This window comes from Eucalyptus grandis, chromosome 1 (genome assembly GCF_016545825.1).
Source record: "Eucalyptus grandis isolate ANBG69807.140 chromosome 1, ASM1654582v1, whole genome shotgun sequence".
NCBI classification, from domain to species: domain Eukaryota; kingdom Viridiplantae; phylum Streptophyta; class Magnoliopsida; order Myrtales; family Myrtaceae; genus Eucalyptus; species Eucalyptus grandis.
In genome coordinates, this window is record NC_052612.1 from 53119393 (window position 1) to 53189371 (window position 69979).

The 69979-nt window shown below is 40.3% G+C and overlaps 8 protein-coding genes and 1 pseudogene across 8 annotated transcripts in view; 2 read left to right on the plus strand and 7 right to left on the minus strand.

Annotated features, from left to right (window-relative positions):
- Positions 1-8516: 8516 nt before the first annotated feature.
- On the minus strand, positions 8517-12961 carry LOC104436084 (transmembrane 9 superfamily member 8). The gene is made up of 7 exons (XM_010048802.3): positions 12490-12961; positions 10991-11155; positions 10757-10866; positions 10565-10664; positions 10362-10474; positions 10103-10256; positions 8517-9991 (listed from the first exon to the last, which is right to left on the minus strand). The coding sequence occupies exons 1-7, from the start codon at positions 12598-12600 to the stop codon at positions 8834-8836; spliced, it is 1911 nt and encodes a 636-aa protein (XP_010047104.2). The 5' UTR covers positions 12601-12961; the 3' UTR covers positions 8517-8833.
- A 1770-nt stretch (positions 12962-14731) lies between these two features.
- LOC104436087 (leucine aminopeptidase 1) lies at positions 14732-19406 on the minus strand. The gene is made up of 10 exons (XM_010048804.3): positions 19130-19406; positions 18410-18824; positions 17934-18128; positions 17512-17737; positions 17058-17184; positions 16806-16901; positions 16424-16501; positions 15907-15967; positions 15144-15331; positions 14732-15025 (listed from the first exon to the last, which is right to left on the minus strand). Exons 1-10 carry the CDS (start codon positions 19349-19351, stop codon positions 14897-14899), a joined length of 1737 nt encoding a protein of 578 aa, XP_010047106.2. The 5' UTR covers positions 19352-19406; the 3' UTR covers positions 14732-14896.
- A 617-nt stretch (positions 19407-20023) lies between these two features.
- LOC104436086 lies at positions 20024-24936 on the minus strand (annotated as a pseudogene).
- Positions 24937-29099: 4163 nt separating this feature from the next.
- On the plus strand, positions 29100-33733 carry LOC104436088. The gene is made up of 5 exons (XM_010048805.3): positions 29100-30491; positions 31888-31945; positions 32064-32147; positions 32294-32435; positions 33074-33733. Exons 1-5 carry the CDS (start codon positions 30002-30004, stop codon positions 33443-33445), a joined length of 1146 nt encoding a protein of 381 aa, XP_010047107.1. The 5' UTR covers positions 29100-30001; the 3' UTR covers positions 33446-33733.
- Positions 33734-34457: 724 nt separating this feature from the next.
- On the minus strand, positions 34458-38249 carry LOC104436089 (probable WRKY transcription factor 32). Its single transcript, XM_010048806.3, has 5 exons — positions 37782-38249; positions 37602-37639; positions 35390-36087; positions 35130-35288; positions 34458-34978 (listed from the first exon to the last, which is right to left on the minus strand). The coding sequence occupies exons 1-5, from the start codon at positions 37987-37989 to the stop codon at positions 34621-34623; spliced, it is 1461 nt and encodes a 486-aa protein (XP_010047108.1). The 5' UTR covers positions 37990-38249; the 3' UTR covers positions 34458-34620.
- A 3981-nt stretch (positions 38250-42230) lies between these two features.
- LOC104436091 (probable purine permease 5) lies at positions 42231-44953 on the plus strand. Its single transcript, XM_039302032.1, has 2 exons — positions 42231-42522; positions 43685-44953. The coding sequence occupies exons 1-2, from the start codon at positions 42499-42501 to the stop codon at positions 44753-44755; spliced, it is 1095 nt and encodes a 364-aa protein (XP_039157966.1). The 5' UTR covers positions 42231-42498; the 3' UTR covers positions 44756-44953.
- A 1071-nt stretch (positions 44954-46024) lies between these two features.
- LOC104436092 (eukaryotic translation initiation factor 5A) lies at positions 46025-48255 on the minus strand. The gene is made up of 5 exons (XM_010048809.2): positions 48006-48255; positions 47209-47331; positions 47059-47115; positions 46484-46558; positions 46025-46378 (listed from the first exon to the last, which is right to left on the minus strand). The coding sequence occupies exons 1-5, from the start codon at positions 48126-48128 to the stop codon at positions 46274-46276; spliced, it is 483 nt and encodes a 160-aa protein (XP_010047111.1). The 5' UTR covers positions 48129-48255; the 3' UTR covers positions 46025-46273.
- Positions 48256-52985: 4730 nt separating this feature from the next.
- LOC104436093 (probable LRR receptor-like serine/threonine-protein kinase At2g24230) lies at positions 52986-56501 on the minus strand. The gene has a single exon (XM_039302027.1). It carries the CDS (start codon positions 55801-55803, stop codon positions 53254-53256), a length of 2550 nt encoding a protein of 849 aa, XP_039157961.1. The 5' UTR covers positions 55804-56501; the 3' UTR covers positions 52986-53253.
- Positions 56502-62141: 5640 nt separating this feature from the next.
- The window catches only part of LOC104436095 (ubiquitin carboxyl-terminal hydrolase 23), a 7962-nt gene continuing 124 nt past the window's right edge, over positions 62142-69979 (minus strand). Inside the window, exons 1-11 of the mRNA XM_039302042.1 lie at positions 69806-69979; positions 69657-69770; positions 69296-69410; positions 67978-68088; positions 67567-67739; positions 67070-67390; positions 66589-66714; positions 64957-65580; positions 64060-64855; positions 63303-63396; positions 62142-62734 (exon numbers count right to left, since the gene is read on the minus strand). The exon at positions 69806-69979 is cut by the window's right edge and continues 124 nt beyond it. Coding sequence (XP_039157976.1) covers positions 62575-62734; positions 63303-63396; positions 64060-64855; positions 64957-65580; positions 66589-66714; positions 67070-67390; positions 67567-67739; positions 67978-68088; positions 69296-69410; positions 69657-69770; positions 69806-69979 — 2808 coding nt within the window. The 3' untranslated portion in view covers positions 62142-62574. The remainder of the gene's footprint in view (positions 62735-63302; positions 63397-64059; positions 64856-64956; positions 65581-66588; positions 66715-67069; positions 67391-67566; positions 67740-67977; positions 68089-69295; positions 69411-69656; positions 69771-69805) is intronic.

Below are 69979 nucleotides of genomic sequence, written 5' to 3' on the forward strand. Positions count from 1 at the left end.
GCACCAATTCACGAAGTTTGGCTGAAATCGTTTCAACTATATAAGGTTAAAAATAGGGGAAACAGTTAATTGTAGTCGACATCTTAGACGGGTGCAATTCCCAACGGAGTTACATGAAAGTTGTAGTCATACGACTATTGCAGTCAAATCAATTAGTTAATGAATTATACGATCAAATATGTAACCGAAATTTGATTTTAATGAGTGGGCACAATTATTAGTTGACGCGACAATATTGGAATCTATCGATCAACTTGTAAACTCAACTTAAACCCCATTGATTAATTCAACTCAATCCTTATGTTTATAAGCAAAAGGCCAATTTTGGCTACGGTTTGATTCAACGGGTTCAAATTTGAACATGTTGATTACATATTAATTGTCGATTCAATGGAGTATTTATCAATTTCATGGTTATCAATTAACCATCAAGATATCGATACACAAGTTTAAAATCAATTTCAAAACTGATAATCGCCCACCTAGCAATTGGAATTGAAATTAACTTATCTTCCAAAAAGATTTGATGTATTTAAATTGATTCAAATAAAGATGACCAATCTCGTAGGCGATATTCCAAACTAGAAAGCCATCTATATCCTGTGGGAACCGAACTCACGAAGAAAGAAAGATAATCCCGAATCTAAATAAGTTTTCATTCTTCACTTACGTTCAGTTTGAAATATATCAGAGTGGGCAGACTTCTATTGTACGATAAACTTTAACACAAAAAATAGAACTTAGACCAGGAGTTTTTTCTAACAAGACCAACAGTAACCAAGGGAGTAAAAGGGGCAAGCAGGCCATGTTTTAGTCCATGTCGAAGCGTTCACCTTCACGGTCAAAGCTTCTCCGTGCACATGATGAGATTACACTTTTCCACCATGATACATCAGTCACTTTCTAAAATGCTAAGAAGCCAGTCAGATTGTTCCCAGAATGCACCAAAAAGTCGATCACACTTCGTTGATCAAATCACACTACTTCCCTGATTTCCAAATGCATCATCCATCTGAAACAAACTAGAGCACGAAATTTCACACGAAAATATCCAAGCAAGAATAAAATTGTTGGGATTATATCTCAATTTTGATCCCGTGAAGGAAACACGATCCAATTATAGTTCTGATTTGAATAGATTTCCTCAATAGAGTGTTTTCTTAGTATGAGTAGGTTTCCTAATAAGGTTTCCTATTTTGAACCTAAATATCATTCGTACACAAGAGGTGTGGGTGTTGGTTTTTGCCTCGTAACAACCAATTATACCAAAACTAACAGCGAGGGCTAACATTGTATGAGTTTTTTGGCAATGATTGGGGGTTAAGAAACATTAAAAGTGTTTGATAAACTCGAGAGTGCTTGTAATCTCTGTTTATTACTTAATCTATAATACTCCCTTTGTGGAGTGATTTCCATTGACCGAATCACGTAAATTTGGTATTCAATTTATTACCTCCTCCTACTTATTACTGTGTTCAATCCCTTGCTTTTCGCTACAAATACTATGCACTATATCAATTTGGTGCAACCAGAACCAGGACGTGAAAACACCATCCCATTCAGAGTTGCAAAAACATAAGCATTTTAAGTATCCATTTGATTTCTGGGTTACTCATTTAAAGGGGAAAAAAAACTAAAAATTTTCGACAACTAGATACTCAACTTGGGCCAAAAATATGAAGCCAAACTCCCAATTGACAGCCTTCTCTTACACTTGTAAACACTGTTTCCTTAGGTGACAGTACACCTATCAGCAAAGATGCGCTTGTCCATCTCCAACTTCAATCGACATAGACTAAAAATATCAAATACCAGATCATACCAGAAGACTACACAAGCCCAAGTTCTCGTCACCATGCACCCTCTAAAGAAACCATCTTCTCAATCATATGCAACAAAACAACAAGCAAGACTTGATTAGACAAAAAAAGAGAGGGGTGGGGTGGGAGCGCCTCGCCATCTGAAAATGAGGAGCATCAACCGGGAGATAAAAGGACTGAGCGTGAACGAGGAGGAACGCGCAAGCAGAGATCCATAGATGCTGTCTGAGAGCAGCTTCCCCCATGTGTCAGAATCAGAAGCGAGATCGAACCCCACCGACCAGTTCTCTCCTCAAGAGGAATGCTTCAAGGCAACGTGCTTAATGGGTCTTCCATCTCCTTCTCTTTTTTTCTTTTTCTTTTTTAATTCACAGGACTGGCGGAAAGCAGACAATTTTTATATTTTTATTTTTCACTTCCTTTTCTTTCTTTTTCTTTTCCACAGGGTTGGCATCTCCACCGGCCTCCAGGCCAGGGCGAGGGTGCGAAGATCTCACACAGATTGGCATCTCCGCCGGCCTCTAGGCCAAAGGCGAGGGTGCAAAGATCTCACACAGGCCACGAGCAAGAATCGCAACCCTTGCCAGCCCTTAGTCCAAATAGAAGAAGAGACAAAAAGGGAAAAAAAAAACCAAAAAAATATTTAAAATTTTATTAAAATATTATTAGAAAAAGTTTACATCAATGAATGTGATATTCCCAACACTTCACGATTAATATAATTATCCAATTCCTTCTACCTTTTTAAGCACGTAGAAGCTTTTTTTTTTTACTAACATAAAAAACTCAAAAAACGCATGCGGGAACATAAATCAAGTTAACGCATTTTATTTCTTATATATTTACTTTAGGTGACACAATTAGGTATAAGGGATTTCAAAAAGGCCTGTCATCCTGAATTACATCACACATACCCCCACAATACCACTTTGACCCTAGGACTGCCAATTTATGTCCAGCCACCTATCCTTCAACATTGGTACGCTCAAAAATCATCGCCTAAATCCCAAAATGATGCTTCACCTTCCTGCCCTTGCCCCAATCAATCGTACTACCACCATCATCATTTCCATCATCACGTGGATGTGGGAATATTATTAAAAAAAGCTCTACGTTAGCGATTGTGATGTCCCCAACACATCACAACTAATGTAATTATCCAATTCCTTCCACTTTCTAAGCATGCAAAAGCTTCTTCTTTTTTTAACTAATAATAACTCAAAACATAGGAAACTCAAAGAACACACACAGAAATATAAACCAAGCTATAACATTTCATTTCTTAATCATTTACTTAAGGTGACATAGTTTGGTATACTGGAGATTTCAAAAATGCCTATCATCCCGAACTACATCACACATACACTCATGATATCACTCCGTCCCTAGGACCGCCTCTACATGGCGCCACCTATCCTTCAACACTGGTACAGCCCAAAGTCGTCGTCTAGATCCCAAAATGATGCTTCACTTTCCTACCCTTGCCTTAGTCAATCACACTACCACCATTGTTGTCTCCACATCACCTGGATGTGGGATCAGCCCCACAAGTTGTCCTTCTACTTGTGCGTAGACCACCAAGAAACGCACGAGTACTAGGGCCCATCAAGGCTCCAATTTCAATGGATAGTATCGCTATGCATCGGGTGAAAGTGACTTCCAGAAAATCCAAATCTATGAACTCAGAAAAATCCCAGGTGAGGTCCAATTGGGACCCCATAACTGAGGGAGGTAGAGGTAGGAAGGATCGGCATATTTACTACTAATTTGAAAAAGGATAATCAACAATTAATGAGCCTAAGTCCAGCAAGCAAAAGGTCCACTAATCTATACTACATAAACCAATCATGGTACTCAGTACCAAGGAAAGCTTCAATATAAAAGCATTGGAAATCATTTCCAAATCAATTCGGTTGAGAACCTTTTTCAAAAGCAACATAGCAAATTAATAAGAAAGGTAGCTTTTCTGATTAGGTAATCCAGTAACTCAAATGGAATTTAAAAGTGCCAAGACCATATTTGATATGAATTCATGATGTCACCATCTTTCGAGGAACCCTGTTATCCCCCGACATCACAAGGACATTTGGGAGAACCATGTTACACCCCCAGGCATTCAAAGGAACCCAGTTATCCCTCTAGGCATCCTCACTACAAATAGAGGCATCGTTATCCCGAGGGCCAACTGCACTCCCAAACCACACATTCATTCCATGGTGTAGCAATTCCACAATTCAATTCAAGAACATTAACTTTATTACTACCAAAGAAACTCAAGCGTGAATCTAACAAATCTTCATTCTCTTATAAACCACTAGACTTATATAAACTCACTCATACACAATATCAAATATGTTGCAAGAAGAATTCCATTTCAAAGTCCCCAAACTTGCCCTATAATAGCCTTCCAAATGCCTTTGGAAATTGCAGACGTTGTCTAGGTAAATGGATTCCAAAAATTATGAAATTCTAACATAAGATAGACAAGATCCAAAGAAACATTTTCCGTGAAGGAACTGAAGTCTACTTCGGCTTATACGGTACTATATAATTCTTAGAAATCTGGACTAGTAGGGTATTCCTGCACATAACAGAACCGAAAAAGGAAATTGTTTCACCAACTAAACAATTTTGAAAAATCCTGGAAATTTTATATGTAGCAGTTCAGGATGTACTCTACAACTTTTACGAGGAGACTCATTAAATTTCTTAACCGAAAATTCTTTGGAAAATGGAAATTAAGAAAAGATTGGTATCCCGTCCGCAAAAACAGATTACACACCCAGTCATTTTTCAAATATATTTTTGTCATATGAATTCCAAAAAAATCCAAATTTAAAGTATGTCGTCGAACAGCCAATAAGGTTTGACCTTCATGAAGGATACCCCAAGGAATTTACATTACACAAGTCAATACAAAATTAGCAAAACTGAGGTCACACCAAGTCCGAACCTGACTTAGACAACATCCACTATTTTTGGCTCAAGATTTCGACATAGCAAGCCAGAGTATGTACGAGCTTCAACGGATAATACTTCCTTGATACACATACTGACCCAATAATTATGAATCCAACACTTCAGCTAGATAGACTTTTTCCAAAACTTCCGACTAGGTACGAACATACACAGAATTGCGGCATTCATGGAAATTTTGAGGAAACTCTCCTCGCCAGACAACAATCAATCAATATAGAATAGAACGGAGGATATCTACTTGCCTCGGGTCCTAGAGGAACTGCAGTCGTGGTTCAGCGGGCTTCTGAGCTGTTGCTGTCTGAGCCGAGGCGACGGTGCAGCTGACGGGCGGTCACATGAGCAGCTGAGTGGAGGGGGGAAAAGGGGCTGCTAGTGGTCGTACTGGATGAGCAACCGTGCACAATGCAAAAGAATAGAGGAAATAAAGGGGTGTGTTCTAGCAAAATGGCATGGGTAGAGAAATTTACGGTGTAAAGCAGAGGTGAAATGAAATGAAAACTGAAAGAAACCGAGAGGGTTTGGCGGTGAAGGCAAAGAGGGACGTGCGGCTCCATTCTTCTCTGCTTCCACTCGGTCTCCACCGTTTCATTGCATGCTCAGGTGTTGCCAGTTAAAGGTTTTGCCTGAGGAGGGAAGCGACACGCAGCTTGGTCGCCGTTGTTGACTCCGTGGGGGAGACGCGCCAGCAGGGAAAACGATAAGTGGCGCCTTGAGAAGAAGCCAGGTGGCTCGGTTGACATGACAAAATCGGCGGCTAAGATGGCAGGGGTGCTGGCTTGGTTTCGTGGCCAGGCCAAGGCGGTTCGACAATGACAGGGACGGCTGAGGCAAGGCACGGCAAGGTCCAGTAGTGAAACTCAATGGCGAGCTTGGCAACGTGATACAGTGGCTAGACATGGTGACTTATTCGGATGGCGGCTTAATGACTCGGCATGGGACGATGAAGTGCCAATGATGCGTTGTGGCAACGTCAACTTGGCAGAGCAAGGTTTCTTGACGGCGGCGAAGACGGGCTGAGATGGCAAATCTTGCAGTGGGACGAACGACGTAGCCCAAGGAGGAGCTTGTTGACATGGCATGACCGTTGCTCATTTGAGACTTGCTATTTTGTCAGGTAAAAAATCCATATGTTACAATGATTTTCAGCCAAACTTAATCGAATAGACTCAATTGACAAAATATGAAAAAGCTCCAGACTCAATCAGCATAATTGAAAAGATTAGTATTGAATAATACAAATGTAATAAGTTTAAAAAAAAAAATTGGTAGTTGTCCCGTTCATATTCCTAGCAATAAAATTTACCATATAGTGACTATTCATTGTTTTGCTAGAGTTCTATCAGTTTAATTAAATACATGTATGCATGATCTACATTGCATCAGGGGACTGCTTATTAAACCCGATATCAGATTAGATGTGCATGAGCAGGTCTAAGATAGCATTAGGCATGGTTTATCGATCATAAATATGAAAATTGTCACACTCCTCTCTACATCAATTTTAATTATTAACCGAATGATTTGTATTAGAGTTTTTTTTTATTATTATTAACAAAGACAATTGTCACGCTCCCTAACCGGCCCTTGTCGGTCACAAGTGAGAGCCAACTAACCCTCACCAACCACAAGCGAGGGCTGCGACACTCACCCATGACCGATGTGGGCTTCGTGGTCCTCACCAAATTTGAGCAAGGGTCATGACCTTCGTCAAACTTGGAAGAAGGAAAAGGAAAAAATAATAAATTATTATGAAAATTGTCTACATTTTGGTGGATGTGCCACATAGAACAGTTAACATTCACGTTAGTGATTTTCAGCTAAAATTAGCCGGATTAGTTCAATCGACAAAATATGAAAAGGTTTATGACTTAATTGTCAAAATTGAAAAATTTAGAAATGATTTAGCAAACATGTAATGGGTTTAGGACTTTTTAGACAATATTCCGGATTTGGTTATGATTGATTTTCAGAATTTGATTCTTAATTTAACAAATAAAGGACTCGATTCCTATTGAGTCTTTTCCTCCATCATAAGCATTTGCAGACTCGACACCATTTTGAGACTGAAATCTTTGGATCCAAATATGAGTTCACTTTCCATTAATAAAATAAGCACAATTCAAAAAAGAATTATTGAACAGGCTCAATCAACATTGTATGCATAGACAAGTCAACATAATCTTTAAAATTAGAACCATGTGTATTTTTCCTTCTTAAGATATATAGAGTTACAAATCAAGATGTTAATTAATTTATAAAAACAAATAAACCATTCTTTAACCTAATAAAAGAATTGGCACCAAGTACGAAGTCAAATGTCAAAATGGTCCAAGCCTCTGTTTCATCACACCAAGTGCTCATCATCCCTTCACATTCGGCCCTAACTCTCATGCCACCCTCACATTCCCTCCTCTGATCCCCAAGCGCTCCCCTCAACTTCCTACAAAGCCAAGTAAATCTCATTGCACAAACCCCAACACACACACACCAGCTCCCAAAGGAAGCTACAGCTGCTGCAAACGGAAAAGCACAGAGAGAGCGTTTCGAGAAAGAGAACGGACATGGCGATACCAAATCAAGCGGCCAGCGCGGCGCAAGAGGTGCTGCACCAGCGCAAGAAGCTCCCAGTAAACCCGATGAAGCTGGCAGTCGGTGGCGTCGCCGTCACGGTCGTTCTAGGCTACACGGTCTTGTGCACCAAGAAGAAGCCGGAGGCCTCAGCCCTGGACGTCGCCAAAGTCGCTACTGGGGTTAATGCACATCCTAAGAATACTCATCCTTACAAGTAGACTGATTTATTCATGAGAGTAGCGAAAGCCTATGATGTTTTTCCCCCTTACCATTCGTTTCACAAGATCTTGGATTTGCTTTTTGTCTGCCTACTCCTGTTAAGAGTGAGTGCTATTTTATGATTGTCCTCTTGCTTTGTAATGTTAAGAACCAATAAAGATCTCCGATGTATACGTGACCCTTTTCTTGATTCGCTCGCTCTTTTTCCTCCGTTCCTTTCAAGATCATTTACGGAATACATAGGGTCCACCATATATCTTCTCAAATGTCAACAGGTAAAGACATCTTTATCGATTATTCATCCTGTTTGTGTAGATCTTTGAAGACAATAAGAATGATGAAAGCATCTATTTATTTTCAAGTTTTATAGGCGAAACGATAGGACGCATGATTGACCATTTATCTCAATTCTGTGCACTATTCCTTGAAAATGCATGGATGACCTCTCCACCGATTCCATAGAGATGTCTCGACCTTTCTAATTGCTTTTGCCAAACAATATCTCTTTGCCCTTGTTTAAATCACGAAATCTCAACAGGCATTGATTAATCGGGGATCAAAACTGCTAATCATGACTATTAGACGAATGAGGAGTGTTCATGAGAACTCCCTACCGATCGATAGCAGGCTTCAATGAAACATATTCTTGTCGAGAGCAAATGAAGTAGTTTCATTTCATGTACAAGAACGACAATCGAACCCACACCGCACAAGCATTGGCGTGACCTATTATGTGTCCTTGAATCCAACAGACTTCATTGTTCGAGTAAGCAGCAGAGTGTCGAGAGCCATTGACATGATAGTCACTCGATGAATAATAGAACAATTGCTTTTTCACCAGAGATTCGTCCCAGCAACACAAGATGAACCTAACAAGGTCGCACTTAAGCAGCGCTCAGGAGAAGAAAGCTGGTCGGAATCAATCTATACGATGAAGAAAATCAGCTGACAGTAGCAGAGCGTCTAATAAGGTTTCTGTAATTTCCAGAAATGAGCACCTGACCGCATAAACTGCTTACCAACGCCCTCAAACGTTTTCCTTTCTTACATTTTCATTAGAAAAACTGACCACAAAGTATACTAAAACCGAAAAAAACAGAAAAAGAAAGGAGAAACCAGGACGATGTCAAGGAGGTGTCTCTCACATGGCACGCATTATGCTGATTACTCTGTATGCCTTCTCTAAAAGTACTTGTACAGAAATCAATTAAAACTCTTTACCTTCTGTTTGTGCAGAAGTAAGTTTAGTCGATCTTGACCGATGAGTAGATTAGCCTTGTGAACCAAAAGCATGCATAGAAACCGATCGTGCCTGTCAGCACGAAGAAAGCATATGACCCAATGAGCATGTAACCAAAGTAGAGGGCCCCAGAAACAGGTTTCGTGATATTGAGCTTGGTGAAGAAGTAGAAAGCTGCATAGAGGAAGAGGTATAGAGCCGAGGAACCCGAAGTGAGATACGATCTCCACCACCACTGGTAATCTTCACCGCACAGCTGGAAGTAGCATAGGACAATTGTGATCTCAGCACACGTCACAATGAGGATGACGAAGACAATGAATAGGAACCCAAAGATGTAGTAGAACTGGTGCAGCCATATCGAAGTGAGTATGAAGAAGAGTTCAATGAAGACAGCCCCAAATGGAAGTATGCCTCCGATTAGGATCGAGAAGGCGGGATGCATATACCATGGCTGGTCCGGAATCTGCCTTGGGATCTTGTTAGTTTTTACAGGATCCTCGATGGTGGCCTTTTTGAAGCCAACGTAACTGCCAACAAACACAAGAGGAACTGAAATGCCGAACCATAGCACCACTAGGGCAAACATGGTCCCAAAAGGCACGGCCCCGGAGGATTTCTGGCCCCAAATTAGGGCATTCAAGACAAAGAATACAGCGAAAATGGTCGCAGGGAACATGAAAGCTGTCTTGAGAGTAATTTTCTTCCATTCTGTTCCCTTGAACATCTTGTATAGACGAGCTGAAGAGTATCCAGCAAAAAGGCCCATAAAGACCCAGAGCAGGACCATTGCGGTCATCAGACCACCTCGATTAGAAGGAGAGAGGAAACCGAGGAGAGCAAAGATCATGGTGATGAGAGTCATCCCAAAAAATTGGACCCCTGTCCCAGCATAGACACACAGTAAGTCCGAGTTGGCAGGAGGACGGAACACATCCCCATGTACCAACTTCCAGCCCGTCTCTTCCTGGGCTTCTTCTTGGGTCTCCAGTTGGTTGTACTTTGAGATATCACGGTAGAGAGTACGTAGCATAATCATAGCCACCATTCCAGAGAGAAACAGGACGATCATCAAAGAATTGACTATAGAGAACCAGTGTATCTGGTCATCGGCCATCAAAAGATAAGTGTCCCATCGAGAAGCCCACTTGATCTCACTATCCTGCAAGATGGGTGAGGCATGCATGATGAGAAAAAGGAAGAGGAAGAAACCAAAGATACTGATCCTTTCCATGTGGCCTTATGTCATGAAGGTAATAAAAGGGGAGCTTACCTGGAAACGAACGTCATATGTAAATATAACCTCATTCTTATCTTCGACCTCTTGAGGAGATTCAGAGCTAGTAACCTCACGCTTTGCATGAGGATTACAGGTGGTTAGAGTAGTAGTCTTCTCACTCCATTCACCTTCATATGCATGTTTGACACTGTAGTGATAGAAAAGATGAATCAGCACAATTATAGAGGTAGACGTTTAATAAACAGGACTAGCATCAACCTTCAGCGTTTGGTATGTGATCAAGGAAAATGACCTGAATGGTTCAACCTCAAACCCAACAATTCTTGTGGCCCCTGTTTCTTTATCTTGGTGATACTTGACAGTAAACGTTAAGTGGTTGTAAATAAAATGTTTCTGCTCTTTTGTCTGCAAAAAAGAAAGTATCTACATGTTAGACCTACTTCATTCTCTTTTAATTTTATGAAAAACAGAGAAAATGCTGAGACTGGTACTCACTCCAGCATATTGTCCCTTGACGCCAACATTAAAGCCTTGTTGATACACTCTCAGTTCAGTCCTTTCTATTCGAACCACCAAAGGGAGATTGTCCAATATCCTGCCATAAGTACATGTGACATCTAAGAGTTGCAGATCAGGAACTTACAGCAATTCTTGCTCTGCCTGCATTTTATGCTAATTGGTGCTTACATGTTCACTCGATACTCGTCATCTATCTTTTCCTTGAAATCTTTTGCTGTTTTTGCATTAAGAGTCTTTCGACAAAGAATATTGCACATCTGGGGTTCTCTCATTTTGAACTGTGATAAGAAGAAGCAATCAGGTGATCAGAAAGAAACGTGCTCCATCCCATCTACAAGCCATGCAGTAAATAGTTTTATTGGTAAGTCTGTACATATGTATACACATACTTCGGTAACCTACCTCATAAGGAGAGTTTTCAATCCGATCACCCCGAAGAACTTCTCCAAGATTCTCCGCACTATCAACAATTTTAGGAGGCCGACAGTAATCAAGGGAGTAAAAGGTGTAAGGAAGCTGTGTTTTTGTCGAAGTCAATTTGTTCACCTTCACGGTCAAAGCTTCTCCCTGCACATGATAAGATCACACTTTTACACCATGAAATACCAATCGCATTCAGAAATGCTGTGAAGACTTCTGAGCCCTTGATCATTTGTACCAAAAACCCTCAAGAAATAAGCAAGATATTCAGAAACTGAGGACTCCCTTCGCTCCCCACCACATACACTAAGGGAACGTGAGCCCTTCATCTTTGTCATAGCTATATGTGCACATGTAGACTTTTCCCCACAAAATGGAGAAATGTAATAAGATTCTTTCCATGAAAATGGTGAAATGCTATAATATGTTTGCCCTGTACTACGTCAGTCCATCTTAGTGAGGAATTTCCCAATGAAACCATTCACCTGACAACTATGCGAACAGTAATCCTTGGATAAGATGGTCACAAATAAGGTGGTAATATTTGGATCAGAATGCAATGGCAATTTAGTAATGGATGTACTAACAATCGTCCAACATCTAGCAAGGAACAAAATCATTATGATGGTGATGCTTTGATCCAAAAGCAACGTGAATTTTAGTAACAGATATACTAGTATAACCATCAACCAGATATCTACATGCGTCAGAAGTAATAGTCGTATCATAAAAAATAAAAAATAAAAATGTGACTTTCTAGACCAGCTTGTGATGTATTTCATCGAAATTTTGCGAAAAGGCAAAAATCTCAGTACAGACAGCAATTGTTCTTCACCTCTCAGAATGCACAAAAAAGTCAATCATACTTGTTGAATGAATCACACTACTTCCCTTGATCTCCAATTATGTCGTCCATCTAAAATAAACTAGAGCATGAAAATTCGCACGAAAATATCCAAGCAAGAATACTACTATGCATTATATCCACTCGGTGCAACCAGGAACAGGACATGGCAACACCATCTCAAAGATGCAAACACTTGAGCATTTAAGAATCCATTTGATTTCTGGGTCGATCGTTTAAAGGGGTAAAAAAGGATTGATTCATACAAACAACTTACTCCACTTGGATCGAAAATTCAAGCCAAACTAACAAAAACAGTAGACAGCCTTCTTCATACACTCGTCAACACTGTTTCATTAAGTGACAATACATGTATCAGCAATATAACGAAGGCTTTAGATCAATGAATCCCATATGTGAATCGGAAAAAAAAGGCGCTCATCCATCTCTCGCTTCCATCAACATCGAACCCAATATCAAACACCAGACTATACCCCAAAAGACTCCATGCTCACGTTCCCGTCACCATGCACCCTTTTTCAAAGAAACCATCTTTCCAAAACATACGCAACAAACGAACAAGCAAGAATATCTTTTCATCTTACACAAAACAGAGGCATGATAAAAAAGGCTTCACCTTCTTGAATTCCTGAGGAGAGACACCGGGAAGGTAAAAGGACCGAGCGTGAACGAAGAGCAGCACACAAACGGAGATCCAAAGGTACCGACTCGGAGCAGCTCTCCCCATGTTCAGAATCCGAAGAGAATCGAACCCACCTGCCGATTCCCTCTGCAGGAGGAGCGTCTCCAGGGTATGCGATCAACTGGGTTCTTTGCTTTCTTGGTGGAACCGTGCAAAGATGAAGCCTTTGACCGTTTTCTTGAATAAAGTAATATAGCTCGACAAGAACGAGAAGCGTAGAACCGCCTGCAGAGCCCCCACTTGCATCAGCAGTGGGATTTACGATGAAGGGAAAATGGCTTTACCCTCTTGACCGTCTGGTTTTTGCCGTCTGATTTCGATGGACGGGGAGTGATGGGCGGCCTTGATTTGAAGTCACATCACTTCGCCTTGGGAGTTACGGGGGGAAGCCAAATGGGTAGGCTCGAAACTCACGAATGAAGTCAACGCTTGGAAGTTGCTCGAGATCGCGACCAAGTAAAAAAGGGAAAAATCTTTTCTTTCTTCCTGGGTCGTCACGTGGCCTGACTGGCCAAGGCTACTGTAATAATATTTGCTGGAGGGAGAAACCATACATGATCTACCCCTGATTAACAGCTAAGTTTGCATTCCTTGATGCTCAGAAATATTAACCAAACATAAGCCATTTTGCTCACACATTCAATGACCCTCTAGAGAAAAACCTAATACGGAAATGACTTGAAGTGAGACGTTGCCAACATTCAGGATCTCTTTAGCGTGAAATCATAGGTATTCCTTAATTAGTTTGAAAAGAAAAACATACATTATTAACCGAGAAGCGTAAGGCGTGCGAATATCGACATATTAAAATAAAGAACGCAGTCCCACACTCAAATCATATGTGATGTATCCTTGATGAACAGCTGCATTCCTTAATGCTCAGAAATATTAAGCAAGCATAAGCCATTTTGTTCACCGACTACCGTTTCTTGGGGAAATGGTCAAGGGAAGTTATCAGCGAAGTGATAGGGAGAGACTGTCTAACAGTGACAGATTGAACTAGTTGTTGGGTGGTGGAAGATCACTCAAGCAATCCCCACAACCCACTTCTGCAAGTCTTTTCTGCAACCACCCAATGGTGGCAATCTGCTAACTACTTCACCGGTGAAAAAAATGGACATGTAGTCTCATAACTTTAGGGAGAAGTATAAATCTCCTTGGAATTCTTTAATTTTGACCAAAAGAAAGCAGACGAATCAACGGAATCAAAGGAAAAAAAAAAGTGAAATATACCCATTTTATAAGGAGCGTGGGCATGAGGGTAACACTAAGCATATTAGGTATTCTGGCTGTGGGGGGAAGCCCGACTCATCTTCAAGAATTCAACTTTCAATGTGCATTAATCTATGAAAGAAATGATAAACAATGTTTTGAAATGGTTGGTCTGTCGCATCGCCGGTACAAGAAGCACCTGGCACGGATCCGATGATGAACACTCCATATGATTCCCAAATGAAGCTGCATTTGGTGGCAATTCTAATTTTATAGTCAACCTCACATCGCTAGGCACGAGTTGTCAGTGTTTCGGACGAGTTATTCAATATTTTGGACCCAATATTTTAATGATAAGAGGCTGTAATCTGTACAAACAAGTAATGATGCATCATTACGGTTTCCCCCTCTCTCTCTCTCAGGTAAACAGCACTGGCCAGTTGCTTTGAGATGGGGTTTAGAGCCATTTGAATCCTCACGCAAAGCCAAACATTAATGCTTCTTGGTGCAACTTCACATTGTATATGCAAAGTCGATCTTGAGAAAGCGCACAATCAGGTCAAAGTTGAATGCATTTCACTTTCCCATATATTGCAATTCGCGAGGTAAGCAGAAAGTAGCAGAACACGACCAAGTGCATCTTTCATCCTTTTCTTTTCCTCAGATCTGCTTGTAATCATCCTGAAAACACGCCGGCGAACGATTCTGCGTTATTATATAATATCCGCGATTTACAAGGGATAGAATAAGCAATTATCTACAATTTCCCTAATTAAAACACATCATAGGCGATACAAATGATGGTGACACCTTTGGATAAGACCGTGCTGGCAATAAACTTGAGCCATCAACAAGATTATGTGCACAACTTGCGCATTGCATAATCTACCAAAAGTGAGGGAAGGGAAGATAAAAGGCAAGCAATGGCATCTTATAAGCATAAGACTCTGCATTATTTCATCTGTAAGTTAAAACGGCTTGGCAAACAGAAAATTGGTTTCACGCGAAGAGGCCTTCCAATCCTCTTTCTATATTCAACAAACCCCACACATAGTCGATCTCTGAAAACCAAGGATACCAGTAAGTTCACCCCTTCTTTTCTGCTTATTGTGTGAATATCTCAGCACGTCTAAGAAGAGTTTTTCAACACCCATTCTACAAGAGTCGAGATGCCAAATCCGGTCGCCGCCTTTTTCTTTTCATTCCAAACAGGACCAGCCATGTCTATGTGCATCCATTGAACCTTCTCATCAACATACTGCAAGCAAAAGTTCAAATTTTTAAACATTCTGCCCTAGATGAGATGATCTCACAAAAAATAAATACTTTTGAAAGCATGAGCGCCTCAAAGCACCCTGACAATTTTGGGAACAAACCTGCTTTAAGAACAAAGCTGCTGTAATTGCACCCCCTTGCCGGCCTCCTGTGTTCACCATATCGGCGACTCCTGATTTCATCGATTCCCAGTAACTTTCCTCCAGTGGCATTCTCCATAGTTTCTCCCCACTTAGTTCCGATGCAGCAAATACCTCCTTTGCTAGGTCATCACTAGGAGTAAAGACACCTAAAGGGAGGAAAAATTTGGCATCAAAAAAGAAATAACAAAATTAAGTATCATCAAAGGCTCATGATGCTAGGAAAGCGTCAATTTGTTGATATGGAAAAGTTTGACCAACATTGACACTCTCTGTCTCTCTTCCTATTAGGGCTGGCAATTTGTGTTGGTATATCATAACTATATTTATAATTCAAGTCAATTCATGTCGGTTTAAAATATTTTAATTTTGATTCTACATATCAAAAAATGAATTACAATGAAAACATGTCAAGTCATGTCAACATATAAGTTAGGCTGTGTTGTATCATGTCATATTCAGGTTTTCCTTGTGTAACTTGAGTTTTACCATGTGTTGTGTTTGTGTCTTGCAAGCTCATCGTAATTAGCACTGCCAGCACTACTTTCTATTCCACCTTGGATAAGTTTGGGATTCAACAAAATTGGTTCTAGATCATGCATAATTCTCACAACGGTCAATCTGTCATCATCAAGCCTCACTCATATATCTCATGGGCTATTTGCATATTAATAATAGTTGAACATGACAAACATATACTTCTTAAATCCATTACAGGACATACCAGCAATTGATGGCCCAAGAGCAACAACACAGGCTCCGGTCAATGTCGCCAAGTCCACTATCTGGACAAAAGAGAATAGTGTTTGCAAGAGTCAGTAACAGTTTAAAACAAAAGGAGTCATAATTTCCGAAGTGTTTACTGTTTAACATTAATGAGCTACAACCACTCAGCTTCAAAGATTAGCTATCCGATCAATGGTTTACAATTCTCAATGTTAGAACCAAGCAAGATAATTCAACTTCAGTTAAAGCAAAGAGGATTACTGAGACACTAATTTTCCTCCTCCAAGCACATCTAGGATCAATGAATGTGTCATCACTGGTTTTCAGAAAAACAAATTGCAAGCTGATCTTAGAACTTGAACTATTGTATAGTGCTGTTGTCAGCACAAATTTGACATATCAAATTATCTTCTATTGGCTCCATGTTAGAACCAAACGAGATGATTCTCTATTTCTTAGCAGTTTGCGCAGCACAAGTAAGAACAGAACTATGATAACCAATCAAGTAGAGGTACCTTCTCTACACCTTGATTGCAAGCATAGACCAAAGCATCTGCAAGTGTAAGTCTTCCTTCAGCATCAGTATTATTCACCTAACAAACCAGTACCAACAGAGACTTTGTCAGTGAATTATTGATGCAGGGAAACTAAAGAGGGACAAAAAGTGATTATTGCACTCTTTTTTTACTTAATTTGGTAGCACATGTACATATACATGTTCAAACATGAAAAAATCACCGATTCAAGATAAAAACATAGTAATGAAAATCATAACTAGATTGCCTTACATTAACAGACCGAAAAAAATAAAAACCAACTAAGCCTTAAACAGCATATGAATAGATTTGAAATCTTATTATTAACGTGACTCTGAGCGAAACGACAAAAATAATATACCTCAATTGTCTTTCCATTTGAGGCTGTGACAATATCACCTGGCCTCATGCCAGTTCCACTAATCATATTCTCACAAGCAGCAACAATGAAATGAACCTGCACACCGAGTACACCCATCAATACTCATGGCACTGGTCGAGATCTTCAACATAAGAGAAATTGCATATGGAGCAACAAAATAGGAGGAACCCATAATGCTGATTCAGAACTTGTAATAACAACTAGAGCAAAAATAATAATAAACTCAAATACCTCAACTCCAGGAGGTTTAATTTGACCAAGTGCTTTTGCTGCACCAAGAACTGCTGCGGAACCTCCCATATCAAATTTCATGAGCTCAATTGAGCAACCAGGCCCGGTCTTGATGTTGTAGCCACCACTAGTAATATGAAAAGCATACTCTCAGAAAAAATTACTAAACCAGAGCAGTGAAAGCACACAAAAGAATATAATCGGTTTAATTATTATAAGAAAGAGCAACACAACAAGATATTTCAATGAAAACAGTGGATTAGATAATCTGGACTTCAGAGAAAAGCATCAAAGCAATCTTCAGATGAATAGACTCATTTCACATAACATAACATCCAAGCACAAACTCTAACTTGAACTTCAGGATATGGTAAGGAAGTAAGTACAGCCCAGTGTCTTATAGCCTTCTAGATACTGAACCATGGCATATCCACAAGACATAACTTAGAATCACCTGTCAAAGGTCAATCCTTTTCCCACCAAAGCCAACTTCACCTTGGCAGGCCCACCAACAGGTTTGTAACACAAGTGGATGAAATGAGGAGGATTTGCAGAGGCTGCAGCAACACCCAGATAAGATCCCATTTTCAATTCTTTGCATTGCTCCGCATTCAAAATTGTTGCAGAAATCACATCGCTGTATGTGGAAGCAATCTTCGATGCCTCAGCTGCTAGTACAGCTGATTAATACAAGTCAAGGAAACAAAGATAAATGGAAGCTTCATTAGAAGATCATCCATCACAAGAAAATTAAGCAAGATAACAAATAATATAACTCTACATTTATTGTACCAACAAGCAACTGAAAGGGGATATCTGCAAAATACAATACAGCTGAGGAAATCAACATGAAAAAGGGGATGCTGCCATACATACCTGGGGTAAGCACATTGGCGGGAGAATTGACGAGCTGTCTTCCAAATATTATACCAGAAGATACATCCTCAGCATACTTGAGCTTTTTATCTAGTTCAGGTCCACTTCCAAGGCCAAGGATATCTACAGACTTGAGAGCTATTTTTTTGGATTCTGATTTGTACCTAGTGTCATCATGTATCCCCAGCACAGTTCCTGTCATAGTCCAAGGTTATCAAGTCAACCAAACTCCTCCAAGAACAGCATTGATGAATTACATTTTTGTTGGTTTTTTTATAGGCACATCAATTACCACAAACCAAGTTATAAAACTGGCACGACTCGTAAGCGGGTTTGTGATTCAAGACAAAAAAGGACACGTTTACAGCAAAAAAAAAAAAAAAAGACGTTTTACAACAACAGCACCTCTGATCATTGTCATAGCATAATCAAATGCAAATCAAGCAGCAGCAAACAATACTAACTAAAATTTATACCAGATGCAATTGCTGAAGCAGTGGTGAGCTTCAATTCAGCAGATAACCCTTCAGATGAGGCTAGCACAATGCCGATATTACTAGCTTGAGCAGCTTTCGCTGCAGCAGCGACTGCTTCACCAAGACCTCTGAAGGCTGTGGGAGTTGAAGCCGATTGGCCGAGTCCAATCAAGCTGACCCTCTTTGAACCAATGCCCGGAAGCCTGAGGACTACTGATTGGCCAGATTTTCCAGTAAAATCCTCCTCCGAAGAGGCTTCAGCCAAAAGGCCACTCAATTGCTTATCGAGCCTTTGCAAAATAGAGTTCTGGAACTTAGAATTCTCATCCTTGGCCATGTCCTTCTCAGTCACACCAACCGCGAGTATGTCCCCGCTCCATTCCACCGCATCGATGTCTTTGGCAGCAAAAGCAATCTTCTCGCAGAGAAATTTCCCAAACAGATAACAGGCACTCAGTAACATTAAACGATCAATCATAACAGTACGAACAAGTTATGTCACTGGAAATCCAAGCAAACCACCGATCATCATAAAACATAGCAAAGCCAACAACTTTGATCAGACCAACCGAGCGTCTGGACGATCGAGAACTACGCAAAGCCAAGGACTTTCCTCGATAAAACTCGGACCCATCATTTCTAAACCCGCAAGAAACACACCACCAGGGTCAAAATCGCAACTTTATCCACACAGAGAGACAAGAAACGGAGGCAACGAACCTTGGGGACATCGACGTTGGCGGGTTGAGTGAGGCCGAGAGTGGCCTGAGCGAGGGTGTGGGCCATGAGCCTCCCTCTCCTGGAGCGCGGCAGGGGCGAGACGGCGAAGGAAAGGCGGAAGCTTGAGGTTGAAGCAGCAGCAGTAGCAGCAGCAGCGCGGAATCTAGAGAAGAGCAGAGAAGGGGAGGAAGAGGAAGCCAAGGAAGCAACAATGGCGGCCATCTTCCAGTGCCAGAGTCTCTACCTATTTATAATGGACCCTCAGAATCAATCAAGAGATTGGAGAGAGAGAGTGAGAGGAAGGCTAAAGGTACACCTTACCAAGCAGCAACCCCCACGCTTGCCAATAGGATGGGCTTCATGCCCCCTGTCTTTTGCGTTTTTTAATGAATCGATGAAGACAAAAAAAAAAAAAAACCATGGTTTCAAGAAAAATAAATAATTTAAAGAAACATCTTTTTAAAAAATCGTGTACTTTGCTTGTAATAGTAATAATGAATGGACAAAAATATTTTTATGCTACAAAAATATATTGACATAAATTGTTGTCGATGATGATGGTATTTTTAATCGATAATTTATTTTCAAGTTATTGTTTTTAGTGAAATATTTTTAAAATTATTCATTTTTCATTAAATAAACAAAGCGTTAAAGACAATTAATTAGCATAGTTGAATAGCATAGCAACAACAAAATGCATTTGGTCTCAAAAAGCCCTTCTACTTTCTAATTTTCATCTTTCATTTCACATCAACTGTGGTTTCTTCCTTTCTTAGTAGAATAAAGCTTTTTTTTTAACGTACAAATTATATAAGCACTCTTTTTATTAGGGGTGATTGGTTTCTAATTATATCCAAATTCCACATTAAATCTGAAATCTACCCATCAAAACAGTTAATCTAAAAACCTACTCTACATACCAAAAAACTTGAAACATATCATGTTACAAATTTCAAGAATGGTTCTAAAGTTTACTCAAGTTTCACATGTACTTGAATAATTACAATAAATCATCACCTCTATTTTACTTATTACAAATAGAAGATTGGTTTAACGCTAGGAGGCCTTCCATTCCTCTTTCTATATTCAACAAACCCCATACATGTAGTTGATCTTTGAAAACCGAAGATATCAACAAGTTCCCCCTTCTTTTCTGCTTGTCGGTGATGACTGAGCTCCAGGCAGTATATCTCAGCACGTCTAAGAAGCGTTTCTCAACACCCACTCTACGATGGTCGAGATGCCGAATCCTGTCGCCGCCTTTTTCTTGTCATTCCAAACAGGAGCCCCCATGTCTATGTGCAGCCATTGAACCTTCTCATCGACAAACTGCAAGCAAAAGTTCAGAGTTTTGTAAACATTCTGCCCCACGATGAGATGATCTCACAAAACATAAATACTTATCACCCATGAAAGCATGAGCGCCTTATAGCACCCTGACTATTTTGGGAACACGCCTGCTTTAAGAACAAAGCCGCTCTAATTGCGTCGCCTTGCCGGCCTGCTGTGTTCACCATGTCAGCGACTCCGGATTTCATCGATCCCCAGTAACTTTCCTCCAATGGCATTCTCCACAGTTTCTCCCCGCTTAATTCTGATGCGGCGAATACCCCCTTTGCTGGATCATCACTAGGAGTAAAGACGCCTAAAGGGAGGCAAGATTTCAGCATCGAAAAAGAAATAACAATGTTGAGTGTCATCAAAGGCTCAGGATGCAAGGAGCGTTGATATATCATAACTATGTTTATGATTCATGTCAAATTGTCAATTCATGTCAGTCCAAAATATTTTAATTTAGGTTTATACTTCATGTCAATTCGTGTCGGTCTAAAATATTTTAATTTTGATTCAACATATCAAATAAGTTAAATTACAATGAAAACATGTTGACTCGTGTCAACATAGAATTTAGTCGTGTGGTGCTATGTTTTAGATTTTCTTTGTGTAACTTGCATTTTACTATGTGTCACGTTCATGTCTTGCAAACTCATCATGTCTAAGAATTGCCAGCACTACTTTCTATTTTACCTTGGTTAAGTTTGGGATTCAACTAAAATTGGTTCTAGATCATGCATAATTCTCACAACAGTCGATCTGTCATCATCAAGCCTCACTCATATTTCTCATGGACTATATATGCATACCAATAATAGTTGAACCTGACAAATATATACATCTTAAATCCATTACAGCACATACCAGCAATTGATGGCCCAAGAGCAACACTGCAGGCACTAGTAAATGTCGCCAGGTCCACTATCTGGACAAAAGTGTACAGAGCTTGCTAAAGTCAGCACAAGCGAAAAACAAAAGGAGTCATAATTTCCGAAGTGTTTACTGTTTAACATTAAAGAGCTACAGCCACTCAGCTTCGAAGATTAGCCATCCGATCAATGGTTTACAGTTCTCAATGTTAGAATCAAGCAAGATAATAAAACTAAAGCAAAAAGGATTACCGAGACACTAATTCTCCTCAAGCACATCTAAGATAAACGAATGTGTCATCATTTGTTTTCAGGAAAAACAAATTGCAAGCTGATCTTGAAACTTGAGCTATAGTGTAGTGCTGTTGTCAACACGAACTTGAGACATCCAGTCATCTTCTATGACTCATCATTCCATATACTTATAGTTAGATCAGCTAGGAACTTACTCTTTCCTCCCTCTCTCTGTCTCTTAGCAGTTTGCGCAGCACACATAAGCACCAAAACAAAACTATGATAATCAATCAAGCAGCGTACCTTCTCCATACCTTGATTGCAAGCATAAACCAAAGCATCTGCAAGTGTAAGTCTTCCTTCAGCATCAGTATTACTGACCTAACAAAGCAGTACCAACAGAGACTTCGTCAGTGAATTCCTGATGCAGGGAAACTAAAGAGGGACAAATAGTGATTATTGCACTCCTTTTATAACTTATTTGCTAGAACGTGTACATATGCAAGCTCAAACATGAAAAACTCACTGATTCCAGATGGAAACATAGTAATGAAATTCATAATTAGCTTGCACTTACATCAAAAGACAGGAAAAAAAACTAACTAAACCTTAAACAGCATATGAATAGACTTGAACTCTTATCTTTAATATGACTCTAAGCAAACTGACAAAAACAAAATACCTCAATTGTCTTTCCATTTGAGGCTGTGACAATATCACCTTGCCTCATGCCAGTTCCACTAATCATATTCTCACAAGCAGCAACAATGAAGTGAACCTGCACACCGAATACACCTACCAATACTCATAGCACTGGTCAAGATCTTCAACATCAGAGAAACTGGATATGGGGCAGCAAAATAGAAGCAGAAGCCATAACACTGATTCAGAATTTGTAATAACAACTAGAGCAAAAAAAAATATTAAAACTCAAATACCTCAACTCCAGGAGGTTTAATTTGACCAATCAACTTGGCTGCAACAAGAACTGCCGCAGAACCTCCCATATCAAACTTCATGAGCTCAATTATGCAACCAGGTCCGGTCTTGATATTGTAGCCACCACTAGTAATATGAAAAGCATACTCTCAGAACAGATTACTAAACTAGAGCAGTGAAAACACAAATGAATATAATCAGTTTTATTATTATGAGAAATAGCAACGCCACCAAGATATTTCAATGAAAAAAGTGGATCAGGTAAGCTGGACTTCAGAGAAATGCAACAAAGCAATCTTCAGAAGAATAGATTCATTTCACATAACGAAACATCCAAGCATTAACTATAACTTGAACTTTCTGGAAATGGTGAGGAAGTAAGTACAACCCAGTGTCTTATTTCTTTCTAGATGCCAAACCAGCGTATCCACAACACATAACTTAGAATTACCTGTCAAAAGTCAATCCTTTCCCCACCAAAGCCAACTTCACCTTGGCAGTTCCACCAACAGGTTTGTAACATAAGTGGATGAAATGAGGAGGATTTGCAGAGGCCGCAGCAACACCCAGATAAGATCCCATTTTCAATTCTTTGCATTGCTCCACATCCAAAATTGTTGCAGAAAGCACATCGCTGTATGTGGAAGCAATCTTTGATGCCTCATGTGCTAGTACAGCTGATTAATACAAGTCAAGAAAACAAAGATAATTGGTAGCTTCATTAGAAGATCATCCATCATAAGAAAATTAAGCAAAATAACAAACAACAGAACTCTACATTTATTGTGCCACCAAGCAGCTAAAAGGGGATGTTTGGAAAAAAACAATGCAGCTTAGGAAATTAACATGAAAGAGGGGATACTGCTGTATATACCAGGGGTAAGCACATTGGCAGGAGAATTGACGAGCTCCCCTCCAAATATTATACCAGAAGATACATCTTCAGCATACTTGAGCTTTTTATCAAGTTCAGGTCCACTTCCGAGGCCAAGAATATCCACAGATTTAAGAGTCATTTTCCTGGATTCTGATTTGTACCTAGTGTCATCATTTATCCCTAGCACAGTTCCTGTCAAAGTCCAAGGTTATCAAGTCTACCAAAGTCCTCCAAGAACAGCATTGGGGAATTATATTGTGGTTGGATTTTTATAAGGTACATCAATGTACCATAAACCAAGTCATAAAATTGTCATAACTCATAAGCCTGTTTGTGATTCAAGACAAAAATGGACGCATTTATAGCAACAAAAACACATTTTGCGATGGTGAACAAGTGATTTACCATAAGATTTTCTAATTCAAAATTGAATGAGCAGGATTACACAAAACGAACAAGCTCATAAACAATACTACCGTGCAGTGTTCTTCGACGGCACCTCAGATCATTGTCATAGCACAATCAAATGCAAACCAAAAAGCAGCAAACTTTACTAATTAAAATTTTTAATCCAGATGCATTGCTGAAGCAGTGGTGAGCTTTGATTCAGCAGACAACCCTTCAGACGAGGCTAGGACAATGCCGACATTACTAGCTTGAGCAGCTTTTGCTGCAGCAGCGACAGCTTCACCAAGACCTCGGAAGGCCGTGGGAGTTGAAGCTGATTGGCCGAGCCCAATCAAGCTGACCCTCTTTGAACCAATGCCTGCAACCCTCTTTGAACCAATGGCCGGAAGCCTGAGGACTACTGACTGGCAAGATTTCCCAGTAAAATCCTCCTCTGAAGAGGCTTCAGCTAAGAGGCCACTCAATTGTGCGTCAAGCCTTTCCAAAATAGAGTTCTGGAATATAGAATTCTCATCCTCGGCCATGTCCCTCTCGGTCACACCAACCGCAAGTATGTCTCCGCTCCATTCCCCACATCAACGTCTTTGGCAGCAAAAGCAATCTTCTCGCAGGGAAATTTCATAAACAAATAACAGGGACTCAGTACCATTAAACAATCGCACCAACAGCAATCATAACAGTACGAACGAGTTCTGACACTGGAAATCCAAGCAAACCACCGATCACCATAAAACACAGCAAAGCCAACAACTTCGTTCAGAAGAACCGGGCATACGGACGATCAAGAACAACCCAAAGCCAGGGACTTTATCAACAAAACGCAAGGACCCATCAGTTTTAAACCTGCAAAGAACAGACCAGGATGGTCAAAATAGCGACTTCGCTGAGAGAGGACCTTGGGGACATCGACGTCGGCAGGTTGGGTGAGGCCGAGAGTGGCCCGAGCGAGGGCGCGAGCCATGAGCTTCCCTCCCCCTCCTTGAGCTCAGCAGGGGCGAGACGGCGAAGGAAAGCCAGAAGCTTGACGCCGACGACGATGCAGCAGCGCGGAAGCCAAGGACGCGAGATTCGACAGAGAGAGAGAGAGAGATGGCGAGGCTAAGGTAGACATCAGCAAGCATGCACTCCATGCATGCACCTTTATTTTTTCCGTTTATTAAGGAAGCGATAATGACAAACATCTTGTATTTTATTATACGAAAAATAAATCATCTAAAAAATATTTTTTTTAAAAACCTTATCACGCACAATAATTGATGACAAAAAATATTTTCATACTACGAAGATATCTAGACATAAATTATTATTAATAATGAAGATATTTTTATTAATAAATTATCTAAAACAATTATATTTAGTAAAATGCTTTTCAAATTATTTATTTTTCATGAAATAAATGGAGCTTTAGGGATGATTCATCTCATCAGCATAAATGGATGGCATAACGGTAGCAAGATGCATTTGGTCTCAAGAAGCTCTTCTAATTTCTAATTTTTCATCTTTCATCTCACGTCTACAACGTTTTTTTTTTTTCCCTTGGCTTTCATCCTAATAAATTGTGGTTTTTTCCGATAAAAGTAAAGACTTGCATTGTACAAATTATATAAGTATTCTTATTATACACATTTTTTTGTAAGCACATATAATAAAACACGCTTTTTATCTTGAAAAATCATATTATACATGTTCCGTTAAAAAAGTCGGATTTCAATCAAATGTACCATATAATTTAATAATGTGTACCATGACAACAAAAGCTCTTCTAGCTTTTAGCATATTTGTAAGCTAACCACACCGATGTTCTGCTTTGTCTACTCTTTTGGATCAGAAGCATTGTTAAATGTATACTTGTCTAATAATGTGACAAGGTATCGGAGACTATGCTTCATTAGTTGCATGAAAATTAGTTTAGTTTGGCTCTTTTTTCTTTTTTTTTAATTCACGAAGTTCCCTTTCTTTATCTTAATTATCCATAGATTTTAGCATCGCCTGTCAACTTACAATGTCAAGATCAAGCTATACTCATTGGATGTCGACATTAGGCTTGCAACATTTTTTTCCTTCAATAATGCAAGGAGTCACCTAAGTGTTTAGACTTTATCCTTCTTGGGCGACTTGTAATCCGAATGATGTGAACTCGCAATTCTCGATTTGTAGGAAACTTGATATCAAAGTAATACATCTTAAAAAGTTACTATCAAAGCAACATGCGATACGAAGCTTTATCGTAACGAAATGTCAAACTAAGTCTTACACAGTGAAGGAGATATTACACTAGAAAAGATGTCGATGGCCTACAACATAATTACAGTGGCCAACGAGTGTGAAGTTCACGTGGAACTTTAAGCCATCAACCGTCATAATTTTTTCTTTTTTTTTGGGTCGAAAAAGAGTTTATAGCATTCTCATGCAAGTAAGAGTTTGGGTACACGAGCTTCAAGAACATAACAAGTCCAAAAGATCAACCGTTGTAATTGAATTGGTCATTTTATTGGACAAGTATGTCACTATTTCACCTCCAAGAGCACAATAAGCGATCTTTTTTCTTGGCATTTGGATTCAAGAAAGGGCTTCATCCTTCTCAATCTTCTTGGCAATGCGGGCTTGCAACAGGATTGAGCACCCCGGTATGCAGTGGCTGAGATAGAGATTTGAGTTGAACTCTTATCCTATGAAAAATGAAAGGATCATTAGCATTAGATAAGACTTGAAGACCAAACTAGACAGAGCCCAAAGTACAAATCCATCATTTGTTGGACAGAGTTGCAGAGAAAGACATTGGGTCTGGTTTTCCAAATCCAACAAGCGGAGGGCTTTTCTTCTTCTGAAGTCAGAAATGGAATACTTCTGTATATATTAAAGTGAATGCATAAGGAATGGTATTTTGGTGGGTGTGGCTTAATCCACATTTTTCCATGCTTTCTTTTTCTTATCTTGGTGGAGAGTTGGTAGGTCAATTTTTTCCATAGTTTTTGTCTTTTATTTTATTTATTGCATTAGAGGTTGTGAGTTATTTTTAGATTATTAAAGTTATGTCCAATGCTTGAACAATTGTTAAGAGTTTTTACTCTTACTGCTGTTCTTTTTTGTCCATTCCATAACTACAATTGGAAATTAGATTAACAATTTTTCTTCAAGACTGATATGTCCTTCAATGTGGATGCACTCAAACGATCAAATAAGTGAACGTGATTTGTTTCCAAATGAATTTCAAAATGATCGTTGTGTTGCACTCTCAATTATTAATAAGAAAGTGAGTGTGTGTATATATCACATATTAGATTTGACTTGATATAACCAAAATACAACAATATACATGTAATATGTAATTATAGCATAGGAGATAATTTTTTGTCAATATGAATTTTTGTCATGCAATAAGGAAAAGGAATTCAACTAGAAATTGATTTTTTGTCTGATGAATTTGAAATTAAAAGCTTGATGAATTATTTATTCTTTTGGAAGAAAAAAATGACTCCCCTACAAGAAACATTATGGAAAGTCCAAGTAACGAACAAAAATCTCGATATGAATTTACTTTAATCCTTAACTACGCTCATAATTTGTGAATCTTTCTAGTATAGAATAATTATATGGGCCTTTCTAGACATTTATAGTCTTACTTAATGCGGTATTTAGAACTATATTTGACGATTCAATTTATAAGAGTTCATGAAATGCCATTTTTCTCTTACCACTGGATACTCAAGAATCTTTGAAAAAAAAGTTACCTTAAAAAGATTTATCTGATCAATCAATTGTTTACCTTGTTTCGAGTGTAAAATGGTATAAGCAAAATAGATGTGTTTCTTGGTCTGAACAATTCCATTTTCGATCATTTTATTTTGCTTGATTTTGCAATTATTTCGTAGTCACACAATGTTGAAATAGTAATTATGTTGACCGTAATAAGATAAAAAGAGGGTTGCTTCTCAATAGTTTGTCCTTCATAAATTTCAAGCGCATTTGAGAGATATTATAATTTATTACTAATTCACTCTCTGCTATATTTTGTGCATCACTCGAGCTCAATTCTAGTATATTATACATATGTTGGACTTGAAGTGTGATGGTCCAAAAAAAAATTTAGCAACGTTGGCCTTAGTAGAGTTCCTTGGTGCAGTGGTGCTTGCAGGTTTTGCTTGAACCAAAGAGCCCTTCAAAATCAATTGTACTCTTTTCTTCCCTTGCCATGACAAAGACAAACATCAAATATCAAATTGCATTTCATGGTGTGTAGAACTTTAGGACCACAAGAATTAATTACTTACAAATTCCTTAATCTCAATACGATATATTATCATTAATTAAAATATGACCGTAAATTTAGAATTCTCGAAATCGAACCATGCAAAATGTAAGTGCAGCAAAATTAATCGAATGAGTTACTCGAGAGAGAAAATAAAATTCGGCGTGCACTAAGAATTTCCCTAGAAAATAAAAGATTGCCCTCTAAATGCCGTAACCCTATCTCCGAAATAAATAAATAAAAGATATAGCAAAAAGTCAGATGAACTTCGGAGAGCCAAAGATAATGAATTCTGCGAGCAATAATCAATACCCTTATTATAAAAAAATAAAAATGTTGACCCCAGCTACATACAAAGGTATCTAGCCCTTTTTGCTTTGGTATAAGCATTGATTTCAGTTGAATGACTCCTCCACAGAATCATGATGTGCAATCTATAGCATACGACCGGAGGCAATCATTACACAGCATCATGCTCTCCGATGTCAATTTGGACAAACCAGAGACGCCCTTTTCCATCTACTGTTTGATTACAGCAACCCACCAAAAAAAAAAAAAAAAAAATTGAAATTTAGCCAAAAAAGACTTTTGATACATACATACATATAAGCAAGTCTTTAAATTATTTCATTTGAAGTTTCTAGACGTTAAGCACTAAGAGAGTATTCCCTCTTTCTAAAGAAAAAAATATGTACCGAAAAAATTAGGAGTATTGATTGTAGGAATCCACTTTTGTAGGTCCATATAAATTATGAGACAAATATGATAACCCCAACATTAGACAAATCCGACAAAATTCTTGATAGGCCCCTGCCCATCTACTATTTAATTAGAGCAACCCACAAAACAAATTTTGAAATTTGGCCATAAAAGACTTATAATATACACACATAAATAAATAAATAAATATATATATTGCTAAATTTCTCCAGCAATACCAAAGATGGATGGGCAAGATAGAGAAAAAGCAAGCATGGTCAGCCCAACTGGCAATAGCCGGTAAAGCAGTGGCGCCACCGCCTCTCCCCGTCGCTTCAGCTCGAGCCTGGTCTTCTTCTTCTTCTTCACTCACTCTCTCTCTCTCTCTCTACAGTCTACACGCAACGCAACTGGGTTTGGTTCGCGAATCCCGCGTGGATCCATACCCATCTCCCCCTCGATCGTCGGAACCTTCCCCCATTTCTTCCAGCATTTCCCCAGGGAAAAAGCTCCCATCTTTCGAAAGGAAGGGGGAGGAGAAAGCGTGGAAGATTGCAGCGAAAGTTGTCAGCTTTAATTATCCATGTGGTCGGAGTGGTGGTCAGTCGCTGAAAGCGAGAGGGCGTAGTTTCAAAACCATCCTCCTTTTTTTTTTTCTCTTTTTTGGCAGAGCCCATCTCTCTCTCTCTCCCTCTCTCCCTCTCTCTCTCTCTCTCCTCGCAATGCGCGAAAGAATCTCTGCGTTTCAAGGCTCCTCCCGGTTCCATTTCTGAATGTTTCTTCAAGAAACCGTGGAACCTGCTCGCTGATGTGGTGGGTGCTGGTCAATTCCCCTCGCTTCAGTGGAAAATGGTTCGCCCACTTTGAGATCTCCTGAAGGTTTGTAGCATCTCCTAAGCTGATTTGGAGGTTTTGTATGAATTGATGACTGCTAATGTGGGTTCTTGAAAGTGGGTCGGTGCGGTTTTGTGGATTTCTGAAGGCTTAGAGCAGGAGATCTGAGCCGATAGCGTAGAGTTCTGGTAATTAGATGTTGCTGGAGGAGGAAAACCCGGGTTGTCATCCGTGTTCATGGTGAACGAGCTGATTTGTCGAGTGGTAAGCATAATCAAGATGGGGGTTTTAGTGGATAATGTTGGTGGGTTTGCTGTACTCCTCTTCGTGAATGTGAGCTAACCCACCAGCTCAGGTAAGTGGATGAAATTGGTGATTTTGGGGCAAGAAGCGGAATTACGAGTTTCGAGGAGGTTTTGTGTGTATTCATGTCTGGAGCACCCAGAGTGAGGTCAATGAATGTGGCTGATTCGGAGATGAGACCTGTGCTGGGTCCGACTGGCAACAAGGCGAGTTCTCTGAGTGCCCGGAAACCCAGTTCGAAGCCATTGAGAAAGAAGGATAAGTCACCTGATGAGTTTAGAACTCCGGAGGGAAAAAAGGCCTCTCAATTTGCAGCAGTTGCTTCGTCGTCTCCCCAGTTACTTCCTACTAATGGTTCCTCTGTACTTCGGCGGCACGAGCAGCTCTTGCATTCTAACTCGTCCTTGAATGCGTCCTGCTCATCTGATGCCTCTACGGAGTCATTTCATAGTCGGGCATCTACTGGAAGGCTCATTCGATCAAGTAGTGTCGGGTATAGACGAAAGCCTGTTGTCTCGAAGCCGAGGAGTGTCGTTTCTGATGGCAGTTTAGATTCTCCACCTCCATTAGGTCCACAGGCAAAAAAGACTTGCGCTTGGGTGACGCCAAACACAGGTGCATGCATTCTCAATCCTTTGGTAGTTCAGGAATTGCATAGAGCTCATATGTGCTTATCTTTGCAAAAAGCATTGTACCTCTTGCTGATCTATGTTTGTCTAATGATGATATATAAATGGGGTTAGAGTAAGCCTGCCGAATTCATTTCACTGAGAAATGTCATCTATCCAATAGACAATACATATCACAAGGTCCATCAGTATTGAGTTCTCATGCTCCTTCATTTGATGCAGAACCTTAAAAAAGAGTCTGTAATTGTTCTGAAACGTATGCACTTTGAAAGATCACTGTGCAATGTTTTGTCTGTCATTAATCTAATTCAATTGATGGTGTCTCTCTGTATTAGAACTAGCCAATATTGAGCAATATATTTCTCCCATGCTTAAGAAGCCTTTATTCAGATATCAGCCAAGAGGTTGCTTATCATTGCAAGATCATCATCAATAGGCCCATGCATCTGCCTAGAACTATCCTAAAATGCAAGTACCATTTCTTCGCTTGAGATTGGGTGAATCATGAATTTAATTCCCTTGAGCTACTACATAAAGTATCTTTTGTAACTGATGTATAGTGGGCTTGTCATTAAACAACATCGTTAAGCAATTGATATTTGCTTTCTTTTCCATGCATATCAGAATGGATTGTTCCCTGTCTTGTTTACCAACCATTGTAGCACTAGCTGAGGATAAAATTTTCTGGTAAATTACAAGGGTTGGTGATGTTGTGAAATGTGGCAGCATAGATTAATAGGGGGAAAAATGCACCCATTTTGACTATATCAAAGGCTTATAGGGACTGGGAGGAATTTTCTTTCACCCAGTTGCGAAATGGAGGTATTATATCTTATTACCATGCACTATGATGTTACACCTTGTATTTTCCATTGCAATATCCAAACAAGAGATGTCATATCTGATTTAGCCTTTAGCATGACCGTTTTCTTTGATTGAATGGGTATTTAACTATGGTAAACTCTGATGGCCTACACCTTTCAGGCGTAATCATCTTTTTGTTATTTTGGCTTTAGAAGCTAATTGTCCTTTTGGTTGTGCTGACTGTAAAGATGGGACAAATTCAAAATTTTCTCTGGAGGGTTGGAATGGAATGCTTCTGTCTTCACTTGTGTCTCTTGACTGTGTTCGGGGATATGTAAGGGAGACTTGACTTATGCATTAGGTTTATTACAATCCTTATTTGACTACCTTTCTTGTGGTGTAACTAGAGAAGATAGTTCACTTCAATTCACCAGTGTGTTAAATTTTCTGTGCCTGTAGTCCTCCATCCTTTCCTTTTTTCATGAGAAGCTCCTTAATGTTAATAGATCCACTGTAGTTATGGAGTTTTTCCTAGGCATGTGGTATGAGATGCTAATCGATTTTCAATTCTCCAACAGAGCCTTGCTATGCTGCTTTCCACGATGAAGAATGGGGAGTTCCGGTGCATGATGATAGGTATGTGTAGATGCAAATGTTGAGTGGACATCTGCTCTGTTGGTTTGGCATGACGTTGGACACCTGCCATAAGATTCTGTTGACAGCTGATTCACATTATATCGTTGTCCACATGTAGGAAATTGTTTGAGCTTCTTGTCCTTTCCGGCGCCCTCTGTGAACTTGCATGGCCTGCCATTCTGAGCAAAAGACACACTTTCAGGTGCTTTTCTAAGTTACATCAAATTGATAATTTCTCCCTGCATTAGCAAAATTGTTTTAGAACAGTCAATGTCTTGGTCCTCATATCCATAGTCTCTGCTTACTACTTGACCTCTATGTTGTCGTATGGTGTGTTTCTTCATGCAGAGAAGTCTTTGCTGACTTTGACCCACTCACTGTTTCCAAGATGAACGAGAAGAAGATGGGAGCACCGGGAAGTCCTGCAAGCTCGCTTCTATCAGAATTAAAATTGCGCGCCATCTTTGAGAATGCTCGTCAAATAACCAAGGTAAATTAGCGCTTTCATTTCTATTTCGCAGACTGCCTTCATGGATTGAGATGGATGAATGTGATGGGTTATCCACTTAAAATGCGATTATGCTTATCCACTTAAAATGCGATTATGCTTCTGAAGTCAGTGGTGCTCAATTAGTTGGCGGCTTAATTATCTCTTGCAAGCTGTTAACATTTCTCCTAATCGTCCTTTTTGGCAAGTGGGAATGGATTTCTATCATCAATATCCTCAAGCATATGTCCCCGTTGGTCTGTGCTACTCATACTATTTGGGACCCCAGGCATTTTGTCTTCTATCTGACAAGCAATTAAGTGTCTTCTAGTGGAGTTTTAGTGATCTTCCTATCATTATTGATTAGGTGCAAGTTGTTGACTTGGGGTCCTCATCCCTCCTAAATCTGATTGATCTAGATAAGACAAAACCATTCCGTACAGCCTGATCTCTCTCTCTTTCTCTCTCTCTCTCTCTGAATTCGAGGTTTCCTGATGCGACTAATGTACGTCTTGCTTAACTGGTGAACTCAGAATCAACTATGTAACAAAGTCTGCGTTATGATTAAGTAATATAACTATAGCTAATGACGGCTGTCAATGTTGTTGCGACTAACTCTTTGCAGGCTCTGTTGATGCCAGGTCATAGAAGAGTTTGGTTCATTCGACAAGTACATATGGAGTTTCGTGAACCATAAACCCATAATTAGTAAATTCCGATACCCTCGTCAAGTCCCGGTGAAATCTCCAAAAGCGGATGTGATCAGCAAGGACCTGGTCAGGCGGGGCTTCCGTAGCGTGGGGCCCTCGGTCATCTACTCATTCATGCAAGCAGCAGGCCTAACGAACGATCATCTCATCAGCTGCTTTAGGTTCCAGGCGTGCATCTCCGCCGCGGAAGGCAAGGAAGAGGCCTGTGCCACGGAAAGTGTCCGTGACAATAAAGTCGACGATCCGAGTGAACGTGAATTATCCGCGGCCATGGATGATTTGGACTTCTCTGAGGAATTGTGACGTACATAGCCCTGAGGCCAGATCTCGAATGTTGAACGGATCTTTGACCCCCTCCTTATGTAGGTACTCTGGCCGTTTTGGCCTAATGACAACCAATATGTATGTGTATAAAATTTCATGAACCGTATCGATCGTGGATTTTTGTTGCTTGTAGAGTAATGAAAACAAATATTTCATGGTAAAACGCGATGATGGAAGGAAGCCTTTTCGGAATAGCAAGGAAGATGATGGTAGTATTCATTGAAGGTCGTGATATATTAGTAAAAGACCATGTCCCATGTTTTTCAAGATCGGTCACCATCTGATTTGTTGTCTCACAATAATGAAGTGGGGTTGGTTTGGTTGGTTGGTATGGGTTTTGCCGTTCGTCGCCTGACCAGCTCATCGCACGCCAGACAGCTGATTTATTTTGGTACCGACCGGTCGGGAGTGAGGAAATTTGGATTCCAAGGACCCGAGACGCCTGCCCGTGTTCTATTGGACAGGAATGGATTCGCCGTTTACTCAACATGTCTGTACCATGGAGGAAAACATGCGGTCGGGCCGCAATATATTATGTTAACTAAGATGATGACTTCTGATATTGGCTGTCAGTGGAAATTTGTCCAATTCGATTCGTGCATTGTAAATTACCAATGAAAACAACAATGCTACTTCAAGCGTTGCCTGTTTTTGGACCACGTACTATGCCTAGTGGGAGCAGTGTGTTCCCTTATCAATTTACCAACCGAGAGTAACTTATAAACACTCTGCAAAGAAATTCACCTGGGCCATACTGACCCTTGTGTCACAAGGCCTAGATCTGGCCGACTTCGCCTCGTCGTACCACATCGTGTTCAGCTATGACAACATTTCTGAACGGATATGCTGGCTGGAACGACTGGTACGACATCTTGTTCATCCATGACAACACTTCTGAACGGATGTGCTGGCTTGTTTGCAAGAGAACCGTCTCGGCGTTCATCATCTCTTCTCCTTCAGTCTTACGATGGAGATCCACCACTCACTCGTGTAAACAAAGACCAGGTGCGTAAAACTATGCAAAGAAGACTGGCATAATAACCGAAGCAAATTACAGAGCAAAAGCAGTGAAGTAAAAAGCCGAAGAAACCATCTCTAGTCATTTTTAACAAGAGCACAAGCTTAAACCTTCTGCACCAGTCATGAGCGTACGTTCATCTGGGCTTGATTTCAAAACCGATGCTCAGAAGAGTTCTAGCTGATTCGATCGCCTTCTCACCTCCCAAGTCTAGGGCCTGGCTTGATAACTCTCCTTCTGAGTCCACTGAACACTGCGTTGGTGAAGTGTGATCTCGCAATCCATCGGACTTCTTGATCGGTGTGCTGTGCAACGAATCTGAAGAAGCAGCTGCAATCAAAGGGACGCTTGGTGGGCCATTCCTTTTCTTGGGCACTGGCCTATCATGGTCATGTATCCCCTTGTAAGTTATTGTAACGGCACTAGCATTGTCTAGTGCTGTTTCAACTTGTTTACGTACAGGGCATCCAGCAGAGGTGCATCTGTAGTAGTTCCTGGAATTTATTTCATGTGACAAGCACAATCCCAACAAAGTTGATTAGCGAATCCGCACAATAGAGACTGTTTAAGTTGTATAGCATTCTCTGCCAATTCAGATGAGACGATATTAACTCTCAAAGAACCTTTCAACATATAAGCACATACCTCGGATAAGGGTTTCCCTTAACCATTTTCTGTCCATACTTGCGCCATCTGTATCCATCAGCAGATATCCCAACGTCACCCGCAGCATGCACAACAAATTTCGGTTTCTTCCCAGGTTTTAAGGGAGAACTCGAGCGAATCAACCTATTTTTCTTCCCCCTAGAGATCAAAACAAGGAGCAAAAGGTATAAGAGTCAAAACACAAACTACATTAACCATGCTCAGTACGTAAGATCCAGACTAATATATGATCGACTTGCCTTGGCTTCAGCTCTGGATCATTGTCGTTTCCCTGCTTGGCCACGATTCCATAATTTGCATCAAAGCCATTTGCCTCTTGTATTTCTCTTCCAGGAACTGACGATGGTAATTCATTTTTCTGTTCTCTTGAAGCTACAGATGGATCTGATTCAGGAAGCATTCTTACCGGATGTTTGGCAACCTCACTCTCCACAATGATTCTGGATGACTTGACCCGACTCCTTTGCCGCCCATCTCTGACTTTCTGAGGTGGATCATGATTATGTGAACTTCTATAAACAGTCTCTGTCGTTTGGCTCAACAGATCAGAGCACTCGATCTTTTTGGCAGAACAGTCAGAATTAGTGCACCTAAAGTAGCTTCGGGAACCTTTAGGACTTTTAACTTGCTTCTGACCATATTTCCTCCAATTGTACCCATCTCCTCCAGATGCCTTCACAGCAGATGTAGTCCCACAATCAGAAGAATTCCGTACCTTAGAACGTACAGTACATGAATCTGTGACCTTTGTAGTTGGTGGCAGTTTACGGTCTAGAGGAGTCGAACTGGCAACTGATGAAATGGACTGAGAAACAGAGACTAGCAACAGTCCAGATGAAATAGATGGACAAACAGTACGAGGGTTCCTCGAGTAAGTTTCTGCAGCCTCACCCGTGATGTCAGATCCAAGTTCCCCATTCAACTGATTAGCTCGCTCCTAAAGAAGAGGAAATGAAATACACGAGAAAAAATAAGATCCAGACTAATTAGAGACCAAACAGAAATTTATTCTATCATGACTTTAATACAGGCAGCACATGCAAACAAACAACCTTACCCATTTCACAAAACAAAACATCAGCCCACAATATGCTAGAGTTGAGATGAACTTTCAAGGTTACATTAGATTCTGATTCCTATAATTGGGGGAACTATCTTGTACTTTTTCCTGCCTAAAGGGAAGTGATTAACGGAAATGGACACTAGGAAAAATCTACCTCACAGCAGTTGATCATAAATCAATCTCAAATGAACTGCGAATGGCCGTGATGAGATGCAAGGAAAAATCCATGCCTCGAAGTGAAAAGTTCAACGAGCTAATAGCAGGAACTTCAAGCAGGAAACACCTAAGCCATATATGCCCTCACCCTCCTTTTTTCACATATGAAAGTCAAAATCTTCGATAAGTATAACTCTAACTAAGCAATCGACAACAAAATGTAAATGTAGGTGAGTATTAACCTTGGTTGGATCTAATCCCTTTTAACATTCCAATTCATCTTACACTACCTAGCAGTGATTTGATCCCTAAGCATACATAATAACAAACCCTGTTAATATGCAGAGCCTAACAACCAATAACATTATGATTCCCCTTTGAACATATATAATTTTGGCCACAATACTTCTCTAAAGCCAAAACTTCAAAAAGAGCTCTCGCGACTTAAGATGCATCCGAAACTCTGCAGGAATATATATGTCTTCAAACCCAAATTTCAGTAAACCTAGTCAACAGCACCAGTCAACTTAAACTGCCTCTCAGGCTTCCTCTAGAATTGAATTCGAGCATAAATTTCCAGGCTTCATCTAAAATGGGAGACATGCCTAGATCCACATAAACAACAACAGCCCTGACAGCCTGATCTTTCCATAAATCCAGATCTGCTTTTGATGTGACTCATGCTTTCGGCAGTCTGCAAACTTAGAACTACCTCCTCAGAGTGACAGTGTAAGCCATGCATAAAAAGCTCACACATACATATTCCGTTTAAGATATGAAACATATAATTCACCTAATTACAAATTTTAATCTAGACACCAAAGTTACGAAAAGGTCTTCACGCTCATTTCCTAATCAAAAGTCGAAAGCGAAAAAGATAAAGATAAATAAACAAACCAATCGTTGCGTATCAACAAAGCGACCCGGACAACAAGCTCAAATGCAGAATGCGCCAAATAAAATATGAATCAGAAAGGGAACCTGGTCAAACTTGACGAAACGTAGACGGTCAAACGCTAATTCACACCACAAAGTCATTTTTAATTCCCATAGAGAGCTAGAACTGGCATCTACATCAGCAGAGACAAATCTATAGCTATCAGCTAGAAAGCAGCCCACTTTCGAGAAACCAAAACCATCATCATTCACAACTTCAACAGACGCCTTCTAAGATCAAGCCGATACCCACAAATGAAATGAGCGAGGGGGAATCATCGAGAGAGAACATTTACCTCCGGCTCCTCTCTCGACGCAGAGATCACATGCGAACCTGCCATAAATCGACAACACAAAAGCCCACCGACTCAGCCTCACTACCAAACCCAAGCCGCCGCATAAACGCAACGAAAACCAAAAACAGAGAACCGGGATGATCCCGGAAGCAGCAGCGGCAGGAGGAGGAGAGAACTCACCACCCGCGCACAAGCTCGTCGCCTCCAGCCGCCCGCCGCCGCCCCCCGCCGCCGCCGCCAGCGGGGGTCCGCGGGGCTCGCCGAGCCGGGCGACGCGGAACTCCTGCAGGTCACGGAGGCGCTCCTCCTCGGACTCCGACTCCGACTCCTCCGTCGTCTCGTCGTCGGTCTGGAGGGCATCGGAGGTGTCGCTGCCGCGGTCCTCCATCGGGGGGACCGGCGCGTGCTCGCTCTCCACACCGATCCGAACGGGGACGGAGCCACCTCCCCGCCGCCGCCGCAGCCGACGGCAGAGCGCGATGCGCTAGGCACTCGGAAGGGGACCAGAGGGTAGAGAGAGAAAGGGAAGGGTGGGGGGTAGAGAGAGAAAGGGAGAAGCTTCTGGGGGACGGAGGAGGGTTTTGGGGGATATCGGGGTTGCGTTGGCGAAGAAGCTTCAAGGAGGAAAAAAAGGACCGACTTGTGGTACTGAACAACAACAAGTGAAAAGAGAGAAAGAGACATTTGTCCTTTTGACCTGTGTTTGACTCAGGTGGTCTCACTGCTGAAATGAATTTTTTTGATCATTTATTTTAAATAATAGCCCTTTTTATTTAATTTTTTAAATATTATTTTATTTTATTTTTTAAATATTATTATTATTATTATTATGGGGTTGGGGGGTGGTCCGGGTCATGCGAGGCGTGGTGGGATCGCTGCCGTTAGTTTGGTTGACTTCTTCCCTCCCCCTTCTCTTTTCACCCTTAATTAAACGGCAAACATGGCTGCTTACTAGCGAGGCCTTTGACTTGGGCTTTACTGTATTAAAACCTCCTCTGTTCTCTTTCCTTTTTTATTTATTATTATTATTATTTTTATCGGTCGGATGTATTCCTGGAATTTGAAGTTCTTTAACGAGGAGTTTTAGTGGGCCCCAGCGGGCCCACTTGGAGAAATATCTTGAACCCGTGGAACCCTCCTTACTTTGACGAATTGGGTTTCGAACCTCCCAAACTTCCTTGATTTTATAAGGAGATGGTGGCCACTAGTAAATCCTCAAAATTTAATCGAAAAAAGTGGAAAATTTTAATATTGATTATTGCATGAAATCGATAATGATTACCTTATATACGATATCGCTCAATTTGAGTGCCCATTTGAATTCCATCATAACCATAGACATATTAATTCCATAGGCCTAAATATGTGCTAGATGTTACTCTCTACTTTCGGGTGATATAAATGTGCAATGGAAGCACTATAGCGTAACCTAATATGAGGACTTACTAATCATTAGTGACTAAAAGGGGGATTGTATATACATTAGTAATTGAAATCTTCAGTAATATAAAATGTAAATAATCTCATACATTGTTGGTACCTAAGTTGTGGCAACCCGGTCGTTTATTAATTGCATAGAAAATTAGGGATCGACCTAATCCCTAGCAAAAATATTAATTAATTTATTACATTGTTCATATTTCCATTAGTTACATTTTAATCTGGACCAGCGGCAGGTGGACTCAAATAAAAGACTAGGCCCATAAACTAAAAGAATTCGGTCAAATTGTTCATTATTGGGGTTGAAATTTTTCCGCGTCGATGCCACACTCGGAAAGATTGCATTACCCGGTTGAATTTGGGAAGATTTTAGGAATATATACATGGAGGTTCGTTGTTGAGGATTCAATCGAGCTAGTAGACATAGACATGTGAATCAAAAAAAAAAAAAAGAAGATCGGCAAATTTTGAGGAGGAAAGCGGAATTAGTCTATGGGTGTGTTTATTTCACGAAAAACTTAATGATAAAGAAAAATGCTTTCTATGGGAAAGCATTTTCCAAAAATGTAGTTTGTTTTCCTTTATTTGGTGATGTATAATTGAAAGTGTTTTCTACCGTTTTAATCTCATTAAAAAATAATTTCACACTTCATCATTTGGAAGAAAAATGAATTTTTAATTTTAAAAACTTAAAATTTTAATATTGTTGTTTTTTATTTACTTTTATTTTCTTTCTTTTTATTCCCTTTTTTCTTTTTTTTCTTTTTCTTCTTCTTCTTGTCCTTCACTCCTCAGCTTCCTCATGTCATCCCTTTAGCAATTTGTTCCCACCGGCTTACAAGGGGTGAGCTCCATTTGCCGCCGAGGTGGCGAGCTCACCAGCTAGCCGCTAGAGGCTGCAAGCTTGTCCAATATGGTGAGGCTTGAGGCTCATTGCTGGAGGCCACGAGCTCACCCAATTTAGCAAGGCTTGAGGCTCATCGGTCTCAGGCAAGCTCAAGCCTTGTTGTCGAAGGCCATGAGATCGCTCGATCTAGTGAGACCAGAGCTCACTAGTTGTCCTTGTGGCCGGTGACGGATGAAGAAGAGCAAAAAGAAAAAGAAGCAAATTCGAAATTTTTGTTTTTATTTTTAAAATGTTTTTCAAATTTTAATTTTTTTTTAAAAAAATTCAATTTCAATTTTTTTTAAAAATATATTTTTATAAGAATAATTGTTTGTAAACCAAGCATCAAATCTAAGTTTTGGTAGATTCGAAAATCGTTTTCCAAGTACTTTCAAAGGAGAAATTATTTTCCCGAATTTAATCTTTGTTAGAAAACATTTTCGGTTGAGGAAAACGTTTTCATTGACTCATTTTCCTGAGTGACTCACTTGAAAATGAGGAAAATGTTTTCCCCAAAAATGTATTCCACGAAACAAATGCACCTATATAAGATGGGTATCCATATGGGCATGGATGAAATCAAGTCAAATATATTTGTATATTTAGAATAAGGAAAGAAAGATATACACTTCGATTCTTTCCACAAGCAAACATCTTGCTGCTTATCAAAGGAGAAAGACATCAAAAAAAAAAAAAGGTGGCAACCTTACTTGGAAACAAAAAGAGGAGTGGCAACAATACATTGAATACACGGCACATCGAGAGAGAGAAAGGGAGGAGGAGTAAGGGAGGAGGAGTGGGTCGTCTTCTTCCCCAGAGGACCGCGACTGAGCTCCTCTATCTCCACAGCCCGACGTTGTTTTCTTGCTGCGAGCTTCGCACCGACGCTGCTGAGTCTTGCTGCCGATCCACTGCTTGCGCCGCCGCCGCAAGCCCAAATCGTTGCCGCTCGTGATCCACATCCCTGGCTAGAGACGACCGAGATTGCTGCTCCGCCGTGCTGCTGCTCCAGTCGTCATCCCGAGCCTTGTCCGTGCCGAGTTATTGCTTGCTGATCCTCGCCGAGCTTCCATCCGCGCCCGACTCAAGTAAGACGCTGCTGCTTTCAGTCCGTGCCCGCTCCTTCCAGTACCAACGCGGACGACGTTGTTGCTGTCACTTATCTGGGGGCGTCCCTGCTACCTGTGCTGATCCGAGAAGACCCGCGTCGTGACGACAAAGCTATTCGTGATCTTGCACCGAAAAACCTGTAGCTGCTCCATCCTACGATCGACGACGCTGCTGGCGTTGCGTCACACCAAATGCCCCCTGGCGCTCTTTGCAGTAAATTGTGTTGTGCCCCTGCAGGTTAAGAGGATCACTCCAAACGGCGGTCAAAGGAGTTTGTATTAAAATATAATAATTGGAGGCAAACCGAGGAGGGGACGTTCAGCAAATAAGAAAGTTCACTTGAAGACTTTCGGTTGTGTCCGACAACACCGCCGTAGCCCTCACCGAGCCACGAGCCCTCCCCACCATCGTGTGCCGCAGCCCTTTCCCGGTGGTCATCCATCGAGCCGATTCCGTTGAGCTGAAATTTGGCAATTTTACTCGTGAAATCAGGTAATTATTTTATCTAAATTTGATTTGAATACTTTATAGCCTAATATATGTCAATTAATATCTAATGTTTATATCCATAAGTTGATAGACATATCTCTAAATTAGGATTTATTTCCTAATTCGTAATTGCATATAATTTTTTATTCTACCTATAAGGTTTTAGATGGAATTATTGATTTCGCGAGAATCTTTAAAATTGATTTTTTGATCTTTTAAGACTTATAATCAACTCATCGATTTTGATGACCATGACCCTAGAGTTGAAGCACCGCTGACAAAACGAATAACTCTATTTTTGCTAATAAATCACAAGATTAATACTACTAAATATGCCAAACATTGCAAGCGGCACACATTCATCGAAGGTAAATGCAAAGCGAGAGAGTTGGCTTCCATACATTCACCGCCTTAGCCCAACAAAAAGGAAAGGATGGATTTTTTTTAGAGAAACACCAGGGGCGAGAAGCATCGTGTTCACGGCTTCCCTTCGCATTTTTCGCCCCTAGATTAGGACACGACTTCATTTTACAACCACCAACAAAAAGCACGATTGTCGTAAAAACAACCGACCAAGGATCTTGCCTGTGAAAACGGTTTTTTCTTTCATCCGGACCATCTCAGCAGAACTCCAAAAACGTGACGAAATCCCCTCTTTATCTTTTACTTGCACGCGTCAATCCTCATGTAAAAACTCCACTGATCTCGCGGGCTTGGCAAATGGGAACTCAAGAAAGTCAAAAGGGTGGAACTTGAGGGGCTTGGGAATTGGAATGAATGTTGCCCACGCGGCCAGCCTGCCACCACCATCACCAACCTCCTCCCCCCACTGACTGGGACCGTGCTGTACCACCCACCTAGTCGTCTCTAACCCCGAGCACACGATTCAACGGCATCCAAAAACGAAGGAGAAACATTCATAGCGATCTCGGAGGCTTCCAGTCGACGAGACTGTTGAATTGGCGTGTCTCTATGTCTCTCTCGCTTTCGCACGAGGTGAGTGTCTTCTGAACCCGTTTTGCTCATCTGATTCTTAGACCCAGTTCGTTTTTCTTGTGTTGTTGATGGGTTTTTCTTCTCTTGTGGTTTCTTGGGTTGACTGAAAGAGAGAGGGAGAAGATAAAAAAAAGGCTTTTGTTTTTGGTGGTTCTCTAAGCAATTCTCGTTAGTTCTGATATGGAGCTGAAGCATCTGTTTGTTCCTGCAAGAATGATCGGCATGGACGACAGAAGGAGATGCTTTCAGAATTTAGTTTAGTCCCTTTAGCTGAATTGATTCTTAATTTCCAAGAACTCGTGATTGATTTTGGAGAGAAACTATTGTCGCTTGTTAGTTGTGACCTCCACGTATTGGGAAATGGTTTGACGCCGTGTCTGATTATGCTGTGATTTGCGGGAACGATTGGTGAAGAGGATATGCTTGATTCATGGAATATTTGGTTCCTGCAATCTTGTGTAATTGATGGAAACCGCTTTTACAGTTATGGTTTAATGAGTTCTGGTCCGTTTCCTGTTAAAAGCTGGAGATGCTTTGGCTCCTCTGAGAATAAAGAGAGATTTTGGACCTTTTTTGCTGTGAAAAAAAAAAAAAAAACTTGTGATCTTCAGTGTATCAGAAATATCACAGCTTTGTTTCGCTCATTTTGCTAGACCGAGGAAGTACTCGGCTTGCTTGAAATTACCTGGGAAATGGGAATTTCGAGTCCTTTCTTAATCCTCTCTTGAGGATGCATGACTTGAATTCTTCCACAAGATATAGTGGCGATTGTCAGCTGTCGAGTAAAGTCTCCAGAAGTAGCTGCTTCATTCAGCCACTTGAACTTCCAATAATCCCATTCTCGTCTGGTGATCCTTTCCTATAGGAGCCCTGGATTGCTCCTCCAAACTGCAACCGTGCATGCTATTTGTTGTTTTCCAAATGATTGAATTCAAGTGAAAGGTGGTGAATCAGGTTGTTTACTGCGACAAAAGACTCTACTCTTCATGCGTTCCTTTAGGGGTGGTGTTCTTCTCTTGTAGTTGGATGAAGTTTGATTAACTGTCTTCAGCTTCGAAATTAAAGACAGAAATGTTCAAGACCCTTAACTCATGCGACTTTTATTGATTTAGCATTTTGTATGAGCATACTGTTTACTCATGCCACTTAATTTCTATGGTAGGGGACAAGAATGGAAGAGGGATCGCCCAAGAAACCGTCTCCGAATTTCTGGGACCAAATGTCTGCTGCTAGAAGCAGGGCTTGGGAATCATATAACAGCAAACCGATCTCGCATTGGATTCTTTTGCTTCTGAGTGGCGGATTGATGCTCACAGCCTTCCCTGCTTCGAGCCTTCTTTCCCGTGTCTATTACACAAACGGCGGCAAAAGCAAATGGATCATCTCGTGGGTGGCCGTCGCCGGATGGCCCTTGACTGCGCTCATCTTGTTCTTAACGTACTTCATCTGCAAAGTTTCCCCAACCCCTCTAAACGTAAAGCTCGCCCTTTCTTATTTAGTCTTAGGTTTCTTAAGCGCTGCTGACAATCTCATGTATGCCTATGCTTATGCCTACCTACCTGCGTCGACCTCGTCTCTACTGGCATCGTCATCTTTGGTGTTCTCTTCACTATTTGGATACCTCTTAGTCAAGAACAAACTAACTTTGTCTATGATCAATGGCATCGTGATAATTTCAGCAGCCATGGTAATAATCGCTTTGGACTCGAATTCAGACCGATATGGCAATGTCACCAATAGCCAATACATCATGGGCTTCATGTGGGACGTCTTGGGATCCGCACTCCACGGGCTCATCTTCGCTCTCTCGGAGCTCGTCTTCATCAAGTATCTCGGAAGAAGATCGTTCCATGTGGTGTTGGAGCAACAGGTCATGGTTTCTTCTTTCGCTTTCGTACTCACAACGATTGGTGTCGCCTTGAATAATGATTTTCAAGGAATGGCGGAGGAGGCAAGAACTTTCAAGGGCGGTAAGAGCTCATATTACTTAGTTATGACATGGGCCGCCATAACTTTCCAGTTGGGAGTCCTCGGAGGCACTGCCGTGCTTTTCTTGTCGTCGACCATCCTCGCCGGTGTCTTGAATGCCGTGAGGGTGCCTCTTACAAGCATCGCTGCCGTTATATTGTTGAAAGATTCGATGAGCGGATTCAAGATCCTGTCGCTTGTTATAACCGTTTGGGGATTGGCATCCTTCATATGTGGCAGTGCCAGTGTGAGTAGTGAAACTTAATGATTGTACCTTGGCTAACTTTCACTAATCACATTATGGTGCAACTTGTGATTCAATGTATACCGCATAGCGCGAAACAATTGATAAGACATGTTATTTGCCTGCTTTGCAGTCATCTTGCAGGAGACCAAGTCATTTTTATCAATGTTCATGAACTTTGATTGATATAACAGGCCAGAAATTACTGTATTCTCCAAACCAGGGTACTTCCTTCGGTGGACGGAGAGAAAGCCTTTCATCTGCAGTAACTGTACAGTTCTAACCGATGCGCTTGGGGCCATGACACAGCAGTAAGGATCCAAGGACCTCTGCAGGCGTGTCCATCGCCGGTCGAAAACTAAAAACGCAGAAATATAATGTCAATGTAGTTATTAATGCATTTATGTTTCGTTGAATAGGCACCAGTTGTTGCTCTCCTTCCCTTGCTTGTGTGAGGTTGTCTGCGTACTTAGCTGAGGTTCATTAACAGATTATAGTGATCAACAAAAGTGATGAAGTCTAGTTTTCCCAGATGAGCAAACAGCCCAGTGAAAAAATTTCTCAGCACATTCAAACTGATTACGCTTATATAAGGCCGTATGGCCAACGGAAAGAGGAAAGCCATAGTGAGATGGCTGCTAGTGTGACTATGGAAGATTGCACACTGTGATCTACTATCAATTTGTAGCAAATCAGATGCGGGTAAATATATCAGCATCTGTGAATGGAGATGATGGATCAGATGTGAACATAAGAACAGATAAGCAAGCGAAAACAAACGGTGCAGTCAAAAATGAAACCCTTCCGGGCTGTTTAAACAAGCACTTCAAGGGCAAGGTCTCCGGATCGGGTGACAAGGAATACTTTCTGCTATCCGTCAAGCTTGATGCTTTGCACTTGGCTCTCTCTACTACATGAGAATGAAACCCCATCGAACAGAGCATGTCTAGTGGCTCATAGGTAAACAAAAGCTCGATTTGATCTGAACTTCATCCTAAATATATGAAGCTCACAAAATGAAGAGCACAATTTCACTAGAATTCAGGCACATATAAGAAAACAGATTGATTAAGATGATCATAACTTTCTTCCATCAAGAGATAAACTATGCTATGAACTATTGATTGTCGCTTGAGGGGGCAACGCACCTCTATGATGCAAAAGTCTGCAACGGGTACAAAGCCAAACTCGGGCCATGCAAGAAACACAAGGTTCAAAAAGCTAGTATTACAGCACCCGGTAGCATCTTAGCTAAGCTTGGAAATGCAAATCTAACTAGAAAACAAATGCTTGAGAATGAAGACAGGATATAAGACATTAAACCACGTAATCCTCTTCACAGGGAGAGCAAGGTTTTACAACAGAGGTACAGGCAGAGAGGATTAGTAGTACCTCTTGCCATTACTATCATCGGATTCATCACTCCTCATCATTACAATCACACGGCTAGAATAAGATTTAGGAATGTAAGAAAACTCTGTTAGCAACATTAAAAAGTTTTGCTGCCATGACTGGCTGATAGAACAGTAGTGATTCATTTTAGTTCTTAGGACCAATATCTTTGAGAGCACAGATCTGCTCCTCTCCCATTGCGTTCATGACTGACACCACAAGGTCCTTTCCTTCAGCAAACCCATCTTTAATCTGTTAAAGGAGAAAGTGTGAGAAGTTAGATAAACTAAAAATAAAATAAGCAAGTTGAAAAAACAAAGACTGGGATAAGAAAATATGCATGTCGCAAAGTGATACCTGGCTAAGCAGACTGTCATCGGTGGGAAGCCTCAGATCATCCTTGGTGTTTCCATTTTCAGTCAAAAGACTGACCTGAAAGATGTTCAACACAAATTGTTAAAAATAAGTCTTGAGGAGGAGAGCAGAGAGTCTTTATACTGGTTGAGCTCTTCCAGGATTAAGATATCTTTTTCCAAAGAAAAAAGTTTCTTCAATTGAAAAGTGCAATTCATCCCATGGAGTTTGCTTTGATCAGAAGAAGACTGACTCAAAATTGTAATACCTATGGTTCTTCACAGTCCAGGAGAGAAACTTTTCTGATAATCATGCCTCTCAGAAAGAAGATGTAAATATTGACACATTTCTTCTCCTTCAAATGAAAAGCCAAAACTTTTTCGAGTACTTAACATCCAAAATCTAGATCGCATTATGGAATCTTCATTCATAAAAAGAAAGGGGAGCATTTTCCCTTTTCAAATAGACCATGATCCATTTCTCATGTTAACAATATTACAAGCACCATCTTATGTATATAACAGTTAAGAGTGCCTTGTGAAGCAAATGATCTGTCAATAAAGCGAAGAATCACTCACAAAACCATCTTCAGAGATATCAATGAGCTGATAGTCAGTGCGATTAACATGAGGAACCTGCATAATGAACAATGAAAACATTAGAGAAGAACAAACCCACTTACAAAAGAGAGATCTTTTGAAAGAAGATATGGCCATTAGGGCGCTTACATCACAGTTGTGGGACGAAGGAACAATATCTTCAAGTTTCTTCCCATTGAAGATATCAATCCCCACGAAGTGGCACTTAGCATGTCCGTGTTTGCCAGTTTTTGAGGTGGAAACTTCTACAACCTGCCCCCACCGTGACAAGAAATTATCTATGAGCCAGACCATAATCCAGATAACGTCAAATGTGATGCAGTATGCTCCAAATATACGAGTGAATTGCACATGAATGAACAGGAATAGCTTCTCCCATCATGAGGAAAGGCAGACCAGACAGCACATCAAAATGAATCATTGTTTCAAAAGATATGCAATTGTAGGGATCACAACCCTCAAACTATAACTCCAGGGCTTAATTATCAACCAATTAGCAAGACTTAACCCTGTCACATGACATCCCATCTAGCAGAAGAACACAACAGATCATGAGAATTGTTGCTCCGGTGAAAATCCACGACAAATTCGGAACTTTACAAAACAAGCGAGTTTCAATCAGATGCATGAAAGGGACGCACAAAAAGTAACCATCTTTAGCATTTCCGACAGTACCCAGAAGGACAGTATCCGCCGGAAACCATTCCCCTGCTCATCTCTCACAATCAACCAAAAAGATTCAAAGTAAAAATAACTGAATTACGCCCCCACCAAGAAAAGACACTCCTCGACAAATTCCGAGCCTTCCCAACATTGCATGGAAAGATCTAGCCAGTTTAATCGAATACCCACATAAATTCTCAGTCACCCAAATAAACCCAGAACCAGAATATGCGGAAGAGAGAGAGAGAGAGAGAGAGAGAGACCTTGCAGGGGCGATTCTTGATGACGATGTAGCCATTCTTGCGGATGGTGCCGGCCTGCTGCGGGTACGTCTTGGACGCGCCCGCGTCTGCCTTCGACTCGAAGTGATGTTCCTCGTCCGACATCTCTCTCTCTCTCTCTCTCTCTCTCTCTAGAAATTCACAGTGCGAGGACGAGGCGAAGAAGAAGGAGAAGGAAAGAAGAAGACAGATGAAGAGGCTCCCCCCTACTGATATTCTTCTAACTCTGGTTACGCTTCAGGCTCAATCCTGGCCGTTGGATGTGGTATGCCTAAAGTTTGGTGAAGATGAAAAGGAAATCAAGAATCCATTGGTCGTGCTGGAGATTTAGAGTGATTGAGTCTACATCAGTTTCTATAGGATATAGTATTTTTAATGTCCTCTTCTTTATATCGTGAATAATTTCTAATATAGTGTAAAGTGGAATATTCTCTTAATCAAGAATATTACAGTGTTAACATAAGAAGAATACATGATAAACTTTTTCCGCGTAATACGCTGGTCGATTGTCTAATAATGTGTGACAAAATAATTGGTTGTATATATGAACAAGTCAAAAACACTTACTGAGTATAAGATACTAACACTATAATTAGTATCCCAAAGTCCCACATTGAAAGGGAGGCGTCTTATTAAGTGACTTATAAGTTAAATCTACTTTCAAATTGTTAATACTTTGTGTGGTTATACTTGAGTACTTCCTCTGAGGTATGATTCACATATATCAAATTAGCTCATTTATCGGAGAAAAAACACCGCTAAAATAAGTGTGGTAATGATTCGAGCTATGTGACTCGTGCCTTAGAGGAATTACGCAAATTACCCATACAAAGTGACTTTTTTTTTTTTTTTTTTCCAAATTGTAGCAACGTTCTTATTTATGGAAAACATTTCTAATCAGGCCCATCTTCTGAAAAAAAAAATGTATTTTTATAAGTCAAAGCGTGCATCATCCAAGGCACCCTTTTCTTGTTCTTGTGATTCTTGACGATGCCACTTGTCATCATGGCACCTTTAACAATTTGATAAGTGCCTACGTATCCATGGTCATCATGAAGATGCCCTCTCTTTTGATTTTTCTCATGGAAAATTGTAATGGATTGTATTGATTTTGACATTTAAGTCATATGGAGTTCTAACGGTTCACGTCTCTCCTTTTTCAGAGACTTTAATGGCATGAGTATAAGATGCCGATGGCTTTTTCTGCATGAATCGTGTAGGTTGCATCTTATTCCTTTCATGGCTAGTTGAGCCAAGATTATATCATATTCCTCTTGCCTAAATATATCTATATATATATATATATATATATATGATGGATTCGATTATCCGCAACTTTTGAAAAAGAATATGATCAAGATGCTCTTCAACATCAGCTTTTTATAGAAAAAATAGATTGGGAGTTTATGTTCATGCTTGTAATTTAAATATATGTAATTGTTTAGGACTTGTGCTATGAAAAAGACTACAAAATTGAAATTGGATTTTCCATCTTTCTTACAGAATATAATTAGGATAATCATATACTTCTGTGTTTTAATTCCCTACTATAACTAACCGCATTTATTTTATTGGAAGTACAGAAATCTTTGTTTTCTAAGACTATTTGTGCGAAATACTTATTCTATGGAAATTTTTCAATAAATGTAAATACCGAGGCTATGTCCAATAGAATGTAATGAGAATGGAACGGACTGGAATGAATTTGGAATGAAATGATTGGAAAATAGAAGTGAAAGCAGTGCTTGGTTACTACAACAAATGACAAAATTAGATTTTAATGACGATTCAATACTATACTATTGTTATTGACCGAGGGCTCTTTAAGGAATTTTATGGGGAAAACTCTGAGATTGAGATAATCTTTTTAGGTTAGCTTTAATTAGATAGGAAGATATAAATTGAAATTGGAAGCAAAGCTCAAGCTACTGCCTATTAGGTGTCTTATGCATGTTTCACCTTATGGGAGATTTCATTTCATGATATATTCATGAGCCTTTTCTGTTGGGCCTGGTTCATTAGCCCAAGTGAAATGGGTTTAGCCCACCTTATTGTTTGAATTATCCAAATCAGCTGAAATCGGGCCCATCCTAAATTAATCAAAGAACAAGTATTGCAACTCATGAAAAGCTTCCGTCTTAAATTAAGAGAACACGTAGAGGGAAAAGTCACTTTCTTTTTGTTTTCTAAGCGTTAGATGTGACCTGTTCTAGATTTCGTATAATTTCCACTTGAAACTTGAAATCTACCTGCTAGAATAAATTCTTTATTTTTTAGAACTTGGAATATACTATGCATTCCCTATAAGTTGGAAGTTGAAACATATCTTGTCCAAGTTCCACAGCTTGTTGCGCGTTCTACATAGTTTTCATTTGTATTATTGACTAAACGATTGCAACGAATCATTTCTTTTAATGACCTCCATTTGTTGCTACAATCTACTAATCACAATTTATATTTAGATACATGAATAATATGAAATAAAATAAAGTCTCAGTTATAAAATGGAAGCTCAGACTAGTAGTTCCAAATTATACACTCATTATCGGAGCTATGGAAAATCATGGGATTGCGCGAAAACCTAAACCATGAAAGACATAAAAACTTGTTTTAAATTTTAAATTCTAAATTCCAAATTCTACCTACCTAAAGCATACTCATCGAAATAAGTTCCTTGATTTTTGGAACCTGAAACCTACTCTATATATCTTGGAACTTAGAATTGAACAAGTTCTCACCGATTTATTTCTTGAGTTTCAAGTTTTTACTTTGAAACCATCCTTACCTCTATTAAGTATTCTAGAAAAAATACTTAAATTACCAAAGAAGAAGAAGAAGAAGAAGAAGATATAATTATCAAGTTTTGTTCATTGGTCTGAATAAATAATATATGATTAAGATGGATTCATGCAGTTCCTATTGAGGAGATAAATAACCTTCCAAAAGGGAAATTCATCACAAAGCAACCCAAGTTCTTGTTTATTCTCTCTTCTTCTTTTTCTTTTTTAATGAGTCACTTTATTAAGAACAAATATAAATAAAAAAAAATCCCAAATTTCTTACATTGATACCAAATTCACATTAATATTAATTAAGTCCATCAAGCCAATTTCAGTTGAAAATTGCTAAAGTGGATGCCAACTATCTTATATGGCAGGTTGGCATTGGCATGAACATTTTTGTAATTTTCTAAAGATATATATTTTTTTAAAATTAAATTTTAAAAAAAAATCTTTCTCTTTCTTCAATTGCCCGATGAGGGCTGGCCTCACCTAAGCGAGGGTCACCCTTGCCGGTGCTTGCTCAAGCGAGGCCAGCCCTCACTGGCCACCAGCACAAGCTTGCAAGAAAGAGGGGGAAAAAAACAAAGAAAAAATAATGAAAAATATTTAAAAACATTTGAAAAATATTTAAAGCGTTAATCATGCTACATTAAACAGTCAATATCTATGTCGGTGATTTCCAGACTAAATTGGTAAGATGAACTCGATTAGTACTAATCGGAAAATTTTTAGGAAAGGCGTATGTACCAATAAATAGATTTATAATTTTTTTTTAATACCTTTCCCCTCGATTAGTGTTGGTATGGATAAAAGAGCAAAAGCCTATTTTTGGAGAGTTCGGACATCAATCATTCCTCAAGGTGATCGCAGTGACCACGTTAGCAAGCATTATCGTTCCTCAATTAGCGCCCCGGACAATGCTCAAAAACCTCAAATTCCACAAGAGGAGAAGTTTCCCAATGAGTGCTTTTGGCAGTATGTGGACATCCATCATGCAAATGGACCCGGAGACAGATTTTCCTCTGGGCCTAATAGCACAACAGCATGTATGTACCTCTCAATCTTCCCCCTTAATCAAAGTATGAATGGTTCGTAATAGACAAGGGAAAAAACCACTTAATGTTCTGACAAATCTCACATGGGTTTACCATAACGACTTCATTCGTTTATTTATTTCTTAAAAATGTCTGGGTTGAGAGGACATTTCATGAGAGGAGTGTCAATGTGGTTTGGATGCTGAGTTGGGTGGGGTTCTTTCTTGCATTCAAAGCATCATAAAGTCAAAAGAAGAACAGCCCAACATGGTACTATATGCTCAGCAACCGAATCCACAGAATCAAGCCCCATTTTTGACTAAAATGGTCATAAAAATCTTGCTCTTCTCCAGCTCATGTCATGATTTTCCCATCAGTCATTTCAATAATATATACGCATCCCTTCAATCTCTTTTCCATCAGTCTTTCAATAGCATATACACATCCCTTCAATCTCTCTCTCTCTCTCTCTCTCTCTGAGTCAGCCATGGTTTATTTAACTCATGTAGCACCATGCATTCATTTCATTTTCACATGCAGTTGTTGGCATGAAATCACCCACTAAACCGAACGCCATCATTGAAAAGATGGGCTCGACTTTTGCACGAGAAAAAAGGGACATCATGCGGTGAAAAAAGGAACGCTCTTAATGACTAGCACATGCTCCATTTTCTTACCTCCGAACTTAAATTCCCCCACACAAAATCCACGCATCTGCAGAAAAGTAGAGAGAATGGTCCATGTCCTGTGGTCCAGGTTTCGTTCCAACTCCTGGGAAGATTTGTTTGTTATCAACGCACTCTCGTATGGTGTCAGAAGAAACATGCTCTTTTATCACGGCCTAAAAGCATCGGCCGAAACGTGGAACTTGTCAAAAAGAGAACACTCGCTACATGACAAGGACTGTAATGTCTATGCGCATCTTTCTCAGAGATAACGAAAGGGTATCTTCATGTGACACCCATGTAAAGGCCTGTGCTTTCATCAAAATTCCTTTGTGGAAGTGCACGGGTTGGTTGGTTTGACAAGGCAAAGAAGGTTGAAGTAGTTTAGAAATCGATGAGGAAAACAGTTCCACCGGGTTTCGGATGATCGGCGGTGAATGAATGAAGGCACCAAAACAAAACTACAAAGTGGAGTCGGTGTTGGGAAAATTGGACTTCCATGTATAAATTAAGCCTCTCTACCACAAAGTAACCGGAAATAAAACAAAAGAGAAGGCTTGGGAGCCAAAACATGAAAGTTCAGTACTATACAACTCCCTCCTTAACCTTAGCAGCACATGAAGAACAAGAGATTTATCAAATTCGTGAACAGAGAGTGAGAAAATGAATAAAACAGAATCAAGCTTCAACTCTTTTTTTTTTTTTTGGTTCCTTTTTGTTTCTCGTTCTTCCTCACTGCATCAAACACCTAGGCTGGCTCGATATCTTTAAGAAGTCCAACTACCTGCTGCATGCTCGGCCGCTTCGAGGGGAGGTCGGCCGTGCAGAGATAGCCGATCTTAAGGACTTCCTCCATCTGGTCGTCAGCTCCGGTACCGTGAAGTTTTGGATCAATGGCTCTTGATCCCTGGCTCTGTCTCACCAACCCCCTAACCCAATTCACCAAATTCGCCTCTTTCTCCTCTGGATATTCATCTCCGATTGGCTTTTTCCCTGTAATGAGCTCGAAAAGAACCACGCCAAAGCAATATACATCAGATTTTGATGTTGGGGACTCGTATCCAGGTTCAGAGAATTCTGGGGGCACATACCCAGGTGACCCACGAGCAATCTCTTCATCCAATCCATTTCCAAACACCTTAGCCAACCCAAAATCAGATAATCTCGGTTCTAAGTTGTAGTCGAGGTAAACGCTACTAGCTTTAACATCCCGATGTATTATCGAAGGGAAGCACCCGTGGTGTAGAAATGCCAGAGCTCGTGCAGTGCCAAGGGCTATTTTGTGTCGAAATCTCCAAGTGGTAAATAGTCCTTCAGATCCTACATTTTGAATGCCATTATTCTCGTCATCCTCCCACGTATCTGTGCTCCAGTCCTCTGTCGTCTGAACACCCAGCGGCAAGTCGTGAAGCAAGTTCTGCAAGTTCCCATTCTCCATGTAATCATATATGGCAATCCTCTGATCCCCGGCTAAGCAGTATCCAGTTAGTGGGACAAGATTCGGGTGTTTGATCCGACCGAGATACTCGAGCTCCCTGGCCACTTCTTGATCAGTCATCGTGGATCCATGAACCAAAACTTTGACAGCTACATGGATTCCACCGGGCAGGAATCCTCTGTACACAGGCCCAAACTTTCCCTCGGCCAAAAGGGTGCCGCGGTCAAAATTTGATGTTGCAGACAAGAGGTCAGCAAATGTGATATTCAGCAAAGGCTTCTCAAATATTACAACTGGGACTGATGTGGCTTGCTTTACATCGGCTACCCATGTGGTTGAATCGGTTTGAAACGAGAAAGGGCCTGAAATTTGTTGCTCTTCCTTGTATGAGGTCTGTTTTACAGCCCACAATTTTGATTTTCTTCTGCAACCAAAGGCCAGAAATAGCAGTCCAGCAAGCAAACAGACCATTGAGAGGGATAAAGCAAGCGCAAGCTTGAGTCCCTTGTCTCGGGGAGCTTTTCTTTTGAAGAATACTGGGTTGGCAGCAATGGGGCAGTCATTCGTTGACCCCAAGAAGGCTTTTTGGTCTGGGGAAAATCCATTTGCACAGAAGGTTAAGTTGTTGTAAGAGAAGTTGTATTGCTCCATCCACTTGAGCTTCTCCAAGAGCGACATTGGGATTTCTCCGGTCAAATTATTTTGAGAAACATCGAGGTTTAGGAGGGTTTGAACGCTTAGAAGGGGGATTTGGCCACTGAGATGATTCTCAGAGAGATCGAGTGTCTTCAAATGACTCAACTCCGAGATTTCACTGGGAATGTGACCACTGAGACTGGTCTTGGACAAATTAAGATATTTTAAACCAGAGAGGACTTCAATTCTTGGGAACTCCTGCCTGGTAAATCTATTATGTGCAAGATTTAGGTATCTAAGGTGCCGACATTCATTCAAACTCTGTAAAATCTCTCCACTGAGCTGATTCTCAGACAAATCTAGATGAACCAGATTAGACCAGTTATAGGTGGAATTGAACCGTACCTGAGAAATGTGACCTTGGAACTGGTTCTTGCTCAGATCAATAACCCGCAACGTCTCCTGGAAGGCACCGAGCACCGATCCTTGAAACGAATTCCGAGATATATTGAGAGAGGTGATCGACTTCAGACCTGAGAAATCCGTGTCATGCCCACGAATCTCATTGTTTGCTAAGTTCAAGGTTTTGAGCTTCGGGAAAGCAGCACCGAAGCCATCAGGAAGAGGCCCATTCAGCTGATTTGATGAAAGGTCAATGAGGACAAGAGACTGGCAACTCCGAATGCTGGGTGGAATGCTCTGTTGAAACCCATTTCCATCTAGTTTGAGGACTTGAAGACTCCGAAGAGAGCCTATAGCTGCAGGAATTTCACCAGAGAAATTGTTGCCAGAAACATCAATAACTTCAAGCGAACCAAAGTTGCCAATGTTGCTCGAGAGAGACCCAGAAATCTGGTTGGAGGAGAGCTTTAAGCTCTTAAGTGAGCCTAAACTCCAGAAATCTGAAGGCAACCCAGTGATTTTGTTGTTGCTAAGATCCAAAGTTTGGAGCTTGCTAAGCTTCCCCAGGGTAGCATCAGGAATAGGACCAGACAGACCCAAACCAGGAGCTAGAAGCTTAACGACATTCTTTTGTTCGTCATCACAGAAAACTCTCTGCCATGAGCAAACAGGAGAAGAGAAGTTGTAGGCACGAGAAGAAGCGAGACCCATCTTCTGCAAGAATTCGGACACGAAAGACCCGTCCGTGTTTGGCTGTTGAGAAGCCAAAGGCCTAGTGCAAATGGCCAAAACCAGCACGTAACCGAACAAGCCGAGACCCATTTGAGGAGTAACAAGATCTCTTCAGACAGAGAAAAAGGACTGGGAGGACTTACTCCAACCTAAAAAATCCCCAATTCAAAGCTCCAAAGCCACCAGAACTCCTTCATAAATGGCTCTGGGCACAGGCTAGACAGTACTTCTCAGGCTGCGTTAGCTCCATATAAAACCGAAAAACCACCAACAAGCAGGAGGGTATGGGTTTATTGCACTGCCCAGAAAAGGGTCATCACAAAAGAACGAACTTTGCTGCTGAATATGGGGACCTCTTGAGATGCCCGGAGAAACCCGAAAAACTGGCTGTTGAAACCATTGAAGTTTGAATGGGAACTGTTAAGAGAAGCAAAGGGTTTTGAAAGGCCTGCTCGCTTTTAGTGGCTCTTCAGAGAAAGCGCGTGAGCTCACCTTTGTCTTAGTTTGCAGGTTCAAGGAAGACAACAAAAGCAAAACCGAAGCAATGCTCTTTTGTCCCTGTCTACACTTCACTCACATGACGAGAAATCGGCAAGCTCCATCTGTGACGGCTTTTTCTCTTTTTTCTTGATGCACTGTGCACTGCGCACCTTATTAGATGAGAATGAAAAAACTTTCTGGGGAGAGAGAGGGGGGAGAGAGAGGGAGAGAGAGGGTATAAGGGGAAGGGAAGGAACAGTATATCTTGGTAAGGAAACAGGCTTTGAAAAAATGGGAAGGGGGTTGAATTGAATAGAAATCTCTGTTGGGTTGGTGAAATTTATCAGTGATGTTGGTGGGTATTCAATGATTCTTCATCGTCTTCTTTTTTTCCTTTTTTTTTTCCCATCACCTTTTCCCACTTTAATGAAAGTTTTTCTTTCCGGTAAGAAAGGTGAAAAAGAAAAAAAGAAAAAGAAAAAAAAAAGGTGAAAAAGGATTTATGTTGTCTTTATTTATTTATTTATTTTGCTTTGCTGTTTAGGAGAAAATGAAAGTGAAAGAAAGCAAAACTTGTCAAAGTCAACACACGTTTCTTGGGCCTTCAGTTGTAGGTCAATTTTAAGTCCAGTCAAACATTCTGCAGCGTGGTCAGTGCAATTAAAAGTGATCTTTTTCGAGATGAACACTTTTTTGTGCAAAATTCCAGCCATAATAAGATTATTTTCTAAAGTTGATATGAACTCTAACTCGACACGTTCTGAATGAACTTTTTAAATGAGTCAATTCTAACATTTAATAAGATTTTAATAAATCACAATTTGTTTACTAACTTTGTAAAATAGTAGTTTTTGTACATTTTAGCATTGTTCATCACCTTATCATTGTTTTCTTCAATTTAATGCTTCTGCCTTCCTTATTGCTTCTTTTTACTTTTAATTGCAGTTTGCCCCGGTTTTGCAGACTGCAAAACCTAACCTTCTGTGCATAAAGCTTGGAACTTTTAAGATGGGGCATGTCCAATTGAAAGAAAACTATGCCATTTCTTTTGCTAATTCATGTTCAAGCCTCACGAGATAAATGATGACCTACGGAAGAAAAAGGATGTAATAGCCTAATAGAAAGCCATCCTCCCTTAGTTAATAATGGGATAATGATGAACTAATTGGCAATCTTGAACCGCCAATACTAGAAGCAGTCCTTATTAGCAACTCGACGTGCAAAATTATTTAATTTGAAACATGCCCTCGTTGCATCGGTACCTCATGCCTGGCGAAATTTGCATGTTAATTTTGAGTAATTACTGGTGTAGCTAAAATACTTAAGTAAAAGCCAGTGTATTCAACTGTTTTAATTAGTTTTTGCATAAAACATACGACCCTTTACAAGGGACAAAAAGTGCCCCAGATGTGATCTGATAAAAAAGAAGTCAGCTTTCTTTATGGTCTTAAATGTGTGAGAAAACTCAAAACATAGACTAGAAAGTCTAAACGGTTGTTGTTCTGTGGAATACGTGTTAAAATGTGTGTGGAAAAGATACACGTCATATCATAATCTGAACTCACCTTTCTCCATGGTTTTAAATCATGGGGTGGCTTTTGGCCCCTACAGCTACTATTCTGTCAACTCTATACTTGCACTTATGGATGCTTGTGGGAGTGTAATAATGACTACTTGATTAATCATTAATTGTAATTAATAGTGTGACATTACATTACATGCTGGCTTAAGAACATTTCACACTGGGAACAGTTCACTTTGCACAGGGTTATGCATATAGAATTTGTATCTTATCCCCTTCCTGTCTGTAAGGATTGATTGTTTGGAACAGATGCCTTAGGAGAAACCTAATCATGTGGGAATCTATCCAGCATCAGATCAAGCAAAAGACCAAATCTATTGCATGTTAGAGAGAGAGAGAGTGAGAGAGAGGGGTTGAGCATGCCAAGAGCCAACATGGGAAATGAGTGGACAAAGAAGGAGAGAAAGCTTGCACACATGATGATGATTTGCATTGATTGAGGGTGAGGAGTAACGAGCAATCAACCGCTGCCAGATTAAATAAAGAGACCCACCTCCAAAAATAAAAATATAAAATTTACTTGTTTGGGTACTCGATGCCAGCAAACTTATTCTTCAAACATTGCTCTTCTCAATGATGTTGAGTTCAGTCAGACCACCCCCTTTTTAATTAATGACCAAAAAGACTGTGTGATTTACATTAATTAAGTTATGCTTATTAAAGATAAGATATCCAGTTCAGCTGGATCCTCACATGAAGAAAATAAATTGACCCTATCATTTATTGTTGCACAACAACGAACCCAAAAAGGATCCTCACTTATACAAGTTGGCAGGAAAGAATGGGCTTCCATCTTTGTAATGTCTAGTGGGCATTATATAAAGAGAGTGTTACTGATTTTATATTTCATCTATTCTTAAAAAATAAATGTTCTTGATAGGTGTTCTTACCAAAATTATTATTTAAGCAACTAACTATAATAATTTTGTTTTCGGACATTGAAAATGAGTAAAGTGCCATACTACTAGGCAGCGTAGAAGTGTATAGAAAGAAAACAATTCTTTATACTTTTAAAATCTATTGAATGAACTTAATAAATATTTTTACTCAAATAAATGCTCCCTTAATCTCTACACATATCCGCAAAAGGAATATTATCTAGCTTGAAATAGAGAACCATTAAACTTATATAATTATATATATAACTATCCTGCAATGCAAAGTACGAGATTATTAATCCTCATTTTTTTTATAGGAAGACCAACTTCATAGAAGTGTGAAAACGAGAACTGGAGTACGCAGTTTCCCCATGGAGACATTGACGTGTGACGAAAAAATATGTTAATAATGGGAAGATACATTTCTTGTCAACTACAGTTGATATTAGGGTTTAATATAGAAAAATCTAATAGTAATCAAGTCTGCACGCTTCATCAACAGAGAAGAACTATGGCATTAAATATTTGAATTACGTTCTCTAGGAAGAACAGCAATAAAGACAAGTTTTACGGGAGTTATAACTGAGTCCTCCTTTTGTGTTCTATTTTATTTCATATTTTCTGTCACCTCGGAAAACGACGATTGATTCCATGCAGGTTTGAAAGGGAGAGGTGGAGCTTCTCTAGTTCCAGGGCTGAGATCAGTCAGTGTCTTCCAGTTGGAACCCAAGTTTGAATTTGCAAAGTCCCGAGTCCGAGTAGATATTTCAAGTTGTTGAAAATGTTGCTAGGATAGATCAATATATGTTATTAGTCTATTTTAAGCCAGAGAATGTCCAGCTCTTATTGTTGTTGATGATGATTATAATAATAATAATAAAAACCTTAACCAAAGTCTCAATCAATCTTTATATCTATCTTTTTCAACACGCACAACGTTAAAATGATCCTATGAAAATCACAAAATGATGTTATATCTTTTCCAAGAAAAATGTTAGGGTTTGTTCCTCAATATGGTAACAATTATATTTCTCATAACCCAAGATACTTCGGAATTTTCTTGCTTATGATTTCAATACAAGTTCAGCGAATAGTCGTGATTATGTATTGGTCTCACATGCAACTGTAATTTCACTTGTATATATCTCTAGGATTTGTCAATATAAGGGAAGGATACGATTAGATTTTAGTAGCCTCTCGTATATAAAGTTGCTGTTTGTATTTGAGTTGCATATAAAGTCTTTACCTAGAATCAAATTGCTTCCGACAATCGGATTTTGCAATGTTGGACTTGACAAGGATCACTTCATTAAATAGCTATTGACTTTATAACCCTAAAAATGATCAAAATAAGCGTGGATTAGCCATGCCTACTTAAACCTATTTGGTGAGTGCCCCCGGACGGTGGAAGAGGCCATTTCCATGTGGTAGGTAACCAAACTTAGCAAATTATTTGAACATTAAATTGGGCTGTTTTTTCATATCATGTTCATGAACTTGGATCTGTGCACCATTGTCGAAAGGAGACTTAAGAGTGTCTATCTAACTTGATGTGTATGCACGGTTAGTTAGTTTGTTTCCTATCGATTTAAGGTTTTTGTGAAAAACTATATATCTAACGTGGCATCAAAATATTACTTGTTTTCTTGTTCCGCCTATTAGCCCTTCCATCCAGTTCCATTTTACACATAAAAGAATCAAGTCACGCTTGAGATGGAACATTAAGTGACATGCCGACATGTGGTTGTTTTCTATCAATTCAAGTCATCGAGAAGAAATGTTTTGTCCGATAAGGAGGGTCAGTAAGATGACAAATCCCAGCGGTATTATGATAGATGAATTTAGTAGAGAGGGTCTTACTGTCATGATTGAGAAATAAGACCTAGGTTTTTCCTATGCTAATTGGCTTCCGGAGATGAAAACGTGTACATAGTGGAAAGACTCTGAGTTGATTATTGGCAATTAATATAAACTACTAAAGAGAAATGGCAGTTGGAGATGCGAAAGAAGCTGTTAGATCTTTCCGAATTCTTTCAATCACTTCATTTTTCCCATTCAGATGGGGCCTAGACTGAAAATTTTCCCCAGATTTTTTTACTATTTTATGTAGGTGGGTGGGACAGCAATTATTTTAGGCTGTGGGAGGCAAAACTGGAGATGACTTTGTGCGGAGGGTGAAAGTGGGGAGAAGATACATCAAGAAAGAATGTTAAAGAGCAAAAAAAATGCTGCCGGCCCAACTTGATGATGAGAATCACAGGCTTCTTCAAACATTCTGGATACAAATTTAAAAAATAAAAAAGGACACTGTGGTCCACTTGAAATGAAAGGGACAGCTTTCAATGCTTGGCCTTCGGACACGAGCAGTAAAGTCTTGCCGTTAGAAACCATCACGAGCGCACATCTCCTCATTGAATTTATGTCCAACCCCACAGCAGGCTTGGGGTATCTTGTCATTTTGTCCTCCTCCCTTTGCTCTCTTCCCATGAACAGCGCCAAGCGCGGGTACGAATGTCCCAATACCATACTAAAGTAAGTGCTTGTACCATGCCTCATCTTGGCTTCTTGGGTACAGTTTCAAGATGAGCTCAAACCCCCTAGATGAACTCAGGATCTTACACGATGTACGTGCAAGAAAAGTCAAGGGCCGAGGTGGGCGAGACCCTTGCATCATCGACTCGGAAGAACATGGTTTTGATTGAAGTAAGTGACAGCAGGGATTAGAAGTTGTTCAAATGTCGGGCATGAATGATATGTATTGGCTATTATACTTTTGCAAATTCTATTCAGCACTGATGGAGAATGAAAGTCACATAAGTGTTAAGAGTCAGTCAAAGGTGCATAAATAAATGCTGTGATAGAGATCTTGCCGGTCGCGGAAGCACGCAGTGGACATAGAACCAACAAGCTCTCTCTCTCTCTCTCTCTCCAACATTCACATTAACTACAACTTCCAGGGCGGTCGAAAGAAGATGTGGTGGTACCTTAGATCTTTAAATTCACTGGCCAACTGTTCTCATAACAACACATTTCCTAGAGGGGACCACAAAAAGGGGAAGTAAACGACTTGATCTTCATATGAGGGTGGTGGCTCAATGTCATAACTCCGATAGGCACGGTGAAGATAATGAACCTAAAGGCCTTTTCCCCTTCTTTCCTCTTCGCCCTCTCCGGATGTTTCGGCAATTCTCTGATATCAAAGTCCTCTAATGGCAGTGCCAGAAATTGCCCTGGTAGTGCCCTGGTAGTTCAACGGCCTTTTCTTGCAAAGATTTCAACAGGTATGAAAGGGCAGGTTATGGAGAAAAATTTAGTCAAGACCAAAACTACAAAATTCAGAAGAAAATGAGTTAAGCGCCTAACCGAGCAAACGTGAAATCAAATTTTTAACACCTAATTAAATTCAGAAGAAAAATTTAATTAGGCACCTTCTGTAAGTCACTAGCTAAAACGCTCAACCCCGATTCTAAAATGCAGAAAATTTCGAATGTCGGTCAAAATCAGATTTACAAGTTGATATCATCAAACAAAATAATCTAATAATTTAACAATGCCCTCCACAATACTGAGCTACAACAGTGTCAGCTGTTCAAAGAATCTTCCCTTCAAAGGTTTTATTACATTAACTAGCTGATACACAAACACACAGCTAAATACATAACACAGGCAATAAAAGCCAGAACTGAGAAAAATATGCCCCAGTGCTTGATCCACCATGACGCCTCTTGAGGGAACAGACAAAATCTCAATGGAATCAGAGAAATGGTCATAAAAGTAGCCAATCTCACAGAGCCTCGTACCTAAACGCCAGAAGTAGGGCAGACTCCTCATAGGATGGTGGGTAACAATCAAGTAATGCAGCTTTATCAATTGGACGATCAAAATCAACAGACTTTGCTTGAAGCCTGCCACAGATTCACCTTATATCCTGAATGGCAAACTCCCAGAGCTAGCCTTATCAAGTTTTGTCTTCTTCAGATTTATTTTCTCCGATGCGATTTTCTGGAAATAATTTGGGCCACCAAAATCAATCTTAGCTTGCCTCACCTTTTTCCTCTTTCCCCGATCATATTCTTCATCCCTGCAATATGAACATATAATATTGTAAATTTTAAGAGATATGTGATTAAAAATAAAAACATCAAGTGCTACCTATCAATGTTAGAGAAACAGTTCGCTATCATCTATGTAAGCCAACATAGTACATGATAATACCGCTCTTTTGCTGCCTTTTCCCTGACTATCCAAAGAAACGCCCATGCTCATCTTTTCCTATTTAACTGTTTATTTTGTTCTTACCCTCATATCTCAACAGGATTTAATTGTCAAAGTATTAACAAGAAATGGGATTTCCTAATCAGCCCACAATTACATTCACAGCAGGTAAGATACTAAAAATGAACCATATTATTCATGTCCACAAGCATCAACTACAGTACTGTCAGAAAAGTTTATTGATTAGAAAAGGAGAGAACTGAGATGCAAATCTTTCATGATGTTCCATGTCAACGCTAACCCTCAACCATCAAACCATACAATACATTTACCTATTCAGCTTCCTTCACCAATGATATCTTTGATTGAAGTTCATAACAGCTAGTATATGATTCTGCATAAGTATGACTAACAATACTTCAACTTCAGCTTACCATTCATCCAGCACATAACCAATGCTGGTGTTCTCTGCACTATTTGATTCTGCTGTTGGAGAGGGAGAAAACTCTATCCCGTCCCAATGCGCAACTGCAATCAAAAGGAAAGAAAAGGTAAACGGAGAGCACCAATTCAACAGATTATTTGGGAAGCACCACTACAGGTAAAATTCACAACCAGTACAAGTTGAAAGTCAAAAAAGCAGCATAACTGTCATCAAGATTTTTCAGATGGATAAAACCCACTATTGTACCATTGCAAAAAGGATGTTAAGGGAAGAATACCAGTAAATCTGGTACTGACATGGAGAAAGTTTCACAAACAGGATATTTATAATTTGGTTTCCAGAGCACAACAAAACTCATATGCCATCATTGACTAAAGCATGGAAAACAGGGGAATTGCTCTCATTTAGTCAAAATCTTTGCTGAACTTTCAAAATACAAGTTAACCTCATACAATCTACACCCACACAAAAGAAGGCAATAGTCATAAGTATACCGCAATACTTAAGGAATAACAGACTCAATCTAGTTCAGAATAGAATAAAGTGGGATCATTTTACTTGCTTAAGTATATGATAGCTAGAACGTATAATCCTAAGAACATCATCAACAGATATATGCCAAAGAAATCTGCTGCTACAGGCATCAAAAGCATAAATGCAACAAAAATGAACCAATTAGAACATCCAGAGTAGCCCAGTTGCAATCAACCTCACAGTATCACAAGGACAAAAATTCCTTAACTCACCTAATGTCTCTTCCAATCCTCGCGTAAGCATACTCATCAAACCATTTTGCATTGTGTCCCTCTTAGAGTCTTCTAGACTCTCATATTCTCTACTTTTACCCAGGTTTGCTGATGACTGAGAGGTTATGCTCTTTTTCAGCGAAGAACCAGTTGCGAGAACAGCATCACTCTGAATTGTCCTGTCTCTAACTGCACCATCCATCACACCCATCAAGGAGTCGCCATTAGAACTCGCGGTCATCCTTGAATGAGTGTCACCAACTCTTTCCTTGGAAGGCAATTTAGACCCTCTCCTCTTTGAAGAAACAGAAACAGCCTCTGTTGTCTCTGATGTTGATGGTCCAAAATCCGAAGCAATAAGATCCTTATTTAGCTGTTTTCCATTGAGATTCTTCGCAACTAATCTGCGATGCTTGTTCTTTTTGTGCTTCTTACGTGGACGCAGTGATGCACGCAAAAGTATGTTGGGGCCTAAATGAAGGCTTGCGAACTGATACTTTAGATGCCTTTTAAATTTTTTATGTCGCTTGCTATGGAGTGTTTCCAAACATGCCATTTCATTTGATGTGGCTGATGCAACGGAAAAGTTAACAGCCACGTCAGATTTAAATCCTTGGCCAGTTTTATCAGTCTTCTCACTTGCTGCCACAGCAATGCGTTCACAAGGAATGTTCTGGCTTTTATCACAGGTTGATTTCTCTGGTGATCTTTCAGGTCCAACTTTCTCAAAAGACTTGTCAGCAGAATCATCGCATGAATTTGCAGTCGTAACACCGAGACTTGAGATAGCATTTATCTGGGCATAACAATATTCAGACACATTAGGAAACATCACAAACACTTGCAATCCACTCAAATTTCCAGTAAGATAGTATTGGAGCTAAGAAATGTTGTTACCTTTTGAGAAAATTCATCCTGGAGAAGCTTTTTAGGAGCAGTTTTCAACGATGCAGTGCTGGCAGGAGATTCAGAAACTGAAATTGTCAATTCTTTCTTAGAATTTCCATTATTGCACCGAGAAATTTCATGAACAGGTGCAGAGAGAGAAGCATATTCCGGATTATCATTAGAACTAATGCACGTAGTGCTGACAGATGCCAAATTATCTTTTGGAAGAGCAAGTCCCTTCACAGAAACCTTTGATGACGAATTCTTCACAACAGAATCCAAAACAGAGTCCTTCTTAACTGGATACTCTGCCTGCGTTGGACCAAGGTTTTCCTTGACTGATGATTCCTTCAAACTGATCTTAGTTGATGAACTAATATTTACTGCATCTTTCGCAATGAGGGTGGTAGAAGAGGTAGTTGAATTGATGCCACTCTTCATCTGCTCTAATTTTACAGGTCCTTTTGCGCACTGGTTGGAGATGAAAGGCACCCTAGGTACATTGACATTCTTTTTCATGTCCTTGTGAGCAACAGCAGCCAGTTTTCTTGCTGCTGTATTGCTTCTATTTCGGACATAAAACAACATATAGGCCTTCTGCTGCAAAACCTTTGACTCGCTCACTTGGTGAACCTGCATCATCAGTATCCCAAGGACAAATAAATGCCGCATGGCCGACAAAATAAGGATACATGCTAAGGACTAGGGGTTGAGCAAAACAACTGGGAACCACTCAGAACCAGACCGGACCAGCCCAGAATAGGCGGTGCCCATGGGCACCGGTTCAGTTCCCAATTCCAATTTACTAGAACTGATGATTACTAGTTTGGTTCTTGACTTCAATTTATTAGAACTGGTGAGTACCAGTTTGGTTCCTAGTTCTAGGTGTGGAACCGCCTGCCCCACCCATACTAAACCAGTACATAAATATAATTTTTTTTTAAGTGTTTATGTTTCAATTTTTCGGATTAAAACCCTAGTTTTCTCTTCGTTTCTCTGTCTCTAGCCTCACTCATCTTGTGGCCTCACCTCCCTCTCTCACTTGCTCTTGGTGGCCTCTGGCCTTGCCGCTTCCTCACTCGTTGCTTGCTCTCAAGTCTCACGCCTCTTCCGAAGTGAGGAAATTTTGACTGGTACATGGATCCACCCGAGAACCGATAATTCGGTGGTCCGGTTCTCAAGTGGATCCGTGGAACCAACAGGCGATTGCCAGTTTCAATTTTTTGAATCCAGTCCTCAGTGGGCAGTTCTCACCCTAGAATCAGTCACCTATACTAAGGACTTCCATTTATTAAAACATAAGAAACGGATTTTGCTGATTTCCTTAATGGCGCAAACCATCCATATCAGCAAGACTACAAGATGATTATTAGTAAAGGTGATCATTAGGTGGGCACAAGCCATAGGCTCGACAGTTTGAACATGTTGCCAGACCTGCCCATCCCCACCAAAGTACATAATATTTTTGAGCTGGGCTTTGCTCGTCAGGCTGATCCAAGCCAGGCTTTACAACTACAGCTCCTTGCCTAAGAGTACCCACATTACTTTTCAGGCCAATCAGGCTCAAGCAAGCACAACAGACTGGCCAGCACATGATCATATAATTTACGAGTAGATGGTAAAAAGTTCTAATCTAGGTACCTCATTGTCATCAAGGGAGTACCACATATTAGTTGATGTGCGGACATAGCAATAATAATGGCCAGAATGGGTGCTCCAGCCATGATGGACCAAAACCCCATAAAGAGTGTACTTCAAATCTCCTTCCTGGAAAGTATGAGGCAAAAGGGAATTAGAAAAGCCAATATGCAGTTGCGCTTAAACCAACAACATAAAACAAATCATACAAAAAAGCCCATAAACCAACAGAAAAGAAATTAATTCTCCTAAAAGGAAATCAGCAGTTGCTTTTAGAGAAACACAAAAGGGCAAGAATACATGAGAATTGATAAAACTAATAAACAGTAAGGTTTGCCAGCATAATCCTTAGAAATCCCTTATGGATTGTCGAAGTCATCTTGTCTTAAGACAAAACAAGCTCAGGGACAATCGTAGTCAATAGCAAAAGCCAAAATAACTACAACAGAGAGACCAGATTGCATACTTTGGATATTATACTTACATAGGAACCACTGACAAAAGGTTTCAAATCCAGTGCAGTATCAAAAAAGACACTCTTGTTAATCTTTTGTGTAGGATCATGAAACCGCTTAAGATGAACTGTTAGAACATAAGGAGCCTTGTGAACTGTAAGCTGCTTAATAGCCCTGACTTTCTGCTTGCACTGTTGACACTGGTACTGCCTCTCCCCTCCATCTAGTTGCTCTGCTGCCGTAAAATGTTTAAGAGCTTTCACCACAGAATCTGCCTTGGCTATTTCAAGACTTAAATCCAAGAATGGATCGAAAGTGTTGGAACAGTAGGAACACTGCATGCACTTCACCTGAAACATTGACAGCAGAGATAAACAATGACAGAAGGACCTTCTATATATCAGCTCTCATCGACATTACTAACAATAGTCACTCTAAGCTTCCATATATGTGCATAAAAATGAGGCCCAAAGGTTGTAGCTCATTAACTAAAACACAGAAAGCTACATGATCTCAGATATCATACCTGACTTCGTAGACGACCACCAAAAATTTTGTGCACCAAACTCTTATCATAAGCACGGGGGGATTCGGTTGGCACTCCAGAAGGTAAGCAGCATTTATGCATAGATTCCAATAAGTTCACCATGTATTCATGTGCATCCTCCTGTCTAGCATTTCGGAAATTCCGAGATATGCCTAACTATGCGTCAAGGACAACAAGTTCCAGAAAATACCTGAAAACGAGATAAATTTGTCCTCTGACCCAAACAGAACATATGTTAACACTCCTCCCCCCTATTCTTCCCTTTCGCTTTAGACTTCGAAAGGACATAAATCATGATAAGGGACTTTTTTAACAGAAACCAAACATGATTACAAACTGAGTCATGCTAAATGATAGAAGGGATTCCAGAAAAGTTCTATACAAGGATACACCGCAAGTTCGAGACGAGATCCTTCGGCGCCAAACTTTCACCAGTTGATTTCAAAGCACGACTGACGTGCTTTTGAATAGCACATAAGGCACAAAAACCATTTATCCGACCTTCGCAGATGAACAGAAAAACAAAGAAGGGAGAACAAATTAGACAACAGAAGGCAGTATTATATCACTTTCCTGTGAGAGCTGCCACATGTTAGCTCTAGCCATGCCAAGAGAAAATAATTGCAGATGAGTCACTAATGTCTTAGTACTCTTAAAAAATGAAACCAGAATACTTGTAGCTCGAATGTCTATTAGATAAACCTGAAGAAGAGTTATCAAAATTGCACGATTTTGATGATATAGACTAGGCTGCCTTCTCTTGAACAGAAATATCATCGTCTCAATCTACGTTAATACTGTTCTCACCGATACAAATCTTTGACCTGGAATTTTGGCAATGGCATCTCTAATTACCATATGGCAAATAATGACTAAATCTCAAAATCATTATTTCTGCTATTAAACAGAAAAATGAAATTGATTATGGATATAAAGTGCAGTCAAGCTGTCAACTGATATGGAAGTTCTCAAGGGAACAACCTAATACCATGGATTTTTTGGCTTGTCTAGATTCATTTTAAATTCACCTTCTTTGTAGTGACGGTTGCATCAGAGAAATTCATCAAGCAGTAACCACCTAAGAATGTCGAAATTTCACTTCCAAATAGCTGATCTTCACACAAAAACTTAAAGAGGTCTGTTAACTTCTTGCAGTTACATTGTTAACTTGCCGCAGCTTTATCCAATTGCATTCCCTTAAGTCTTGGTTCAAATATCAGGTAATGAGGCTGAAACTTCAACTGGAAACAATTGGAACAAGCTTCTTTGAATAACAATTTTTCAACCGTATGCTTATTGATGCTTCTGGTAGGAAGGAACTAAGGGAAGATTTAAGATGCCAACGGTTCACCTATCTAAGAAGAGCTCACTCTAGAAAAGCAGAAGCACCTTACAGCCATACTAACAAGCATACTCTTAATCAAAAGGGCAGCTGAATTCCACATGAGATGTTGCAAATGTCATAGAAACAGGTCTCGCCATAAAAACCTACCAAGGTAAAGAACAAGATAGAACTAAAACCTCCAGGGAACCCCATGTTATAGCAAGAAATAAATGCCTATCGACCCGTCATACATAGTTTTTTTTTTTTTTTGGTAATATCCCGTCATACATAGTTATAGTCCAGTGAACAATGAAGAACAGCTTAAAACAGGCGAATGCCCGGGGAAAGAAACAGACTTGTGCATCAAGACAGACATTCACTCACAAGAATTTTGATGCTTGCCACTTTGCAAGTAAGCCGCCAAGGGCTCCGTGTACGTCAGACACTGCAACACGGAATTAAGAAAACAAGTGTTTCCCAGATTTTCCAAGCCAGCACCCTGCAAGTAATCCATCCCAACCTCAGCGTTAGACAACTCGGGAGCGCCATCGAAAGCTAAGACGTCCAAAGACTTGGGCAAAAATGGCTATTTCAAGCGGAAAAGGCGAAACTTTTCAAAGGAAACGAATCAAAATTGCCCCAGTCACAGGCCACTAAAGTACAGAAGGATCCCTTCATCATAACAACAAGCACCCAAGTCACTAAAAGTTGAGCCACGATACAAGTATCTAGCAGCGCTCCTTACAATTCTTTGTACAGAAGCTCCGACACCGAGCTCCGGATCCAACCAGCTCTCCGCGAGCTCCAATCCGTCCCCCTTCTTCCCCCCCGGGGCCAGCCGGAGCCGCTCCCGGCTAGCCTCCCGCCCGGCGGCTGCGGCGCCCGCTGCGGCGCGCCCGGGTTCAGCGTCTCGATCTTGAAGTCCCCACCGCCGCCGCCGCAGCCGCCGCTCCCGTATCCGGCGAACTGCTTCCTGGCGGGGTGGAACTCGATCCTCCTCTGGAACAGCGCCGGGGACGGAGAAGGCCCGAACGGCGCGAGGAGATCCCTGCGCTCGGGCTCGGACAC

Excerpts from the sequence above, each read along its gene's own strand:
- LOC104436084 (XM_010048802.3), bottom strand. The coding sequence starts at position 12,600 with ATGGGGAGAGCTGCTCCGAGTCGGTACCTTTGGATCTCCGTTTGTGTG. Across the intron at positions 10,665-10,756 it reads GACGAGTATCGAGTGAACAT|GATATTGGACAATCTCCCTT; the intron begins GTAAGCACCAAT and ends TACTTATGGCAG. Across the intron at positions 10,475-10,564 it reads TCAAGGGACAATATGCTGGA|ACAAAAGAGCAGAAACATTT; the intron begins GTGAGTACCAGT and ends TCTTTTTTGCAG.
- LOC104436087 (XM_010048804.3), bottom strand. The coding sequence starts at position 19,351 with ATGGCCGCCATTGTTGCTTCCTTGGCTTCCTCTTCCTCCCCTTCTCTG. Across the intron at positions 16,902-17,057 it reads TTAAACCTCCTGGAGTTGAG|GTTCATTTCATTGTTGCTGC; the intron begins GTATTTGAGTTT and ends CTCGGTGTGCAG. Across the intron at positions 16,502-16,805 it reads CAAATGGAAAGACAATTGAG|GTGAATAATACTGATGCTGA; the intron begins GTATATTATTTT and ends CTGGTTTGTTAG.
- LOC104436088 (XM_010048805.3), top strand. The coding sequence starts at position 30,002 with ATGTCTGGAGCACCCAGAGTGAGGTCAATGAATGTGGCTGATTCGGAG. Across the intron at positions 31,946-32,063 it reads GTTCCGGTGCATGATGATAG|GAAATTGTTTGAGCTTCTTG; the intron begins GTATGTGTAGAT and ends GTCCACATGTAG. Across the intron at positions 32,436-33,073 it reads ATGCTCGTCAAATAACCAAG|GTCATAGAAGAGTTTGGTTC; the intron begins GTAAATTAGCGC and ends TGTTGATGCCAG.
- LOC104436089 (XM_010048806.3), bottom strand. The coding sequence starts at position 37,989 with ATGGAGGACCGCGGCAGCGACACCTCCGATGCCCTCCAGACCGACGAC. Across the intron at positions 37,640-37,781 it reads GACGAGCTTGTGCGCGGGTG|GTTCGCATGTGATCTCTGCG; the intron begins GTGAGTTCTCTC and ends GATTTATGGCAG. Across the intron at positions 34,979-35,129 it reads AAGGGAAACCCTTATCCGAG|GAACTACTACAGATGCACCT; the intron begins GTATGTGCTTAT and ends AATAAATTCCAG.
- LOC104436091 (XM_039302032.1), top strand. The coding sequence starts at position 42,499 with ATGTCTCTCTCGCTTTCGCACGAG. Across the intron at positions 42,523-43,684 it reads CTCTCTCGCTTTCGCACGAG|GGGACAAGAATGGAAGAGGG; the intron begins GTGAGTGTCTTC and ends TTTCTATGGTAG.
- LOC104436092 (XM_010048809.2), bottom strand. The coding sequence starts at position 48,128 with ATGTCGGACGAGGAACATCACTTCGAGTCGAAGGCAGACGCGGGCGCG. Across the intron at positions 46,559-47,058 it reads ATATCTCTGAAGATGGTTTT|GTCAGTCTTTTGACTGAAAA; the intron begins GTGAGTGATTCT and ends AACATCTTTCAG. Across the intron at positions 46,379-46,483 it reads ATGACAGTCTGCTTAGCCAG|ATTAAAGATGGGTTTGCTGA; the intron begins GTATCACTTTGC and ends CTCCTTTAACAG.
- LOC104436093 (XM_039302027.1), bottom strand. The coding sequence starts at position 55,803 with ATGGGTCTCGGCTTGTTCGGTTACGTGCTGGTTTTGGCCATTTGCACT.